Raw genomic sequence first — 72089 nt, 5'->3', positions numbered from 1 at the left:
GTGTTTGGAATACTTTGCATGCGAAATGTAACTTGCCTTGGGTTCAACGGCGTTGGCCAGGTACTCTTTCTTGGATGGAACAATTTCGTGGGAAGTCATTGTCTTCCATCGTTATTCGGTTGATGTTTGCAGCTTCGATTTATGTTATTTGACGTGAGCGCAATGCTAAGACCTATGGGGAGGCTCCTAAACATGAGTCTGCTGTTATTCGAAATATTATTTTCTCTATTTGTGCATGAGTGAATTCATGTAGGGGTTTGGTTCCATCTAATGAGAATAGGTGGCTCCAACGCTTTTGGGGTTTTTCTGCGAATATTTTTTATTGTCGTGATTAGGATATGAGCACTAATCTAGGTTTCTGTTATTGTTGTTAGGAAGGCATTTATTCCTAGCATTGTTTCCTGGGGTATGCCCCTGTGATTTGTACTTTATTTTTACACTTTGATATTTACCTTATCCAAAAAAAAACTACGTTTCTATGAAACACATTAAAATAAGTATGAAAACGATATTAATATTTAATTATTATTACATACATTTAACTGTCCCACAAGACATAAAACGGCCTAAAAATAGTAGGTGAAGTATCGTTACGAAGAACTTGTATCCGTGCAATATATATATATAGCCGATAAACATAGAAGTGAACTAGAATTTCAGCTAGGGGATTGGGTATACCTTAAACTGCACCATTTGCTCAACACTCCATGGCCAGGAGGGTTAATAGGAAATTGGCTGCGAAATACTATGGACCTTACCAAGTAATTCAAAAATTGGAAAAGTCGTAAATAAACTAAAACTATCTGCTGGAGCTTACATTCATCCTGTTTTTCATGTTTTACTACTGAAGAAGAAAATTGGCGAGAAGGAAATGCCTATCTTTGACATACCAGAACAATGGAAGAGTGATGTACCTCAATCTTCTGAACCTTGGGGACAAGGTTGGTCGAAGGGGAAGGGATGTTATGAAGGAGAAGAAGGGAATCAATGGAAGTGGCATTAGAAGGAAAAAAAAGGAGCAGACACAGGACATAGAGAGAGGAAGACGAGGGCTAATGGTCATATCCAATATTCAAATTCAGATATTTGAAATAACGTCGTTTCGATGGAAATTAAATGATGTCATTTTGTTTTAGAAATGACCGATGTCATTTCAGTTATAATCAAATTGTATGAGTTAAACGCCTTTTCTTCTCAGCATTCGCATTTTCTTCCTGGTTAGTCTGTTATAACTATTGTAATTAGGGAAACATGGGAGAATTTGTAATGTGAATTAGATTCTTCTTCCCCAAGTCTTTCTTCTATCTCTTCCCCTTTCTCTATCAATTCTCCTGTAGTCCTCTCATTATTGCACTTTATTTCAGTAAGCAATAAAATTCAATTTGTTATTTGAGTTTATTAATTCCAGGTTGTGTGAAATTGGTGTGGTGTTGAGGTTCAACCATTACAAATACATACTTCTTTAGCAGTAAATTTGGCTTCTCTTTCTGTTCAAGATTGAGCTACTCAGTATGCCCTTTGCCTTCTCAGTCTTCTCCTTACCAGGTATCATTCTTATCCCTATTATTAAGTTTCTATGTTCTGGATTCTGTGTGGGGCTTTCGTCATTTCTTGATTCAATTGAAATTATTGATTTAAACCAAAGAATCAGTTTTTCATGGTTAAAGAGTTCACAAGCTACCACACTAATTTAAGGGCTAATTTTTAGAGTTGGTGACTCAAATTGGAAAGGAAATCTTGAAGATGCGTGATGGATTTGGAGAATCAAATAGTATCCGGAAAATAAGGAAACAAACTCCTTGTCTCGTTTTTTTTTTCCTGTTCACGTTAAACATAGAATTCTTACCTTTTTAGGACTCTTTTAGCGCTAAACATAGAATTCTTACCTTTTTAGGACTCTTTTAGCGCTAGACTCTTGTGGTATAAATATGAGTCTCCTCTTTCAGTATTGTTGAAGCAAATTGTTGTAATTCTCTCATTTCATTGATGGAATAAAATAACATCGTTCCTCTGCCAGTTTATTTCTTTACTTTAATCTTGTTCATGGTATTTTTGCGATCTTGTATTATACTTCAAATTGGTGTCCATTAAATCTTGTTTCAAGGGTTGCACACTCTCTCAACTGCAAACCATATTCACACATTCTCATGGGTGACAACAAGACTTGAACATAAGTCTTGTGTCTTTTGTAATATAATGAAAAAATGAACCACTGGTTATCCCCGATGCAAATTCCTGATACAATAAATTTTTTCCCAATAGGCAGAGATGGTTATTCAAATTTTTTCTTCAACGAATGCACTCAAACATAGACCAAATTCATTTTTCAAATAATTTCACAACATTTACACGATTATTTTTATTTTTATGTGGCAACAAGACTTGAAAGTAACTTCCCACTCATTTTGGGAGTGATTGTATGTCTAATAAGTTGTGAAATGCTAAATGTAAAGTAGGAGGGTGGCTTTCTTCTGTAACCTGTATCTATTGGATTCTGTGTTTAAAATGTTTGATGGCAACAAGCAATCATGTACTTGATTGTAATTACTGCCTTAATTTCTACCCATTTTGCCTATAATATTAGAAATCAAGTTGGGATAGCTGAGATGTAGCTTTCTATTGAAAGAATGGTGGACTGGTTGTTCTTGCTGCAAGTTTTCGGCACTATGTTTTCAAGGACTCATACAAGCTCATTTTTTAAGACAATGAACAATCCTTTGGGCTTTTATTCAAGTGAGTTCCTTGATACATGAAATCTACTACCTTAGTGAGCTATATTAAAATCTCAATGGCAGTGTGAATGATTTTATTTGCATTATGAAAAAGCAGCGTGATGAGATGGGAAAGAGTTGCTCGTACAGAAACTATGACATTGTACAGACAAAAGTGTTATCAATACACCACAATATATTTATGCAAACTATGTCATTAAATAAAAGATGAAGATTTTCCTGTTGATGAAAATGCTTTCGTGCGTTCTTATTATTTTGTATTTATACTTGTGAGCCATATTAAGGTCGATAAGTTTATCCATCTCTAATATTCTCCATGACATCAACTTGGATCCTTTCTGCTTGGTTCTTTTTGGAGCACAAGCACTGGATGTTTATATCTAGACATGATAAACTACTCTGGACTTTATATTCTACTTATTTTCTTCTGCAATGACGTTGTTTGGACGGTTTCATTAACTTGTGCATTAGTTGAGCTTATACTGTGATACTTAATGGACGACAATATCTTCTGAAAATATGTTTTACTTTTTCTATTGATCATTTTTCCTCCATGTAATATATCCTATAGTGTTTTTGGATCTTCAGAACTTGAAAGTATTATAAAAAATTTTGAAGGATCACATTATTGTTGTCTATATTTATCTTTTGATACAATTGGTGCACTTGAAATGTAATTTGCTATTGAAAAAATCGAGTGCCTAAAATCACCTGATTGCAATAGTGATTAAAAGCTGATCCTGAATTCTATTACATTTATATGTTGAGATTGATTGTCATGTCTTTTATGGTCTATATAGAATAATTACAATTTTGCAAAGAGGGATTGGATGGAAGTACAACCAAATGAGCAGCCTCCATGGTCAAAATCGGTGAGAACTCCATATGCATATTTTGTGTTCATTGAACAAATTCTTTTCAATTGATTTCTACTTTTGGTCAAATCATGAGGCTGAACCCCCTCCCTTTGGAGTTAGTTGAAATCTTGCAAAGTTAATGTTAGTCTCTTACATTGAATATTGTTCAAAGATTAATAAAACGTGTGTGGAATAAAAAAGGGATCAAGGCCGGATATATTGACCTATGTGTCCGCATAGGCCATAAAGGCGTGTGGTCACATGGTCATTTGCAGGCCTTACCTTCGGACAAACTATGCTGTCGCATAGGTTTGTTTTATGCAACCGCATAGAACACTTTTGCTAGCTATTAGGACCGATTTTTGTTTGAATTTTGGTGGCTTTTTGGGGGATGTCTTGTATCTTTTTGTGAAGTTTTGACACAAATTCGTGGAGTATTGATCGATATCTATAAATAGGTGATCAATATTCAAAGCAAAAGTTTTTAGACTCATTGGAGAAAACTATATGTTCACAAAAGATCATTCCACAAAAAGATAAAAATATCCTTCTACATCATATTCAAAATTCCTGATTTTGTGTTCTTATGTTTTAGAGGATTTCATTAAGTGCTTATGTGTTATATCCTTTATAAGGCTTGATTAATCCTCTAAATCATTTGCCAAAATCCCTTTCAGCATCAAATTCAATTCGAGAGGAAAAATATTGTTTGAGGACAACGATTACGTGTTTAAGCCTTTCTTTTCCATCTCTTCATCTTGTTCTTTGTTTCTTCTCCACTCCCAGTGTGCAAACAATATTTCCAACACCTTATACATGGCTGAAAATTGGAAGCAAGCTTTCTTCTGACTCTTGGATCTATTCTGATGCATTCACTATTATTACCTTGAACTTGTGTAAGAATTTCAGATACTCTTGTAATGTTTCCAACAGAGTCATTGGTCAGGGGAAACTACAGCTTGGAAGATGTGTGGCCTTATATCATCGATTTTCAAACACGTCAATCTTGTTGTCATCGATCTTCAGTAGACTTTGTAAGTAGAATCAATATTATATAATGCATTTATTACATATGTTACCAGATTTCAGATGTTACCACATATGTATAAGTAAAGGAGGATAAGTGGTGTAATGGTGGAGAAATGAAGAATTGTTTTGTTTTTGGTTTTCTTTTCTTTTTTGTGAAGGAATTAGGCAGTGGAAGGGCTATTCACCTAGAAGTGGACGGTGACACCCTTCTAACTGTGGCGCATAGTAGCGGACTCAAGCCACCATGGTGTAGTAGCGTAACGCATTGCCGTTGCTGTAGCAATACTTCTTGTGTGATAAAGAGAGAGAATGAAGGGGTAGAGAGAGAAGGAATATGAGAGAGAGAGAGAGAGAGGGGAAAAGTAATTAGGGTTTGTAAGTAGAAATCGGGGTGGGATGGGATGGGGGTGTGTAGGTAAATTAATTTAATATTATAATATTATTTCTAATATAAAAAATTTGAATTATCTGATTTGTAAAATTAAAATCATACCACCTTATTTTTGAACAGTATAGTCTTTCCAATGTTCTTTAGAGTCTGTTTGAATTCCATTTTTGGTATAGAATACATTTTGGAATAATCAAATTGATAGAGAATGTGCAGTTAAAAATATAAAAAAAAATTTTGGGTTTGCCTAAAATATTATTTTATTGAAAAATATGATTGGAAAAAAAAAGAAAATATTTTTTGAAAATAATGGAAATCAAAATATGGCTTATTTTGATTTTGGTTTACCGTTGGGATGGGTTTTAATCTGGTTTGCACTTTTGGCTACATATTTCGTCGGGTTTGTGTACGTTGCACTAGGCTTTAGTTTGGGTTCGGGTTCATTGTTGGGCTGGATTAGGTTATTGTTTGGGTTTGGGGTCATATTGGCCTCGGCTTTAGTTTGTGTTAAGGTTCATTGTTGAGATATGTTACTGTTTGGGTTTAGTTGTTATTTGAGGTTTAGGCTTGGGCTTCAATTAGTGGGTGGGGTTCACTATTGGACTGAGCTTTGGTTTGGGTGGGTTTGGGTTCAGAATTATCTTGGAATTAATATAGTTTACTTCACTATAAGGATGGGCTTTGGATTGGGTTTGGATTCACTGTTGGACCCAAACCCAAACTAAAAGGATGGGCTTTAGATTTGGGTTACGGTTTGGGCATTGTTTTACTATTGGCGTGGGCTTTAGTTTTTTGTGAAGCTCATTGTTATGTTGGGAATTGTTTGGGCTTGGGCTAGCTTATAGTTTTTGGTTTGGCTCACTGTAGGATGGGCTTTACTTTTGATTTGGATTCATTAATGGACTGGATTATTGTTTCGGTTTGGGTTTATTTTGGATTTCAATTTCGGCTTGGACTAGTGGGTCGGGTTCAATACATGGTTATGACACACTTGTGTACGTGCTTGCACATGATATGCAAACATAGTACATTAGATCGACTAAGATTTTATTTTATTTTATTTTATTTTTAATGTTATCCATACCTCTTATTATATAAATTAAAGTGTAACTAGTTTTATCGCGAATAAAATTATTCACAATTTCCATAAATATAAACTTTGTGTATATTTTGTTAGTTCTATAACAACCAGAAATATAATCATTGTCTATTAAATAATAGAACAGTATAAATAAATTATTATTGGACAACTATATCAACTTTTTACATTTTAAACGTTCAGAACCTACTTTCTAACTACTCTATAAGTAGGTTAGGTCAACCAACAAAAATATCTTTTTATATGATTTTGGCTTAAATTTTCCTTTAAGCAAACATAAAGAATTTAAATTTCTTCTTTGGAGTTTTAACTTTTAAGTGATAAAAATAGTAATTGTTATAGTATATTGATATTAGCGGTCACGCATTACTAAAAGTAGTTGATAATTATATGATTGACTTTTAAGCATTTATCATTTATGTTCCACAATAGAAACACTAATTTGGTATAGTCCAATACAATTCTTTTTTTTCTTGAGTACAACGTGACTCATAGTTTTTGTACGTGTGCAGTAAGTTTCAATCATAAAATGAACCAAGTATCTTGAAGATAGGTGAAAGTATACACGTCAGTCTGATCCTGAATCGGTCCCCTAAAAGTATATCCAAAAAAGAAATCAAAGTTATCACCCAATTTTATACGTGCAATACATGTTATTTATAATATACCATTGCCGAGTTAGGTTTTAAGAAAAAAATAAAGTTAAATTAATAAAAGCACTTCCTCACGAGACTTAAAAATGGCTTGCATATAGTAAACAAAGGATGAGTTATTACCCAATCGTATATGTGCAATACATGTTATTTATAACATATCATTGCTAGGTTAGTTTTTAATTTGGTTCTACTCTCCTTTGGGATGGGCTTTAGTTTGTGTTTGGATTCACTGTTTGGTTGGATTATTGTTTAGATTTGACTGTATTTTCGTCTAGGTTATGTTGAGGTTCACTATTGGGATGGGCTTTAGTTTGGGTTCACTCTTGGACTGGGTTATTGTTTGGGTTTAGGTTTGCTATTGGCCTGGGCTTTAGTTTGCATTAGTGCTCATTGTTGAGTTGTGTCACTCTTTGGGTTTGGATTCACTGTCAAGTTCAGACTTGATTTCAGTTAGGCTTGCGTCTCTGAGTCATGATTCTTGTATGGATAATCTTGGTTTCTGGTTGATTACACCAATAATCATTTTAGTGGATGATCAATGTAATGATTAGCCCATTTTTGGGTGAACATCCGGACGTTAGAGCAAAAAATTCTTGGTGTTCTTTAATTTTTTTATCATTAAGTCGGTTTTGCTGGGACGAAGTTGTCATGAATTGTCTCTCTCATGATGATACGTAAAATTCTCCTTCACATCCTCTTCCACATTTCTAGTTGGCCTAAACCTGTTCATTTTCCCCTTAGATCACCTCCCCCACTTGCCAATTCCCTATGGTCCCTTTAAATTCTTATGTGTTACTTTAATATTGGTGACTTTTATAGCTGTCTAAAACTGCTTTTGCAGTTCACTGCCTGAAAGTGGAAGAATTGACGATTGATGATTAAGTTGAGAAAAAATAGAAGCCTTTTTTTCCCCTATTGATCTGTTTTTGGTGTTCTATAATCAACAAGAAAATGTATTTTTAGATTTGATCGAGGTTTGGGTTTTGGTAGATTCTTGAGCTCTTTTTGCTGAGATTTTGATAAAGAAAGTCAAGTTTTTGAAGTTCTGATATATGGAAATTTATGTTAGAATAATTTCAAAATATGGCTTTTCATTTGATTGCAAATTTTATGTTTTATAAAAGTGGTTAGATATATAGTTTCATAACGATACTATGGCTAAGAGCATTATGTCGAGTGATCACTTGGACCATTTTACACTTTAGTCAGATAAGGTCATATCCTATATAATGTTGTAATTTAAGCATGCGGGTCAGAAATATGTAAACCCTAATTAGGGTTTGAATCATTAATAGAACGACTCAATAATTTTATAAAAGGCTAGATACCCTCTCTTCTCCATTTATTTTTTTATTAGCTTACCCCCCATTGACGATTAATAATTTTTTGAGAAACAAGGAAAGAAAGATCTAGTTGCCGCTATTTACATTTAAGATGTTTTTTCGCAGGTATATCTCTTAAACTATTAATTTAGAATTGTGATTTTTATTTCTTAGCATGATTATTGTTAAATTCAACAATTGGTATCAGAGCCTACATGCTAAGATCAAAATCCCTTATTAAAAAAAAAAAAAAAAAAAAAAAAAAAAAAAAAAAAAAAAAAAAAAAAAAAAGAAAGAAAGAAAGAAACGAGAGAAAACCTGCACTTTATTTGGCCGACAACAATGTAGAATTGGTGCTATTGCCACAGAGACTTTTTATTGTATTTTGGCTTGCCATCGTTACAATCTTGATATTTAATTTAATTATTTGACTCAATTGTAAGACTGCATATGGTCTCACTTAAACTGGTTGCTTGGACATTTTATGCTGGACTGTATTTTTTAAACTTGTGTCAGGATTCATGTCAATAGGTTTGAAATGCTTGTTATGTAGGCCTTCAAAACACAACTTTTAAATTGACTTTTATTATTTGAAACAACTTCAACCTGCATGTATTTGTTGGTAATTTGCTTTTGCTTTTCGAGTAACATATGTCTTGCACAATGCCTTAAGAAGTGATTGATCACTTCTATCTGCGTTTCGAAGTGAATGGAGATAAATTATGCCAGCTAACTTTGCCACTTCTGACTTTTTGTTATATTACTATGTACACAGGAAAGTTGACATTTTAAGATACAAAATTATATGCATATATATGTAGATAGGATTGCTAGGGTAATCAATTAATGGATTGAAAATAACTTGATAATTAGATGGAGTTTTAATTTGAAAATAATTTTTATTCATTTAGTCCTTGGATCTTGCCTATGAGATATATTGTAATATATGTTAAAATTTTGTTACCAATTTTGTCTCACAATCACATTTGAATTTTGCCTTTCATCAGTTGATAATTACGATTCGTTGTATAATTATTATTTTTGTGAGTGAATTTTTTCATGGGTGTTAAGTCTATCCTTGTTTTTTTTTTTTCACAAAGAGAAATATTTTGAAATAAAAGTGAGTGATAGCTGCCAAAGTAACAAAATCATTGATATTTATTTGATTTTCTCTACAAAAAACGGCTAACATTGCATTTTTGAATTATTATATATAGTATCTTGCTCAAATGTATTATTAGATGCGATATTTTGGAAAATGGCATAAGATAGTTAACGAATTTACTTTGATCTATAAATCCCCTTCTGCCTAAAGGTGCTAGTATTTTGAAAATTAATGTAATTTTGTTAATTAGCTTTATAATGTGTTTTAAAAGTACCTTACAGTATATTATATTGTCAACACAAATGTGACTTTATAATGATGCACACAGGCTCTTACCATAATAAGATTCATATGGTTTTGACTTTAATTATGGACTGTCTGATTAATAGCCCATGTCAATTAGATGGATATATTATCATCCGTTGACTGCATGCATTATGTTTGAATTATATTAAATATGATATTTTAAGTTTCCATGGTTTTAAATGCCTCATTCCTCACAGATAAGAGCACTCTTGAATATATGGGTAAGTATGGAAAGCGAGAAAGGGCCAACAGACTTTGTCTAAAATTTATTAAGTGCTCCGTATTCGATTCCATTATGGGTGCTATTTCAGACAATAAAAATGCCAAAATTTTTATGGATGCTGAGATATTTGTTGAGCCTGATAAAGTTGAAACTGGAGATTTGATGGACAAACTGATGAATATGAGATATAATGGTATAAGTAGAGTTAGGGAGCACATTATGAAAATGATAAATATATCATCTAACCTAAAGGTTCTTGAGATTCCCTTTGCAGGGTCTTTCCTAGTCTATCATATTCTAAACAGCATTCCTAGCCGGTTTAATCAGCTTAAGATTGCTTATAATACTCAGCATCATAAATGAGATTTATTGCAGTATGTGTCTAAGAGGAGTATGGGATGTGGCATGAGACTGTTGAAACTGTGCAGTTAACTTTTTAGCCATCATAGAACAAATGATCTTCTCATAACCATAAGTCTAAGTTCCATAATGACTATAAGTCACACCTAATCAGCAGAATAAAAATTTTGGAGATCAAACTTTAGGTGATCTTAAAGGAACTATAAGAAAAATGATCAATCCAAGTTCTACAAAAAGAAGGGTTATTGGCAGAAAGATTATTTTGAGTTTAAAACTTGGTTAGAGAAGAAGAAAAATTCCCCAAGTATCTCATTATTTTGAGTTTTCCTTTCGTAGATATACCTTTGAATTCTTGGTGATTAGACTCGAGAGCTAGTATTTATATTGTGAATTCTTTGCAGGAGTTTGCATGTAAACGGAGGCCAAGTGAGAATAAAGTGAGCTTGTGCATTGGAAATGGAGCTAAAGTGAAAGTTGAGTTCATAGGAGTAATGAAATTGTTTTTGGAGTCTGGTTTCTCTTATATTTTAGATAATACAATTTTTGTATCGATAATGAGATAGAATTTAATTTTTATAACGAAAGTTGATACTTCTGATTTTTCTTTTGATTTTGGTAATGGAATGGTTGGTTTGTCTTATGATTCTCGTTTGATTGGAAATGGTCTTTTTTGTGATAGTTTATACAAATTGTCTTTCGCTCCTTTTGGTGAAGTCTTATGTGTTACCAATATGTCTTATGATTCTCGTTGATCTTGGGCATATGACGTCTAGTGGCTAGTATCATTAAATAATTTGCTTTATTGAATGGCACGTGATGGTAGAGCATTTGTCAGTGGGGGAAGTGGCGAGCATAAAGGAAGGATTCCAAATGATGGATAGGGGAAACAAGGGAAAGATTGACATTAATGAGTTGAGAACTGGATTGTGCAAACTTGGTCATCAGATCCCCGATGCATATCTTCAGGTTCTTTTGGAAGCAGTAAGTGCTTATCTAGTTTGAAAGCATACTGATTAGACTCAAACCTTGTTTGAGAGGCTTAAGTATTTCGGGGGATTGTCTTGTGTCAAAGACTATATTTAAATAACTAAGTTGTTCCCACTCCAACACCAAAAAGTTTTTAGATGAAGCAGTTCAATGTGGCATCAAAACTGGCAAAAGACCCCGTTCACGTCTCACCTCCATCCATTTATAGAATTTGAGCACTTGCCTTGGCCTTTGATTAAGAGTGAATCTGGCCTATACGTGAGGACACGTGTTGAAGATGATTTATAAATGTTTTATTCTCTCTAAAACAATTAAAGTTATTAGATGAGGTGGTTTAATACCTTCCTTCAAATTTTAGATGCACATTGTGACAATATTTCTTCCGATGACTGCCCAGCAAATTGTAAATGGAACTATTTCATTTTCATATCCTATTATTAAAATCTCTGTCGGTTTTCCTTTGTAGAGGGTGATGTAAACAAAGATGGACTTGACTGTGGAGAGTTCGTAGCAGTTTCTGTACAATCAGGGAAATGAACAATGAGGACGAAACCAAAGTGGATACATAGAGATTGAAGAGCCACCGAAGAAATTATTAATTGTAGCATCCATTATTGTCTAATATTGTATACCAGATATGATCTTAGAGTTTGCATCTCAATTCTCTCTATTTCCTTCCACCATTTTTCCCCAACTTAAGGGTGTGGTCATGCATAAAGCTATACCCTAATGGAAAGTTTAATTATATGCACTCTTCTGTACCAATAAATTTGTTTATTCTTTCTGCAGAATGGATGAATATGTTATGAGGAGTTCGCAGCAATGATGAACGCTTGTACTGATTGGAGAAAGTATTCTCGAGAAAGATATAATAGTCTCTGCTTGAGATTGATGAAGGATGGATCATTGCACCTGAAAATTTGAGGGTAGATAGTATAAAAGACTGTTAAGACGTTTCGCTTCTGGCTTTGAAATTACTTATATTTTTCATTGTTTCTTTATTTCTTTTTGTTGTTTTTTTCTGTTATTTTATCTGGTGAGGTCCTTCTGATCGGGGATTACTAGGTATAGGTTCCAGGTGTTCATGTCTTTGTAGATGGTAATTGTGCTGATTTCTTTGTTTGGAAGGTCGAAGGAAATGTAAACTTTTGTTGTTCAAATGTTAAAAATGGTCTGTTTGCCATTTTCCTTCCGTTTGAGCTTTGAGTAGGCCTACAGTTCTGGGCCATATATAAAGGCCATGTTTGATCCATATTATTTTAAAAATAAATACATTTTTAAACAGTAATTTGATATCATTTTAACCAAATATTTTTCAATAAAATAATATTACATGAAAATTCAAAGTTTTTCTTATTTTTTAATTGCACATCCCATCATTACACTATTCAAAATTGCATTTTTATAAAAATAATGTGGCTCAAACAAGGGCAAAATATAACGGCTAACGCTCTACTTGGAAAATTATACAAAAAAAAAAAGTTTTTTTTTTTTAATTATATTTTCTCAAATTCAAGCAGGCTACATGTATAGTTGGAGGGGTTATAGAACCCCTCCAGACAAAAAGACGCAACAGGGGGGTGGGATTTTTTTTTTAATTTTTAATTATTATTATTATTATTATTATTATTATTATTATTATTATTATTATTATTATTTTGCAATATATTTTATCCGCATGGAGCCCACTCTCATGTGAGACTTCTGTAATATTTTTGTGAGGTCCATTTCTATACAAATGGATTTTCTCAAATTAATATTAGTTAGGTTAATAATGTAAGTAACATTCAGTATCAGAATTTGATCATAATCAATGGTTATAATACCTAGTGGCAAATGAGTTAATTTAATTCAAAATAAGTAAATTTTGAGTATAGCATGCAAATGTCTGTGATCGTTGAAGAGGATTATTAGAGACAAAAGGAAAAAGTTAGCCTGAAAACTCCCATAAATTATAGAAAGATTACATTAGATTCCTCAATAATAAGGAAAAAGTTAAGGATTTTGCAAATTAATTGAGATTATTTGAGTTATATTTAATAAATAGATAAATATGCAATATAAATTAGCAACGTCGAAACGTTCCAAACAACTAGTAACATTGAAAATTCGGAAAAAATAAAAAATAAAAAATAAAAAGTAGGTAACATTACATAATTACCACTTAATTTATTATGTAGGAAATCGGAGTTGGGCTTCCAAACCTTTTAAGTAGCGTGGTTTTGAATCTCTAACATAATTAGTGAGTTTTTGGGTTAAGAGCCAGTTTAAATTTGTGAATTTGAAATACTTATACGATGGACACTAATTATTGATGTTGATTTTAAGTTGCATGGATATTGTGTGGTTTTAGATTTAACCGTCCATCTTTAATTCACGTGAAAATGTGAACAATTTTAACGTCCACATCAAATTTTTCACTACGAGCAAACTCAAATTTACAGACACAAAAGTTGAGGATCGATGTAGCACTTTTGAACCCCTAATTTTCCCTTTATTAAAGTTCGGGAAAGATTAATGAATAATTATGAGATTCTACATATTAAAGCCAATTGAAATATTAAAAAAAAAAACACACACACACACACAAAAACAAAATAATAAATAATCATTACATGATTAACATTCGTCTTTTGTATTATCATGCATAAAAATTAGTTGGTTGTTAGCAAAACCAAATGGGTCGATTTATTTGAGAAGTTTTTGTTAAAAATTGTGTTTTTTCTTTAAAAAAGAAAAAGAGTAAAGGGAAATTTACATGTGGGTGATATTATTCCACTCTTCAACTCAACTCGACATTGGGCGGTGAAAATCCCTTTCATAAATTGCAAAAAAATTGAACTTTATCTACAACAATGCTATCGAACTACTCGAATTTTAATTGAAAAGTTATGTCGTCTCTCAATTATTAGGAATCGATGGAGACATTTGAACATGATTGCACCCATAATTCCATGATTGCCACCCATAATTCCATGATTGCCATGATGTAGATCCAAAATTACCCCACTAAACATGTGGCACCAAAATTTAGCAAGATTCAAGGAGACGACGTGTGGGAATTTCTTGTTTGTATTATAATTTCTTCTCACGACCACAAGTATTAATTAATAATACACAAGGACAACTTTGTTTTTGCCTTGTCTGCTAATATTTTGGTTTTTAGTTGACTTGGGCTGCTTTTTTTTTTTTTTTTTTTTTTTTTTTTTTTTTTTTTTTTTTTTTTTTTTTTTTTTTTTTTTTTTTTTTTTATATAGATGAGTTTGGAGATTGTTTCAAACCAACGATCGAGCTGCGTTGTCGAGGTGGAGGTTCGACAGATTACTCACAAAGAAGGGAGAATTGGGTATTTTGGAGATAATGAAGTGCGAGGAGCCTATAAAAGGTCTGTGATAGTCGTGCTCGACGGAATAAAATTATTCTTCAAGCAAATGTTTTCCCGATATTAGACAGGGTTTGGCAATAATAGAATGAAAATTTTATTTTATTTTATTTCGTCTAGAAGACAGCTTTTCATGGTCATGAAACATTTATAGGTATGGGTTTTATAGAAAAGAGACAAAAATGGGATATGGGTGAGTCACATTGTTCCATATTACGTGTATGTACGAACTTTAGAATGTTATGTCATCTATCAAATGATCGTGGATGAAAATATTTTGAGGGAGAAAAGGAGATTGCATTGGCCACTTGTCAAAAATACTCGAATTATTCCCACCCTTTGTTTATAAAAGGTAAGGAAAAAATTTATTCTATCGTTTTTCGTCCAAGTAATCACTTGGCTATAAAGTATACGAGGTTCCAGTAGTAGTAGTAGTAGTAGTAATAATAATAATAGAAAATTATGTTTCATTTTCAATAAATTGAAGATCAAATATGAATTTTTATTTTTTATTTTTAACTAATTCGTTTGATATGTCATCTATTAAATATTTTTATAATTATACTCATCATATTGATCACTAGTAGAGATGAATAGTATTATTCACATGAGAATATCCTGGTATTGGTAAGCATTAATATTTAAGAGCAAAATATGTTGATTTAATGAAAACACAAAATATAATATAATATTTATGGAAGTAAAAAATAATAATATTATTTAAAGAAATCCCAAAATAGTAGAACGAATAATTTGAGAAAACTATCTTTATCAAATCAATCATGTAAGATGAATTGGGTATAGATAGATTAATGCCCCTTGTAAACCGAACACTCCCTCACATGAGAGGAAGGGCCCATGCCCATTTAATGCACGAGCCCCGTCTCCATGTGAGTAGGTTGTACATTGAATTGTAAGGCTCAGTATACATATAGTAGGGCCAGTATATATAAGACCTCAATTATTGGAGAAAGTAAAATATCATCATTCCTTGGAAAGTTACACAAGTTACAAGGTACAACTCAAATACAAATTTGATATCTAAGATCAATATATCACAAATATGCATTGCAAATTATGAAGAAATAGTTATAAATTTCATTAAATAAAATAATTTTATAGACGCAAGGTTTTATAAGTCGACTATGAAATATATTAACAAAAAACACTACGCATCTTGATTCAATCACGAAGGCACGATCATGTTTTACTTGAATAAAAAATGAAAGAAAAAGAAATAACGACTTCTCTTTTTATTTGTATATGTAATTTAGATTGGTATTCTGACTATTAAATAATTATCAATTCTGATCCTTGCAATTAGATCATTCATATTTATGCAAAAAGAAACTCGGATTTCGGATATATTTCTATTTTTTACTGCAAAGCGAGTACTTTTCAAATTAATGTAGTTATATTAATCTAATTAAGACCCCAACCTTGAAACCTTATGCATAATTATGTAGGCAATAATTACTACTTTAAAAAGTGGTTCTTTGCATTCAATTGAAAATGATTCAAACCAGTCCTAGTCCTAACAACTTGCTGTGTAATAATTTAAGAGGACTGTATCCATCATATCCATACATGCATTGCTTTTTTGCGTATGCAATTTGGACCACATTGAAAGGGGTAAGTCATAACTGTTAAATAGAATCCATGGACCCTCTTTGACCCCATTTTTCAGAATAGATTCTATAAAAGGATTATTATTATTATTATTATTATTATTATTATTATTATTATTTGAGAATAGGAAAAAATTTTAATTTACGTGTAAATGGTTTTATATTGTAAGATTTGTAGTTAAAAATGAGTTTTAATAAACGAGGCTCAAAGAAGGATAACTTCTTTATATTATTGATTTTTTGTAATTCTGTTAAATTACCAAAATGAAGTCATACCAGTCCTTTTCCCCTTGCTATCCACACCACAGCAATTGATGAAGGGGGTGCAAAATGTGCAATCATTTTGCTCAAAATATATAGTTCATAGGAAGGTGTAATTCACTCTATATCGTCCAAAATTAGGCATGGCAATCTACCCCAAGCCAACCCCATTTGTATCTCACTTCAAGGACACCTTACGAAAGTGTCGTTACGCTATACCCAAATGGTGATCATTTGCTCACTATCGTTTCAAACATGCTGCATTATACACCAACTCAACTGAAGTTCTTCTAACATCAACTCCAACATGAGTCTCTATATTTGATATTAACTAATGCATGAAGATACTACTTTGTCCTGATGCTACAAGATAGAGGTCCAATTCATCCTATGCATATTGTACATTAACATTTCTAAAATACTAATTTATATTTTTAAGTGTTGGAAAATACGAATCGAGATAATATATATGATACAATATGAAGTATGTGATCGCAAACAAAAAATACGATAAAAGGCAAAGAATCAATTGACAGAAGAACAAAATATTTTATTTAATTGACTAATATGAAGAAAACAAATATAATAACTGTGCCTATACAATTATTTTATATTTCATTAACAATCGAGTTTGTAAAGAAGAACCAACTATGGGAGATATGTCAAAACTCTAACAATATTTTAAAGATGAAAATAGTAAAAAAAAAAAAATGTGGAATAAGGAAAACAATATTTTTTCAATAAGAATGCCAAGAATAAGAGAAATAATAATTTCAAACTTCGATACAATGAATGAAGCTTTAAAATTTCTGAACATGGAAAAATAAGTTTGATTGTAACAAAAAAATTCAAACTCTTCAACAAGAACTAAACTTTCTCCCGCCCAAAAAAAAAAAAAAAAATTACTCATGTTTCATGATATTCAATAAAGATACATAAACCCAACACACCAGGTTTCCCCAAAATTCACAAAGAATTAGAAATTATCAAATAGTATTGGAGCGTACTCTATAGTAGAATCAACTCTCAATACTTTCATAGAAAACCCCTAGCTAGTCTTAACACCTTCAAATACACTAAAAACATGTGCAATTGAATCATCATCCACATGCCTATATCTAATGGATCTACCCTTAGTAGTTTAATATGATAAAACCGCAGGTAATGTTCGCAAAGCAAAATTACCATATGCTCTAACTTGACTGAGTAGAATTTTTCAACATAGACCCTGAACCCAATGCCAAAGGTGAACTATATTTCTACTCTTACCGTCTCATAGAGAGCATGGGAGAGAACTTTAGTTACGATTTGTAGTTTTGTTGAAGCATGATTAACTATTTCAGTGTCCGAACAAAATAACAGGTTCAAAAATATTGGCTAGACATTACGAATTCATGACTAATGGAAGATTGGCAACCAATAAGAACAAAGTTAGATAAACAACCTTTCATATGGACAATGCTGAAGATGAAAATTGTGCACAGTTTTGGCCAATATCTCTAGCTTCCTTTATCGCGATTGAGTTTTGTTGAGAATTTATTTAATTATGCACAGCGAAAAATAAAATAAATTTTAACTCTGACCAAGAATTTACTTTGTATTTAGATAGAAATTATGATGGAAGCTCATATATTTGATGAATTCTACAAACTTCCTTGCTTATCTTGAATTGAAACAATTACGATTTGCAATTCACAACTATCAAATTGTCCAGCCTCCAATAAAAATCTGCACAGAGAACAAGATAGAGAACTAGGGTTTTTATTTTCTTATGTTAACAAGATATTAATTGTATTCTCTATCGATTTTTCAAATCCAGCAACCTATTAATATAAGTTCAAGTGGATTTAGTTCATCTTTCAACTTCATCTGGTCAAATATCTAATTAATTCAATTAATGAAATTTGGTTCATGAATGAATTAATTAATTCGGGCCTATTAACAAGCAATCCAATTAGTTAATTGTTTAATACTTGTCAAACAATTAATTGGTAAATCTCATTATTCTAGTTCTCCTTTTGTGTGTGACTCATTAGGTTCCCAATAACAATATCTAATGATGTGAATAATTATTTTGATCTAATCAAATCAATAAATTAAAATACCTCTTTTTAGTTTATGACAAATTCACATTTGTCGTCCCAAAATGATATCTAACAATGTGTCAGAACGATACATGTGACGAAAAATGTCACCTAGTATGACAAAATAAAACTTTTTCGTTTACCATGAAACAATAATCATTTCATCAATATGATTAAATCAATTACGAAATATGGATATGGATTAATCTGAATTATCGATCATATCTTTCATACCACTATTAAGTCAATGTATGTTAAAAACTCCTCTCGACCTATAATTACACATTTGCTAAAGATTTCGTTATTAAGTTCACTGGAAGAAATGTAGATCATAATCTCTTACTATTTACAAGTGAAATAATCTCTGGTGATGATTCACAACTTTCACATAATTCTTGACATACTTGAACGATGTCATATTAGCGACCCTTAATAAAGTAATATTTAATATCACCATTGCCCTCATATAAGGCATTATAATAACTTTAAGTTAAAATGACCGATTATATTATCTAACTTTAGAAATTAACCAGTGATACTCAAATAGTTATCGATGTGGAATATCCCAAGTGGATCTTCAATGTTTTGTTTTATAACAAAATATTCACGTGTTCTTTTAAGTGTAATTACACTTTAGAATGTGAGATTAGCTATTTACTTCAAAAGTAAGAAATGTCAAACGTGATGGTCTATCCCCACACCACGACGAGAAACATGTTGTAAAAAGTTGTGCCAGTCATTATCAATTTAGTCTGAGTAGCAATTTGCTCTTCAAATCGTTGAAATCGAATCGTCACTTGACTTTCAGTTGCCTAACTTTATAAATTTAAATTTTGATTCCTAACTTGGGATGATATCGAAAGATTTGAAATGATGTATGTTTTCATAGGATTCACGCTATGATTTACAGAAGAGATTTGAACAATTCCGTTGTTAAAGATTGATAAACAACGAGAGTAAAAATGTTGAGGACCAATTTGCTGCCCAAACAATAGATCGGAGGTCAGTTGTACAATTCTCCTAAAAAAAAAAATTGTGGTGTCATGAAAAGGCAATCAAAACTCAACCACACAGATATTTTATTTCAAACCCAAATGGCTGTACCATCGCTAAACGTTCCAACCGCCCTGGACCAGTACTTTTCCGTGTAATAATGATCCACTAAGACACATTTAAAATTTTTCCATTTACAAGAATCATCACATGATTACTGCCGTGCTTATTAAACTAATGACGGCATATTCCCGTCGACAATGCTATTCATAGTTACTCATTGCAATAATCGTTTTACGTGACATCACATATAGAAGTTTGTGATTTAATATATTAATTTGATAGTTTTTCTTATTTCGTATATCAAATTACTAATTATCACATGTATATCACGTAGAACGACTACGATAATTAGTAGCTACAAATATCATTATTCTTATTATTATCTTTTGCTCACATGCCAATAGTTTCTTCGAAAGTCGAGATGCTTTTAAGTTAATATGTTTTTCCTCATTCCAAGAAACAATTTAATATACAATTAAATTTAACTATATTTTAATAGATGAAATTTATAAGTTGAAAATCCCTTGGTGTGAATGTGGCACATCCAGTGCATGAAGACAATTTGAGTTAAAATTAATTGGATAAGAGCATTTTCAATAGATTATTTAAATAGTCAGCTCTTAAAAATTGCTTGTGCAGAGGAAGAGAGTTCTCACAAAAACCATAAACATAGAGGGACATGGGTTTGGTTGGAGCTCAACCCAACCTTCTAATTGACGTTTAATTCGAAAGAATAATGTTACTGTTACATAATAGAGTTATATAATGTTTTCCATATGGATAATGTATCAAAAATAGAGTGAATTTTTTTTTTCTATTGAATAAATTTTAGGCCCCGTTTGGTAGGGATTTTTTGCTCCAAAAAATTGATTTTTTGACCGTTATTTTACTATTCAAGCCGTAATTTTTGACTTCTTCTTTCACATGTAGACCCCACTTTTCTTCTAACGGTCAAAAAATCAATTCTTAAAATCCCTACTAAACGAGCCCTTAATCAAATTACATTCCACCACATCTTGTGTATGTAAATCATTATATAAACCATTATATACAGGTAGCACAACCGAATTCGAGAATCAATCCAACATTGGAGAATTGATACCACTAATCCAAATCGGTTTGGGTTGTTGATTTAAAGGGTTTTAAAATGTGAACCTAAATTGAAAAATTGACGGTTTCCTTGTAAAGTCGATCCAAATTGACTTGAAAAAGATTTTTTTTTTTTTTTTTTTTTTTTAATGTTAAATCAAGTTCGTAATGTGCAGCCCAACTGAAAAACGTGTAGAGAAGGCAATTTGAGATTTTCATTTGCTTTAATAAATATGAAAAGAAAGAAAAAATAAAAACGAAAAGAAAGAAAAAAAATGGAAATAGATGGAGAAGTTGGCCCCCACAACTATGAACGTTGGCTTAGCTTGCGAAGTGCTTAACATAACGTGCTGACAGTGTCTGACGTGGAATTTTTTATATATAATTGATGTCAATCCTTGAAGAGGCGATAAAAAACAAAAAAATAAGTAAATGAAAAGTTTGTCCTATTGCCACTGTTTGATAATCTAAATTAAATGAATAATACTATTTGCAATCATTTATGACGATAGTCGTCCTATGTGACATGCATGAGACGGTTATTGATTTAATATGTGTACCAAGAAAAAATTACCACATTAATACATCAAATGACAAATCGTCATATAACATGTCACGTAGGACGACTACTATAGTGAGTGACTATGGATAACATTACTCAAATTAATGAGATTCATAAATTTTGAAGTGTATATTTCATCAACTTTTATTTGTAAAATTTACAAAAATTTTAATTTTAATTTTTACCAAACATGAACTTAAATTGTTATTGAAATCCTTTTTAAATAATAGTGTTTTAAATGTAAGAATAGATTCATTAATCAAGAAAATGACCGATCTAAAATGAAGGTACACACACACACACACAAACACACAACCTATTCATGAGTGAATTTCAAACTTTTCCATCAAGATTATAGTAGCCAATCCAAGTGATAATTTCGAATCTCAACTCATGTTATACAATTTTATACTTATCTACAAAAGCTACGAATATATTTTAATTTATTTTAATAAATAATATTGATTAGTACGAATTAGAACATTCCTTTTAACACTATAATTAAGTTCAACAAAAAGAGGTTGATAATCACGTATACAATAATTAAATTTTTCTTAAAGAAAAATAAAAGTATTATTATTAACCTAAGTTGTCACTTTACAAAAATTAAAATTCACCTCAGTAAAATAAGAAGTCAAAATTGGAGAAGTCCCACTTTCTGAACGGAGTTCACAGGCTACTTTACCAACAAAATTTGTATCGACACTGACGTGGTAAAATATAAAAGTAAAGCCAAACGACTTGCAAGGAAGATCGAACTGATGATCGCCTACTCACATGGATGCGTGGATCTCGTGTTAATAAAATAATGTCCGACTACCCATGTGTGTGTATGCGGTCATCCCCAATGTCAAACCCTATGTTCGTGTAGCATGGTTGAAAATATAAATAGAGTGTTCTTCTTTTTTTATCCGTCTTCCAATGATATCGTACCATATGTTGTATGACGGATTTTTTTGTCAAAACATTCTATATTTGTTACTTTACACGGAAGGCCAACAATTTTAAATGAGCAAAATGATATGTCCCTGCACTAAATATCATACACTTGTATCATACGTGTCGAACTTTTTATTTGCTTTTTCTAGAAAAATCGTTCGACTTTTAAGCTCGAACGGAGTATAAAACCCAGCTGTTTCTCTTATTTGAATTCACCCATATAGAGCCTGTGTGTATCTCTCTCTCTCTCTTCTCTTACAGGAAGTTTGCATTCACGTGAATGCGCTTCTGCTGAGTTGATCTTTTTCATTCACCATTTCCTCTCTCTAGATTTATAGATACAGCTTCTATATAGACAGAGTTGACCTTTGTAGCTATTCCGACCCGGCTAGAGATATTAAGAAGGTAATTTTTTGCTGGATTTTCCCAAGGATTCGTTAGTTGAATAGTGAATTCTATAAATCTACTTGTCTTGCAAAATTTTGATGGAAGTTATATGCGTTTATGGAGCTTTGTATAGAAGTTTACGGGTGAAGGTTTTTCAAAAATTCTGGAGAACTCTTCCTAGGAATTTTAGTTGATTCTTTGAGGTATATTTACAGGTGTCTATCTTTATAAAGGCGATTCGATAATATAGGTATTTTTCACTTTTCCAAAGTTCCAAAATTTGGTGATATTTGTTTGAAAATGATAGTACGCCATGCTTTCGTTTTGCCTGCTTATCGGTATTCAGTTTCTGCTTTATCTTATCCGAAGATTTTGAACCTACGCCGAGCTTGTGTTTTTCCTGCAAATCGATCTTTAGTTCGGGCTTCGGTTTTTCAGAAGAATCTGGAACGGCGTGGAGGTGATTTAAAAGAATTTTCTTCGTAGTTTCATTTCTTTCTTAGGATTTTCCTTTCCCATAAAAATTTAGAGATTATGATCTTTAATATTCTTTTACAAGTTGGCTGTATAAGTTCCATTTAGTACCTTTGAATCAATATTTTGTCTTGCGCCAATTTTCTGGAAGAATGACTTTTAAGAAGTTATCTACGATGAAGAACTACATGACTTAAAATTAGGTTACGTTTATGAGTTGGACGCTAAGATTAATTTCAGACGAGTATACGGTCGGTTTTCTTCATATTTGCAGTTAGCTTCCATCAGTTAAAGTGTCCTTTCTACTTTTGACAGTTCAGACTTCTGACCTCTGAGGATATATGAATAGGATCTGCTTATTCTTTAAGTTCTCTGTTTCTTTGACAATAATTCCATCTGAGTTTTCTCTGCTCATGGAAGCTCACGACATTATTTAGATGATCATCCTACGGAAAGATTCATTTCCAAGAATTTTTGGAAAAACTTTGTTAACTTCTCAAACATAAAATAATTTTTCTAGTGCCAAAGTTTATCTCTTGAAGCCACATGACTTGTTTATCTTGAATGTGTCATTCTTCAGTTTCATATATTGATATCTGATGCTTGGTTTACATGGGAAGTTCAATTACTAATTTTTACGTTCGTGTCTGATCATTTCATGAATCTGGCTCGATAACTTTTTTCGGCTATTTTATTTCTGGCTGTAACCTTTTGATTCCTTGTTAATTACTTTAAACAGCCGTTCTCTATTGGTCTTATCTTTATTTTTCTTTTGCACACTACTGATATCACTACCAGTATCTAAATCAGTACAGATGCTACATTGAAGAATGATTAGTTGATTGTTTTTATTAAATATTCCATAAATCGAGTTTGTTTTCCTTTCTGATACTATACAGGAGTCCCTTTTTTAATAATGAAAACGTAGGATTTTATTCTCCAATTTTTTTTAATAATCTAACTCGATTGAATTGTGAAACTAAATTGCACTTTAATGAATTTCATACATCATTTGTGATCTGATCTAGAACATAGTTGGTAGTTGCCCCTAGATTTCTAAGTTATGCTTTTTATTTTACTATCTATGCAGTTAATTATCAGGCAGTAGCAGAGCGCGAAAAGATGACTGTTACACCGAATATCACTATCAGCGATGGGAACCTTGTGGTTCATGGGAAAACCATACTCACTGGAGTCCCTGACAATATTGTTCTGACCCATGAATCAGGGGTGGGGCTTGTTGCTGGTGCTTTCATGGGTGCTACAGCTTCACATAGCAAAAGCTTGCATGTCTTCCCAGTTGGTGTCTTGGAGTAAGCACTAAACTAGTCTCAAATATGTTGTACTTTCCTGAGATGGGAATGCTCCTAAACTTTCCATTATTTTCAATAATTTGCTGGAAGTAATTTGTTGATTAACTCAATCTAATCACGAGATCTGGTAAAAATCTGAAAAAGTGGGAAGAATGTGTTGTAGTTTTTTGATCTACTTCTATGACAGGGGTGTCCGCTTCATGTGTTTATTCCGTTTCAAGCTTTGGTGGATGACCCAGAGAATGGGAACATGTGGGAAGGACATCCCATTGGAGACTCAGTTCATACTCATCGAGAGCAAAGACACATCTCAAGGCGAGCATGAAGATGCCCCGACCATCTATACTGTGTTTCTGCCCCTCCTTGAAGGCCAGTTCCGTGCTGTTTTACAAGGAAATGAGAAGAATGAACTTGAGATATGCCTTGAGAGTGGTGAGTAAAACATGGCATTCAAAAGTATTTGCTGTGTGCTACTCATGGACATATTGATTTGACCATGTAGGCTGTATGCTTCCTGATTTCCAATTATATTAGGCCGTATGCTCCATTAGTCATGTACATCACGCAAAACCACAGGAGACCAATGTTCTAGTGTATTAAGGTGGACTTACTGCTCAGAAAAACACCTCCATGATGGAGAACTTGATTGTTCAAATCCTAAAATGTGTGAACTAATGGCGTTTATAAATTTGTGGGTGTGAAAATTAGAAAGAATCTGTTCAGCAGAATAGAAATGATCTTGTCTTCTTTGTGGCAAAATTTTGTTTCAGGAGATAATGCTGTTGAAACCAACCAGGGACTTTACCTTGTTTACACGCATGCTGGGACAAATCCTTTTGAAGTCATCAGCCAGGCTGTGAAGTAAGTCCTTGCTTTTCCTTGGGAATCACCATATCCTCAAACTCTTCCCTCCTATCTTGCAGATGCTCCAAACATGGCATCTTACAAAGGTTTAAAGTCTTAGAAATAGATGTCTTTTATCTTATTCAGTTATCGTTTCCCAAGTTCTCCATCTTATTTAGAACCTTTTGCAATGTTAATTCCTTATGGTACATTTTTACTAATACATAGCTATCTTTATTGTGTGCGACAGAGCTGTTGAGAAGCACATGCAAACTTTTCATCACCGAGAGAAGAAGAAGGTGAGTCTCTTCTTTTTGGTTATGTGTGGAATTGTTTGAATGGGTTGAAGCAAAGATGAGGAACCTTAAAAGTAACTTTTTTTTTTTTTTTTTGCATGTAGTTGCCCTCATTCCTTGATTGGTTTGGTTGGTGCACATGGGATGCTTTCTACACTGACGTTACTGCTGAGGGTGTTGAAGAAGGCCTTAAGAGGTCAAAACCTTGCAATTCTTAACTCCTCTCGAAACAAGAAGATGAGAAAGTGGTGGTGAATGGGGATCCAAGTTGCTAACCTTTATTCGTTCTTGCAGCTTGTCTCAGGGAGGTACACCTCCACGATTCCTTATCATAGATGATGGTTGGCAACAGATAGGTAGTGAGGTGAAGGAAGACCCCAATTGTGTTGTACAAGAAGGAGCTCAGTAAGCCACCTAGTTCTTTGTTTCTTTAATATATAAATGGAATAGAGCAGCAATTTAACTTCTTTTTTATCACTTAAGGTTGGAAAAAAGAAATTTTGGAACGAATCATGTGCTATTACAAAGTCAGTTTTTTTATAATTTAGTAAGCTGATTTCTATATATTTTGTAAGTTGTTAGGGAAAGCACTCTTATTTTTAATTGATTTCTGTTATTGTTGAACACAGTTCCTAATGGTTGAATTTAGCTTTCTGATAAATATCTTGCACGATTAGATTATAGTTAAGTTTTATATATTTCATTTAAACCTTTGATTCTCTAGTTATTAACTTATTTTTTATTATGTTCCTTTTTTAATTTGCAGGTTTGCAAACCGGCTAATGGGGATAAGAGAGAATAAAAAATTTCAAAAGAATGGAAAAAGTAAAGAACATGATCCTGGCCTCAAACATGTCGTGGAAGATGCGAAGCAGCAAAACCATGTCAAGTAAGTTTCCCACCTTGGTTGTTTATACTTGTTGAATTCACAAATCACATCCTTGCCCTGGGAACGAATTGTGTTGGAAATAAATATGACTTCACATGTTTTGATCTCCATTGGTCTTGTATAAATTATATTTGGACCAAAAGCTGAAAATTTATCGAAAGAATATTTGCCAATTTTTATCCTACTAGCTAGATTTCTATAGACTAACGTGTTATTTATTGATTTCTTCATTTGTTTTATTCCCTTTGCTCCAGATATGTGTATGTATGGCATGCACTAGCAGGTTACTGGGGTGGAGTGCAGCCTGCTGGTCCTGGTATGGAGCACTACGACACAGCTTTGGCTTATCCTGTGCAGTCTCCAGGTGTACTTGGTAATCAACCAGACATTGTTATGGACAGTCTTGCTGTTCATGGCTTGGGTCTGGTGCACCCAAAGAAAGTCTTCAATTTCTATAATGAGCTTCATGCGTATCTAGCTTCATGTGGAGTCGATGGAGTCAAAGTCGATGTACAGAACATCATCGAAACACTTGGTGCTGGCCACGGTGGTAGAGTTTCTCTAACTCGTAGCTACCATCAGGCCCTTGAAGCTTCCATTGCAAGGAATTTTCCGGAGAATGTATGCATTGCTTGCATGTGTCATAACACTGATGGAATATATAGTGCCAAGCAGACTGCAGTTGTTAGAGCTTCGGATGATTATTACCCTCGTGATCCTGCTTCTCATACCATCCACATTTCTTCCGTGGCTTACAACTCTATATTTTTGGGAGAATTTATGCAACCTGATTGGGACATGTTCCACGTGAGTATTACTAAATTCCTGTTCAGCTTTATCAAAATTTGTTCATGAAAATTTACTAGTATTAGTACATATTACAGAGTCTACACCCAACTGCTGAGTATCATGCTGCAGCACGAGCCATCGGAGGATGCGCAATTTATGTTAGGTATTATTATATTTCAGCCTAGTTTGTTCTTTGTAATACCTTCAGTCTATAACATAAACTTATGACTGCCACTCTTTCTGTTCTGTGCATTTAGTGACAAGCCAGGTAACCACAACTTCGAGCTTCTAAAAAAGTTGGTGCTTCCTGATGGATCAGTTCTTCGTGCACAATTGCCTGGTCGACCAACAATAGATTGTCTATTTGCTGATCCAGCAAGAGACGGAGCAAGGTCTGCAACTATATTTTAGCTCGTGTTCTCATCTTTCGAAGCGTCTAACTTGATATAAAAGTCATTTTCTAATGCTATATAATCCACAGTTTACTTAAAATCTGGAATACGAACAAATTTTCTGGAGTTGTGGGCGCCTTCAACTGCCAAGGTGCTGGTTGGTGCAAGGTAGCCAAGAAGACACGTATTCATGATGCCTCTCCCGGCACTCTAACTAGTTCTGTTCAAGCCTCTGATGTCAACACCATATCTCAAATTGCTGGACCCGATTGGAACGGAGATGCCATAGTCTACGCATACAGATCAGGGGAGATAGTTCGTTTACCAAACGGCGCATCTCTGCCTGTGACGCTTAAAGTTCTGGAGTATGAACTCTTCCACATATGTCCCATCAAGGTGAGTAAACTTCTGATTTAGCTCGTCTCTTTGCTTCTTAGTATTCATTTGATATAACCTAAAGAAATCCATTGCATCATTTACAGTATATTACACCAGACATTTCCTTTGCACCAATTGGGCTGCTTGACATGTTAAACTCCGGTGGTGCTATGGAGCAAATCGAGGTCCAGCTGGATTCTGAAAAGAAAGCTGAACACTTAGGTGGAGAGGTTGCCTCTGAGTTATCTGGTTCTTTTAGTAAAAATCGATCTCCAACAGCAACAATTGCTCTGAAGGTCAGAGGATGTGGACGTTTTGGAATATACTGCTCGCAGCATCCACTGAAATGTACAGTGGGCAATGCTGAGACCGAGTTTAACTATGAAGCTGCAACTGGTTTGACGACTTTGACTATCCCTGTTTCAGAAGAGGAAATGTACAAATGGCCAATTGAAGTTCAAGTCTAAGCAGTTACTAATGAAACTATCATCCTGAAATATCTCCAGAGTTAGGAGCATTCATGCATACAAGAGGCAGGAAGTTATCCGCTTAAACCCCACTCCAGTTGGGGTGGGAAAAGGATGGCTGGCGATTATGTTTGCTAAAAATAAGTCATGTATTAGACGTGCAACGTGTAGTAAATTTCAATATCCAGCATCTAATCATATAGTCCTTTACGAGACTTTAATATTTGATATAGTTAAGATCTTGTTTATATTAGTCGCGAGTACCAAAATGCCATGAACGATTAATGACTGTTTTAGCGAATGATTGCCTGTTAGCTTTGTGATTTATGAAGCACTAAAATTCACCAAAATCCCAGCAAGAGCAGGCTTCCTTTGCAAACTAATTATCTTCGTCACTTCATGACAATCTGCACAGATCCTAAGGTTCTTTACAATTCTAATCACTTTCGACTCTCTTCAACAGACTATAAGCAATGGCTACCATCTTGCTACTCATAAAGTGCATCCCTTTTTTCTTTTCCACTCCCATAACGCAAAATAACAGAAACTCGATGTTCGGTTCATGCTTAGAACCATAACGTCTTTATCTCAGAATTACTTTGACCTCCTTTGCTGTGGGGTGAGACCAATCTCCCATCACAAACTTGTGCAGAGAATTGTCGATTTCAATTGAGACGCAACTAGGTATCCTTAAATGGCTTACTTTCACCTAATCCGATCCTGATACATACAAACTCGAGAGTAGAATATGAACCATGCTATTCTGTTAAGGTCATTATCTGGCCAGAATCCTCGCATACAAAGGGGGTGGGTATTTTTTTTGGACATTAAAAAATGGGGTGGACCCCTTTTATGAGAGAGATTCTGGTCAAGTCTGTTCAAATGACTCTAGCAGAATAACATTTTTGATAAAAATATATTTAATCATTAAAGTTCAAATAGTGTTGCATCATTGGTCCTTAAAAGAATTTTTTTAAACTCATTTAATCCAGTTTGATATAACGACACTCTTCCAGTGAAGCACGACCTCGCTCCAGGTGCTTTTTTCCAAGTTTCAGTTTTGTAAAGAAAATTCAATCAACAAATAATCTAATTCTCTCTATATAAAAATATATAACTGAAATGAATGTAAAAATCTTATTCTCAAATTGCTTCACCGTATATTTCCTCAAACTAATAATCTTAGTTGCAGCAGCTTTTGTTCCCTGACTTGTTGGGACACATCTCGCGATTTACCTCCATCACAAAGCTCTAGGAGCGGAGCAGTGGGACCCTCAAGTTGGGGTTCAACCTTTTTTTTTTTTAATAATCTTAATTGCAATTTTCCCAAGTTCTCCAGTGATATCTTTTGGTTTAGATATAACACGAGTCTCGTGGCCTTGACAGTTTGTGCACGCCAATATTTAATGGATGTCACTCGAATTAAACATTATTTTCTCTAACCTTATGACTTTATTCAACTTTAGTAACTGAATATTAAAAAAAAAATTCTTAAAGCTAGAAATTGTGAGAACTTCAATGACCATTTAAAAAGTTAGGTCGTACTTTTGGGCTATATTTATTTAATTATTTATTATTGTTATTATTCTGATACCTATCATTTTAAGATTACCTTCTATGAATCACGAAAGAAGGAAAAAAAAAAAAAAAAAAAGAACAAATATGGTCTTATGTTGTAAGAATAAAAGAATTTTGTGAATTAAACTAGAGCAAAATAAAAGGCAATTGAAAAAAAAAAAAACGATTTATCATTTTTCCTCTTCTCATTCATAGAATTAGAAGACATATCCTTTTTCCCTGGCGAAATCATAGGATTTTACAACATATATAGATGTTTAAAGTCATCCATTATTTACAAATATTAAAGTGAAAAAATTTAATTTATGTTAGGAATGACAAATGTTGTGTTCCCATCCCATCTTACAACTTTATAGGGCGGGAATTTCTTGGTTAGTCATGGACCGGAAATGTGGTTCCTGTTAGGGTTTTTATTTTTCGTTTATCTTTTATTATTTAATTTTAAATTGTATTTAAAATATAAGTAAATGTGAGAAATATGGATGCTTTTATCATATAACAAATACTTTTATTCTATTGCAGTAGGGCTAAGTTTGGCTAATGTTTATAAGTTTTTCATTTAAAGGATACTACTTAAACTAATTTTCTTATCTGTTCTAAACCTTTAAGGCCTCACGTTATCGACATCTACCAATTATTACACCTACAAAACTTTTAGATTTCAGTAGTGAAAGTTGAACGAGCATTGCACGTTATTCTAAAATACTTTATAAGTAATGTAAAAATAATATTTGATACTAATTTGTTGGAGAATATTATGAGTCTTGGACACATTAAAGAAAATAAAAATCAAAATAGAAATTTAAGAGAAAAAAATCTTACTCTTAAAACTCAATTTCTATGATTCAAAATTTTTGTCATGATGAAATATTATAAATGAATAATTTTTTTTTTATATTACATTTGGTACATAAAAATTAAATTTTAATATATAAATTTAAATACTTATTAAAATTTCTAGATACATGAATATGAATAAATCCATCGATAATAACTCCAGATTCATATAATTCAAGATTCAACAAATTAAAATTCATTGAATCTAGATTAATTTGAATGTTAGTTTTATAGTATTTATTACATATCGAAAAACAAAAAGTAAGATATTTTTGAAATAATTGAATTGTAGGAGGTTAAAATTATCCAAAAAATGATTCTCCATTGATATAATACTTTAGTACATTATAGATTAGCATTTTCCTTTTATTACTTTCACATTCTTTTCATTGCAGTGGATATGTTTTCAATTACGACAATTGAGTGCTTCTTCACTATATATGTATATTTTAATTTTAGTTTTATTTTCAATCCACTTTGAGAAAATAAAAAAAAACATTAACATTTTCTCCATTAATTAAAGGTAAGAAACCATTGAAATTATATCCACAAAATATTGATAAGCTCTAGAAAAATTAAAATTATAAAAATACAAATATAATTTAAACTCTTAAATTTAAAAGGAAATCATCAAAATTAATTAATTTTAGAATAGAGAGAAAAAAAAAATGTATAGAAAACATGTTGACAAGAGAGAACAACATTTAGATTTTTCAATCGTCGTGCTCATTCTAGTTATCTTATTTTTTGAGGATTGATTTACTCTTGAGACCTAAAAGAAGAGGTGCCTAGAAACCTGTGTGGTGATCCTGTCCGGGGTTCACTTAAATTGTCGTGAGAACTCAGTTAAAATCGCTACTTCAGAAGACAACTTATGCATTAAGACTTGGTGCTATTGTTATTGGAACACGTGGATGCTTCCGATTCTTTGTATTAGTTTCTAGATGGCCCCCTTAGTCAAAAGTTCGGATTTAACCCCATTTGAGCCCTATTTTGTGGAAATAAAATTGAGCGAAATAGTATTTTTTTTTTGAAAAATAAGTGGTTGAAAAAGAAGGGAAAGTTTTCGATTTACGTGTAATATTATTTTATGTGATTAAAAATAGAAGAGTGAAAAATGAAATGTAATGGAATGAAAATTAATGTGGGCCAAACAGGGAAGGTTTTTGAGTGTGTTAATGAACAATAAACTCATCTATATGAGTTGTTCTAAAGTTGTAAATTTGAGGGAGCGTTTGTGGCTTATCATTCTTGGAGCGAGAACTCGCCATATAATATGTATTCTTTGTCTCACATTTGTGGTTATGCTAGTCAACTTACGCATAATCATTAAAGAATACTCAATAGGGATTAAGTATTTGAAGTGCTCATCGAACCATTGAGACTTGGAAAGAGATGATGTGACGGTTGATATTATTCACCTCTCTTTAAAAGAAGAGAGGATTAGAATTTAAAATTGAATATAAAGAAGTTCTACATGTTGAAAACTTGATGTAAAAGGTAAAAATTTTACAAGAAGGGAGAAATAACTACAACAATAGTATCTTTAGCAAAATAATAATTACAATAGAAGAAATGCACTTAAGAAAGTCTAAAGCTAAGGAACCTAATTGTAAATAGAGACAAAGATTATTAGCATTTTCTAAATTTATAATGGACAATTTTCATATTCAAAATCATGAGTTATTGAGTTGTAATTAAAGTCAAAATAGTTGTGGGTTGGTAGTATAATCCTCGAAGAAGTCAAAGATGGACCAAGGAGAAAAAATCAGCTCAAAATCACTCGACGGACACACTCGAGCGCTCAGAATAGGGACCTCACCTCGCGCTTGAGCGAAGAAGGCACCGCTTGCTTTACGTGAAGGTGGTGCTCGAGCGACAAGTCAATCCGGGTAATGACTTGATTCGATTTGAACATAGTTTTTCATTCCCACTTCATCCCAAACACTACTCACTATAAATACAAATCATACTTCATCCAAAGGTGTGGTTGAACATTATTTTCATTGTGAAGATAATTATTAGAAGATTAATTACACATTTCCAAAGATCTCTTTATTCAACCCCAAGATCGTTGATTCATATATTCATCCCAAATATATTTTTATTGGATGAACCTTAAATTTAGTCGAGAGAACATCCTACAATGATTATATATATCTTCCAATATTCTCTTACCTCAGCCGTTGATCAAAATAAAAAAAATCATTACATTCACCTATACGCCTTCAGAATTTTGAAGATGGGAGAAGAGGTGCTTGAAGTTCCAGCGCTCCAAAACAAGTTTGTTCTTAGTGATTTACACAAAGAGAAAAGTAGCTGAGAGTTGCTGAGAAGTACAGGTCGCACAACTAAATGAATTTTTTGATGATTTACAAGTTAGGTGATTATAGTCGGTTAAGATTTAACAGTGTCTAAACTAATTGAAAGTTAACTTTTCTAGTGAATTTTACTGGTAAATTTGCCCGGTGATTTTTGATCTTTGTGAAGGGTTTTTTAAGGATTTTCCCTTGCGATCATAATTAGTGTTATTCACTTTATTATATTTGATCTTTGCATTTATATGATTATTTAAACTTAGAGTTTAATTGGATTAATTATCTTAATCATCTAGAAATAGTAAAAGATACAACATAAGTTGCAAAACCAAAGGAAATGACATAGTTGTCCTAAAATTTTATTGTGACTGTAATTGTGCTAGAAAAGATTAGAAATGTGTCCCCTTAAACATATAACCTAACATCTATGAAGAGGTTATGTCAAGCAAACTATAACAACGGGCTTGCAGCAATGCAAGAGGAATGAGCTCTTTATTGAATAATCAAACTTGGATGTAGTGGAAAAACGAGTAGCTTACAAACTGAAAGCGGATTTATAAAATAAAAAAATTTGAAATAATATATGGAGATATTAGATATAAAGTTAGACTAGTAGTAAAATGAACTCACACAAAGAGAAGTCATAGATTATTCAAAGATATATTCGCTAGTTGAATCCACTTTGATGCTTAACCTAGAGCCTATATCCTTTGGTTTCCTCCCCATACCCTAATTAAACACATTTTAAGGATCTTAGTTCAAGTTTACCTTCATTTTGATGGGAGTAGGCAGTGCAATCAAAAACCTTAAGTCTGCTATAATCAGGTATAGTGTCTGACCACAATTTCTTAGGGACTTGAAAATCAATATTACTTGAAAGATTTCTATTTATAAGATAATAGAGTTTTTAAAGCTTCACCTAAAAAAAATTTGGGAACTCCAGAACTGTGTAACATACACCTGACATTTTCTAATAAGGTTCTATTAATTCTTTTATCAACACTATTCTGTTGAGGGGTGTATGTTATAGTTTTATGCCTTAAAATTCCATATTCCTTACAAAAAGAATCAAATTTCAGATTACAAAATTCAAGGTCATTGTCAGTCCTTAGTACTTTGATTTTTCTGTTGGTTTGATTTTCAATCATCAATTTTCATTGTCTAAAATTTTGAAAAGTATCAAATTTTTGTTTCAAAAGGAAAGTTCATATTTTTCTTGAAAAGTCATCTACTATGAGTAGGTAGAATTTGAATCCACTCAAGGTATTCATAGATGCTGGACCCTACAGGTCAACATGTAAATAATCCAAAATGATAATGGATTTGTGGGTTCCAGGTTTAAAAGGCAATTTGTTTTATAAGTAGGTAGAATTTGAATCCACTCAAGGTATTCATAGATGCGGGACCCTATAGGTCAACATGTAAATAATCCAAAATGATAATTGATTTGTGGGTTCTAGGCTTAAAAGGCAATGTGCTCTATTTTCCAATTACACAATCTTCACAAAAGCTCGACTTTTCAATATTGTCTTTTCTAAAGCATCCTAATTTTTTTTAAAATGGTTGTCCCCCTTCAGACATGTGGCTAAGTTTTCTATGCCAGATTAAAGACTTATTAGGGTATGAATTAACAGCTACAAAAATATGGCCTACTAAAGGTTCAGTTTGCAGGGTGTAGATTCCATTTACCTTAGGAGATGAAATAACTTCTTTATGATCAAGATTCAGTTTTATAAAGCTTTTATGAATTCTTATATCATAATCTTCATCTAATTCTCCTAAAAATTAGATTTCTTTTCAATTTAGGTATGTACCTAACTTTATCTAGTTTAAGTATGTAGCTGTTTTCTAACAGAGGACTCAATTTTGCTATTCCCTTTAATATGACAATTCATGTTATAGCCCATCTGAACTTGTCCTCCATTAAAATCAATAAGTTCATTGAACTAATCTTTGATGAGGCATATATGAGAAGTGCAACCAGAGTCTAGGACCTACTCTTTTGGGCCTCTATTAGTGGTATTAACAAGGATAGCCCCCTGAATATCTAGTTCATTTTTCAGGCAGTAGCTGCAGAATCATTAGAACTGTGTTTGTCTTTTGTATCAAAATTTTTCTTGAAACAGTTTTTTATTAGGTGTCCTATTTTTCACAATAATAGCACTTTTTGATCTGACTCTTGGATTTTACTTTGTTCTTGTTCTTATCTTTAAATTTGAAGATCTGAGATTTTCCTTTCTTGTGAGAGTTGAAGTTACGCGGATTACTCTTTCTGCTTTGGTTCTTTTTTCTCTTGTGTAGACCTTCACTAAATTTGGAATCTTTGGACTCAGTTTTTAGTGCAAGTGGATAGAGATTATTATGTCAACAGTAAGATCTTGTCCCTTATATTCAAAGGTATTTCTGATTTTTCTATATCTATCACTTTGTAAATTCAATAGGGCAACAACCTATTGATCCTCAGGGAGCTTCTCATCACAATTTTCTAGATCCTGAACTAATTTGATGTATTTATCAATATTTTCTTCTAGGTAGAGGAAGGATCAAACCTAAAATTATAGAACTGCCTTAAAAGGTAGAATTTGTTAGGTGTGGAATTAGTTAAATAAATTTCTAACTTAGTAGATAAGGCTTCAGCAAAGGTAGTTTCACCAACTTTCCTAATCAGACTATCAAAAAGGTGAAGGAAAATAGAACTCCAGGCAGTATCATCTAATTCTTGTCCCTCATAGACACTAGTCTCAACAGCCCAAGTTCCATCAAGGGCAGCATCACATTTCTGTTGCAGCAACAAAGTTCTCATCTTCTAGCCCCAAGACTAAAGTCTCTAATACCATTCCATATTTCAATCTCAAGTTTGTGTGTAATAGACATGATGATAAATGGCAATGACAAAATCACAGTTATTCTAATTAAGAAGTATGATTGTCAATTTTGAAAAGGTTTAAGGAGTGGTAACCTTTAATTCCACTACTCCCTCTAATTTCCAGATCCTTGAATGAGATATTGGACAAAGGAAAGTACTAGAGGATCCCTTACCTTAATAACCAGTTTTAGACTAGTTAACAAAAGTAAAGGATCGAGTTCAGAGAATACCACAATTGAACCAAGAATTTCAATATGAGTGCAAGGGATCAATGAGGTACAAAGATCCAGTAAGAACTCAGCAGAGTCGGACCGAATTTACACAACTCACTAAGAACTCAGTACAAGTCGAGAACCATCAAGAAATAGTAGTGAGTTAAATCATAAATCACCAAAACTCAGCACAAACAACAAATCATAAGGGATCAAAAGTGAGTCACAAGGTTTTTAAGAAGAAAATTGATTTAAAAACCAAGAACAGAAAGAATCGCAATAAATCTCATAGATCTACTCAAGCAATACTTGAATCTTTAAAAAATCCAACCAGAAAGTTGAATCGAAGAAAGATCAACGGTTAATCTTTTCAGAAAAATAATTTTCTCACATAGAGCTTTTATGAATCTTAAGATCTGTGATTTTTGGTAGTTTCGAAAGTTAGGGTTTTCAAAAAATCCAAACCCTTACCCAAATCTTTTATGAAAAAGATTCTTTGATACCATTTGTTGGTCCTCGATCACTTATTTGAAAATAATTTGAGCAAAAATATACCAAAAAGTATAAATCGAAAAAAGTAAAAAACCAAGAACATAAAGAATTTTTTTGCCACAAAGGGCCCAAATGTTCAGCCTTTAGGCCTACTCAATATGTTGAGCATCTACAAAGTAGATATAGCTCTAGTTTCACTAGAATCATCAAGAATCATTACAAATGTCCTCTCACCTCAACACACAGAACAAAAAACCACACCGGTAGCACCAAACAACCTCACACAATTATACACTAAGTATAACATCTAAAGAATCACTCAAATTACAGAGATTAAACCACAATCACAAAGAATGCACGGTATGGCATAAAGAAGAAAGAAAACCCTCGAACACACAATTAAATCCCCTATAGATTGAAAAGCCAAAAGACTTTTAAATAGATAAGTCAAAAGTCACAAATCAACAGTTGGGAGATAGCTCGATGTATGGCCAGATCACATACCCAAAAAAAGAAATAGGCATGTTTATAAGGCACACAATTTCATCTCACAAATGGGCCACAATCTAGAAGTAGCAATACAGGCCCAAATACTAAGGACCAAGTAATGAGGCAGCCTATAAACTTAATAGTTAAGTTTGGTTTAACCCCAATCCACTCTGGTACAATCTCAAGTGTAGCAAATGTGGAGATTGTGAGGATTGAGTTGCTTAAACTTGACCTATAATGGACTGTGTGAGACCAAAATCCAGTAATACCCAAGTGATACCGGGCTCAGTTTCCACTAAAGTCGACACCACCACTATGTAGACACACCCAAATCTCTCTTTTCTTCTTCCCACCTATGGTTGCTACTCATACCCACAAAGAGTCGGCCAAAATGAGATCAATATAGTCCAAGAGAAACCACACAGGTTGGTTGAGAGAAAGAGGCCTAGAGTTAGTCTAGAAGAACTCACAGAGAGAAATAAAGAAGACGATCATTTTAGAGGCGTGAAGGGAGCCAAGAGTTATAGCCCAAAGGTGTGACCATATATGGCAAGTTAGGGTAGGTTAACTTAGTGGTCCAAAAGAGGCTTAACATAAAATGTATTGGGCTCTAAATGAATATCGTAGCCATCCAAGTAAATGGGACAGGCCACGAGCAACACTATTAAAATAGGTTGCTTCTAATGGCTCATAGAAAATTGGATTGGGTTGTCTCGATGGTAGTGTCGACATAAGTTCAATCATATGGCCAATGCCGACTGATAATAAATAAAATCGAGGTTACATCATTGTTCGGGAGGTCGTTTGACAACAAATTGCCTAACAACTTCACTTTAGTGTCAAAGGACCTGCAAAATAAAATGTCTTCCATTAGTGACACCTCTAACAGAAAACCAATAAAATTGGAAATCATTTACTTGTATCAATGTTTAGAAGTTCCTTGCAACTTCTAAACTTTGCCAGTGGCAGTACCTTCGTTCCCACATCGAAAGGGTTGTAGTGGGTATGGACATTTTCAAGTCTTACTACCTCTTGAGATACTATATCTCTAATGAAGTGGACTCTAACATCAATGTGTTTAGTGTGCTCGTGAAAAACGGGGTTCTTGCACAAATGTATAGATGACTGACTATCAGAATATACTACCACATATTCATTCAAGACACATAATTCATGAAGTAAACCTCTAAGCCATAAGGCCACTTTAATTGCTTCAGTAGTAGGAATATACTCAGATTCAGTGGTAGATAGTGCAACAATATGTTGTAACTGTGATTTCCAACTAACACATGAATTTGATAGGGTAAACACATAAGAGGAACTTGATTTCCTACCATCCCTATCTCCCGCATAATCAGCATCTACAAAACCCTTCAATTTTGTACCTTTTTTATTAGCACTAAACTTTATACCTACGTCACCCGTACCTTTCAAATACCTTAATAACCACGTTAATGCTTTCTAATGTTCAGGGCCCGAATTAGCCATGTATCTACTGAGAGTACTAACAGCAAAATCTAAATCCGGTCTAGTGCAAACCATCAAATACATTATGGAACCAATCACATTAGAGTACGGTACTCTACTCATATATTCTACTTCACGCTCATTGCAAGGGGATTGTTCCTTTGATAAAACAAAATGATTAGCAAGAGGCAATGTGACAGGTTTGCAATCACTCATATTAAATTTCTTCAATACTTTGGATATGTATGGAGACTAATGCAAAAACAAAACGAAATTTGACCTATCTTTTTCTATTTCCATGCCTAGGATTCTCTTAGCCTTATCTAGAATTTTCATGTCAAATTCACCACTTAGTTTTGCTTTTATGTTATTTATCCACTTAGAGGATGATCCAATCAAGAGCATGTTGTCCACATAGAGCAACAAAAATAGATAATTATCACTAGTCTTATTGTGTTGAAAATACAAGCAGTGATTAAATTTATTTCTTTGGAACCCTATAGTGAGTACAAAGTAATCAAAACTCTTGTACCACTGTCTAGGAGATTGTTTTAACCCATACAAAGATCTTCTCAGAAAACACACATAATCAGGTTTTGACTTATCCTTAAAATCTTTTGGTTGATTCATGAAGATTTGTTCATCAAGCTCACCATGTAAAAAAGCAATTTTTACATCAAGTTGTTCAAGTTCCCAGTCAAAGTGTGCAACCAATGCGAGCATGACCCTAATAGTGGTGTACTTAACAACTTGTGAGAAAATCTCATTATAATCAACGCCCTCCTTTTGTGTGTAGCCTTTAGCTATTAACCTAGCTCTAAACCTTAGGGGTTCCGAGCTACTAGTACCTTCTTAACTTTAAAGACCCATTTGCAATCAACAATTGATTTGTTCTTAGGTGTAGGTACTAGCTCCCAGGTATGATTCTTTTCTAGAGAATTCATCTTTTCTTTCATTGCCTTAAGCCATTCATTAGATTGATCACTGCCTATTGCCTCTTCAAAGGTTTTTGGCTCTTTATCAGCTAGTTCTTCATAACTAGCCTGGGCGAAAGCTAATTCAGATTCAAAATCGAACCTTCTAGATTCTCTCATTTGTCTCATCTCTCTATCCCTAACTAAGTTGTAGTTAGCTAAGGGATTTTCTTCCTCATAGTGCTCTTCTATCACTACTTCGTTACTATTCTCCACCTCAGGTTCCTGAACTTGAATCTCCACCTCATTAGGAACAGTAGAGACAGGTGTACTAAGCTTTCCTAACTCCACCTTAAACGGGTCTCTCTCTCTTCACCTGATTCAGTTTCACTCTCAGGTTCAGTTTTCCCTTTAATACGCGACATCTCATTCTCGTTAAACGTGACATCCCTACTTATGATGATCTTAACCCCTTTTTGGCTTCTATCCCATAACCTATAACCCTTAACACCCTCGGGGTATCCTAGAAAGACACACTTCCTAGCTCTAGGTTTCATCTTACCCTTACTTTGATGAGAAAAAGCTGTACAGCGAAAAGTTCTAAGCATCAAGTAATCACTCAGTTTACCCGACTATCTCTCATACGGAGTGTCACCATTCAATGCAGTAGAAAGAGTCAGGTTAATCAAATAACAAGCAGTCATAGCAGCCTCACCCCAAAATGACTTGGGAACACCAGAACTTATCATCATGTAACGTACTTTATCAAGTATGGTCCTATTCATCATTTCTACTACCCCATTTTGCTGAGGAGTGTGAGGTACGGTCTTATGTCTAGTTATGCCGCTTTCTTTACACATACTATCAAATTCCTTATTGCAGAATTCTAGGCCGTTATTTGTCCTTAAAAATTTGATTTTCTTGCCAGTTTGATTTTCCACTTGTCTCTTATAATTGTTAAAACTATTAAAGGTCTCAGATTTATCTTTTAATAGAGAGACCCATACTTTTATAGTGTAATCATCGATAATAGATAGGAAATACCTATTCCCACCCGATGTGGGATTACTAGCAGGACCCCACAGATTAGAGTGTACATATTCAAGCATGACTTTAGCTCTATTAACACTTGTGGATAAAGAAGTTTTATGATACTTACCAAGCACACAATGATCACAAAATGACAAATCTAACACACAGTCATTACTAAAAGCACATTTTTCATTAAGTAGCTTAAATCCCTTGATGCCTACGTGAGCAAGTCTATTATGCCATGTATGTGTGTGATCAATCTTGGCAGAAGAGATAGAGAAGTTCAAACCTCTAATCACTTCCCCAGTAGATATATATATATATATATATATCATTTTTCTTAATTCCCTTAATGGAAACTAAAGCACCCTTGATCATTTTTAGCATACCATTTCCAATTTTACCATTAAAGTCATCCTTTTTATGTCTCCCTACTGAAATCAGAGTCTTAGATAATTTAGGAATATATCTAACATTCTTTAACGTGTACACAAAACTTGTGTCAAATTTTACGTTTATATCACCAATTCCAGCAATAGTATAGGCAAAGTTATCACACAACACAACATGCCCAACATTAGATTAGGCAATTTATAAAACCAATTTTTCTCAGATGTCACATGAAAAGATGTACTAGAGTCAAGTATCCACTCATGCATGCGGGAATTAGTAGTTATATTTAATTCGGCAGTATATGCAACGGGACTTGTAATGACATAAACCTCACCACCATTTATATCGGAAGTAGATGCTAACAAATTGACCTCATCTCTTTCCTTAACCTTTAGCTTACCCTTCTCTCCTTATGACAATCCTTTATAAAATACCCCGTGTTTCCACAACCATAGCATTTTCTTGCCTTAGTCCTAGATTTTGATCTAGACCTACCTTTGCTCTTCTTCTTCCATCCATTACCACTTGACTCGCCATTAGTTTGATATCCATCATGACTATTTTGCCTAAATTGAGTTCTACCCCACATCATATGTACCTCGCCTCACCACCGGAGGCGCTTCCACCTACTGGTTATGGGTCCGACCTTCGTTCGTCCAATGGAGGTCGGAATAAGCAATTGTAGGTTTAGCCCCCTTTTGAAAATCGCGAACCCGTCCCCGTTTGGTCGGAATAAGCAATTGTAGGTTCAGCCCCCTTTTGAAAATCTCGAACCCATCCCCGGTTATGGTCGATTTCTCATTGGAGAAGATGACTGGTGCTCTGATACCAAATGTGAGACCAAAATCCAGCAATACCCAAGTGATACTGGGCTCAGTTTCCACCAAAGTTGACACCACCACTCTGTAGACACACCCAAATCTCTCTTTTCTTCTTCTCACCTACGGTTGCTACTCATACCCACAAAGAGTTGGCCAAGATGAGATCAATATAGTCCAAGAGAAACCACACAGGCTAGTTGAGAGAAAGAGGTCAAGAGTTAGCCAAGAAGAACTCACAGAGAGAAATAAAGAAGACGATCATTTTGGAGGCGTGAAGGGAGCCAAGAGTTATAGCCCAAAGGTGTGACCATATATGGTAAGTTAGGGTAGGTTAACTTAGTGGTCCAAAAGAGGCTTAACACAAAATATATTGGGCTCCAAATGAATATCGTAGCCGTCCAAGTAAATGGGACGGGCCACGAGCAATACTATTAAAATAGGTTGCTTCTAATGGCCCGTAGAAAATTGGATTGGGTTGTCTCGATGGTAGTGTCGACATAAGTTCAATCATATGGCCAACGCCGATTGATAATAAATAAAATCGAGGTTACATCATTGCTCGAGAGGTCGTTTGACAACAAATTGCCTAACAGACTGAAACCAAAAAGCAGAAAATGGCGGCAAGATGATCCATATGGCTATCCAGCCCACTCAATTGCCATCCGAAATTAGTGTTCTAAAGGAGCAAGGCTCAAGCGAAAGGTTACGCTTTTTAAATTTTTTTCCTTTCATTAAAAACCTTTTATTTGGCTTTAGTTTCGAACTTTTAAATAACTTCATCTGTGCAAAAGTGAAAAATGAAAACACATTAGAAAATTTCATGCAAGACTTGTCGAGTTGCAAATTGAAATTATGAAAAATAGTTTAGTTTTTGCATTTCAAAAACTTGAAATTATACATTTCACTAAATGTAGGAATTATCAAATAAATATAGTATTTTATAATTTTAAATGTTTGGTATATACTATTTTAATTACTAAATAATTTTCAAAATGATTACAAATTTAAAATAATATTAAAAATAAGAAAATGCTTTTTTTACGCTTAGGCCTCATCTAAAATTACTTAGGTTTGTAAAGTTTGAAGTTTGTCATCCACGCTTAATCACGTTTTACGCTTTTTAGAACACGGGTTAAAATCGCTACTTGAAAATGTGACTAACATATTAAGAGTTTGTGTTTGTGACACATGGATGGTTTAGAGTCATTGGATTAGCTTCTGGATGGTTCAACCAGTTAAAAAGTTCGATTTCATCTCATTCTAGAGTATAGGAAAATCCTAGAATGCTTTCGGCTATGCGATGTCCTCTATTTGTTCTTCATTTATTTTCTTCAATATATTCTTAGTGAATATTTGTAAAAGAGGAAATTTTTTTGAGTGTGTTGATGAACAATAACCTCATCTTTATGAAATATTCTAAAAGTTGTATATTTATGGGCATGATTGTAGCTTTATCGTTCTCCGAGTGAGAACTTGTCCTACGTACAATATGTCCTCATGCCTCATTTTTGAAGTTGTGCTAGTGAATTTGGGTATAATCCTTAATGGATGCTCAACAATGAAATTAAGTATTTAAAGATGTCACCAAGCCTTCGGGACTTAGGACGAAAATCTTGTGCTCTTGTTTATTGTTAGGACCTTCCTCTTGCTGCTCACGCTGATTCCCGGGCTCAGTTAACCATTAAAAACCGAGTTCAACATCAAAACTGGAACGACCCATCCGCCGGCGCCTCTTCTTCCTATGGTTGCTTTCTTCTCTTGCTTAATTGATTCAATCCACACACTTAGGATGGATACCACTCAGGTAAGGTTCACAAAGACTCAAGCAATTTGGGTGGAGAAGAAATCACGAAGGAGATGAAGGCAGAAGAACTCGGCAGTTTCTCACGGCTTGGACACGGTTGGACGGGTTCAACTTATGGACGGTACCAACAAAGGCAAAGACACCAATATATATAGTAAGTCAAGTGGCCAACATAAGGTAAGTCGGGATATGGTAAGTAGGCTCGACTAGGGTTAACTTCCAATGGAAGAAATCAACAAGCCACAAAGAATATTAGCCGTCCAATAGGTAAGGCAACGTTCGGTCGGTTCATCCATTATTCGATGTTGAATTATCGTTCAGTCATTTATGTCGACTGACAAAATTGGTTCTCATCATCGCCCGGGGGTCGTTTGACAACATAATGTCTAACATTTATATTTTTTTGTTTCATCATTTATGTTGTGTTTGTAGTAAGCCTGTCGTGGCCCAACTGTTTTTATCATTGGAAGCATCTTTTTTTTTTTTTTAATCATCTCTCGTCACTTTTTCGAAAAGTTTGACGTGTAAAATGATCAAAAAGAAACCACAACGATCTTTTTATCCAATTTTGGACGGACTTTTCATATTCAGAATGTTGAACTAAAAACTAAATAACTAATTTAACTGTTAGATTATGCTTTGTCTTATATTAAACATGGTCCATGTGCTTCTATCCCATGTATAGACGCAATCGAAATAAGTCATTTACTTGACAAAGTTACCAAATGGCATGATAAGATGATTCCTTAATTAGTCATATGACAGCCACAGTACTAATTAATTTGAAAGAAATTAAACTTTATCGAAACCTCTCATTTCACGTGTGAATTTTGAGAATTAATTAGTAGTACATATAGGGATGGCAATGGACCGAGTCGGCCAACCAGCTAAACTCGAGCTCGAGGGCCGAGCTGAGCCAACGAGCCGCTTGCGAACTTGTGATTTTTTAAATTTTTTTTGGGGGTAAATTTCCACATTTTCTGACGAGCCCACGAAAACTTTGGCTCGTGGGATTGAGCCCCCTGCTTGACGAGCCCGAGCCACCCACAAGCCAAGCGGTCGAGCCGATGAGCCACTTGACTCGTTTGACATCCCTAAGTACATATGTGCGCTCTAGTTAAAAGATGGCTCCAAGTAACTCTTGACATACGTGATCACTAGGAAGCTAAGTTATACAAATCAAAATCAATTGCATGATGTGATATCATATATATAGTCTTTGCATTCAATGTAAGCCCATCCCTAATCTTTCCCCCAACATATTGCAACATTATTTTTCTATAATTGAATCAAATTAGTGAACTAACCAACATTCCTAACTGCAAAACGTAAGGAAGTAATTATCATATTACCAAGTGACAAGTGTCCCCTTTTAGGCGTCAAACATCACATGTAACGCTGTAAATGACTTCTCACACGTCCGCTATTTCATTACAATTTTGCAAGTTTTAGTAACCATGGTATGACGATATGGTAGAAACAAATTCATTAATTTAATTCTTTATGGTAGGCTCAAATAGCCACGGGATAACGATTTATCATTTTGCCTATGGCATCATGGTTGGTTACTTGGGGATATCAGGGTCGAAGTGTTGCTCGTGCTAATGCAAGAGTCAATACTTGCCAAAATTGTGCCAACTATTTCTAACATTTTTTGTAATTGGTAAAAACAAGAAAATCTATTATTTTATATAATATTAATAGGTTTATATAAATATCTATATGTACGATTATTTTTTAAAGTGCACAATGCAATCATATAAATTCATATACTACATGTACTAAAACTGCATTACAATACGAACAAATTGATAATAGGAAGAGATTTTCGACAGCGAAGCAGTTTTTATTGTTAAATTTTTTTTTCCAACAATAAGTATTATAATTTGGTAGTTAAAGGTATGTTATCAAATTGAAGTTTCAACTTGCATATGTATAGAAGGTGTCGTAATTCATTATGTACGTATGCAAGACTAATGTAGTTTACATGCAAGCATTGAGGCATGGAGCAAAAGTCAGCAACTGTTTTTAAACAGACCTTTCGTTTAAAATTAGTTAATCTTTCCCATCCCATTTCCATAATATAAGAGTCGTAGAGGACAGGTCCCACCCCAGCCCCACCCCTACTCTATAAATATGCAAAAAAAAAATAACTTTGTTCATCAAAATAAATCTTTACCTCCTATCAAACAATTGATCACTGCACAAACTTTTCTCTGCTAAATAAATATTTGTATCTTGCTATTTACATGCAAAAATGGCTCTTCAAAAGAATATTTTTTCCTTTATTATTTTCATTCTTTCTATAGTTTCGTGTTGTATTAGTCTTCGCGATGATTTACTTGATAATTATCTCCAAGAAGAATCTGGTTATGATTTTCAAGCTTACCGTTCGTATTTTAGCCCCGTTGAAGGCATCAAACTACATAATTCGGCCAAAATAGAGACCGAATATTCTGATTTCAAGAAGTCTCGAATACTTGCAGCGTCAGCTAAGACGATTAATGTACAGAGGTTTGGAGCTAAAGGCGATGGAAGAACTGATGATGGCAAGGTAATTATTCCTTATTTATTTCTATAACAAATTTTAATGATTTATCGAGTTACCCAATAACTAAAGAAAAAATGTTTTGGCAAATCCATTAATATAAAAAAGTCCTTGTGTGTGTGTGTAATCAGATTTAGTTACTAAGTTTTTGCGCTATTTTTATATATTGCGGCCGAAAAGTTTTCATCTTTCTGTTATTAAATTTGTTTCAGGCTTTTCAGAAAGCATGGGAGGAAGCTTGTTCATCCTACTCAGCTGTTAACTTTTTGGTGCCTCAGGGAAAAAATTATCTTCTCAAACCAATTAAATTCTCAGGTCCTTGTAAATCTCAAATAAAAATTCAGGTGAGAAAAAATATACATGGAAAAGGACATCTAAAATTAATTATTTAACAATAAGGAATATTTGAAGGAAAGTATTTATTATATATGCTATTAATTAGAAAATTAACTTGATACAGATTATTGGAACACTGGTAGCTTCTGATGATCGCTCTGACTACAGTAACGATGGAAGGCACTGGCTTCTTTTTGACAGTGTCCAAAATTTAATTGTTGAAGGTGGTGGCACCATCAATGGCAATGGAAATGTGTGGTGGAAAAATTCCTGCAAAATAAATAAAGCTAAGGTATGAATGATTTAATTAAATTAAAGTTTATTCCTGCAGCTAATCTTTCGTTTATCTTTAATTATTAGATCACTTGTCTCTCTATTCTAAAGAAATTTGTATTTTTTTTTTTGTATCATGCAGCCATGCAAGGATGCTCCAACGGTAGGTTCACTTCTTTCTTTTGATGAAGTTATTTTGTGATAGTGCATTCAATATATTTACTCTCTACACTTCTTAAGATGATAGCATTTTTATTTTAAATAAGTCTTGAAAATTGAAATTCATTGAAATTCTGGTAACATGTAAAAGAACAAAAAAAGAAAAAGAAAAAGAAAAAGAAAAAGAAAAAAATTGTTTCTAATTTCCTGTGGCTTTTCAAATATCCATTTTGGTGGAACTTAGCTCGCACGCATCCCTAATTCTTGAGATATTTTATGTTCTTGATGTGAGCCCACAAAATTTACTGCAGGCCTTAACCTTCTACAAGTGCAGAAACTTGGTAGTGAAGAACCTGAAGATCGAAGATTCTCCACAAATTCATCTGTCTTTTGAAAATTGCATGAATGTTGAAGCATCAAATCTTGTGGTGAATGCTCCAGAGAAAAGTCCCAATACTGATGGAATCCATGTTACTAGAACTGAAAACATTCAAATTTCCCATTGTAATATAGGAACAGGTAAATCATTATTTAATGAAAATCAAGTTACATTTTTATTACAGATACAGTTACAATTTTCTCATATTAATTTCGTTGGGTGAGGAAGCTACATATTTAATAAATTTAGAATTTTATTGATTGAACTTTGAAGGATTACAAGGGTAGCTACAACTAACTCTTTTTAATTTGTTTTCGTCACACCACTCGTGAGTTTTATGCACAATTTGCCTCTATTCATAGTGCACAATTCTTGAGATGCTAGCTAGGAAGATTACAAGTCAGTCAAGAAATAATTAAATTAACATTTAAACTTGATGTTCCCTCAAGACTCCTTTCAATGTGTGCACTGCAATTTACCAAGCCTTAATTTAAATGCTTTTATCTTCAATACTTTTAATATACTCTGAGATGCAAATGAATTAATCTGGACTTTCAACAAATTTGTCCAGGTGATGACTGCATTTCAATAGTAAGTGGATCGAAAAAAGTCCTTGCTACGGACATAATTTGTGGACCTGGCCACGGAATCAGGTTAAAAACATCAAAATTTTCAATACAGAAATGTTAAATTTCACTGCCTAATTGTTTTTAATTTTTTGATGTTTCTTGAATGGCTTGGATCAGTATCGGAAGCTTAGGATCTAGAAATTCAGAAGATTATGTCTCAGATGTCGTGTTGAATCGAGCAAAGCTTTCTGGAACAACAAATGGGGTCAGAATTAAAACCTGGCAGGTAAATTTTACTTGGTATCATAGACTCTAAATTCTCTTTTTCGTAGTAAGTTTTTGAAAAATTTCTAATTTTTCAATTCAAAATCAATTGTTTCTAACTCTATGTTAATTGATATGCACAGGGCGGATCTGGAAGTGCAAGTAACATCAAATTTCAAAATGTGGAGATGCATAATGTAAAGAACCCTATAATCATAGACCAAAGCTACTGCGATCAATCGAAACCATGTAAAGAACAGGTAAACTAGGAAACTTAATAAGACTAAATGGAGATAATGAATTAATGTCAATTTTTATGATACAAATATGTTTTATTTATTTATTTCAGAGTTCAGCTGTGCAAGTAAAAAATGTTGTGTATCAAAACATTAAGGGAACAAGTGCTTCGAATGTAGCAATTGATTTTGACTGCAGTAAGAAGTATCCGTGCCAAGGGATTGTGTTACACGATGTGAATTTGGTAGCGGAAGGAGGTGGATCAGCTAAAGCCAAATGCAACAATATCAATTTGAAGAATATCGGAACTGTTACGCCCCGGTGCTCTTAGACAAGTAATGTAACATAAATGCAGGACACATTAGGGTTTTGTAAATTATAGACATACAGTCAAATACATTGCATTTCTTCGTCCTCTATATATTAGATCGCATGGAATTCAAGAAGGTTCTTTCAGTCATGGCTACTCAAAAATTTCAATGAGGTATGACAAGAGTTAATTAAATTCCTTCTGGCCTCCTAGGAAAAGGGTGTTCTTGAAACATGCATTTTTAGAATTAAATTATGATTTAGGAACTTAATTAATATTTAGTTTTGGAGGCAATATTAGAAATACATAAATTTGCTTTATAAGTTACTAATCCTGATTTTCATTTTATATTTCTGCAATTTTCAGGTTTTATGGGTAGTCTGGACTGCAAACACGACTCTTTGTTTTTCATGGATTCTTTGTAGGGATAGCACTATTGATGTATATAGATCTGAAAAATAAAATTCATTCAATATCTGTTTGAAGAAAAATAAGGTCGATTGCCACCTAAAGGATAATATATATCCCTCCTTGTTAGAATTGTAATAATCTTCGCTTATGAATAAAATACACATGATCCTGATGTTTGTATGTTGGAGAATGTTTGCATTTTCTTCTCCACGAATTTGTTGATCTATTTTCCCTCAACCATTTAAATTCTTTTATCAAATTTTGGTTGGCACGAAGTACTTAATGCTTAAAGTTTGGCGATAAATTTGAAGTAAAACATGACCAAAGTAAAACAATGTTACAAATAGGGTGATTTAGATGTCCAACTTCAATGGATCGATTTTTCTAGTCAGCAAACAAAAATTTACGATTAATTTCTTTTTTTCACATGTTAAAATCTCAAAAGTTTTTGACATTTGATGGCAGTCGTCCTCAGCATGTTTTGCTTACTAATTTTTTCCAGTATTTCAATATTATTTTAATATTCATAGACAAAATTTGCAAACAAAAATGTAAGATTCTTTTGTTTGAGGACGAAAAATTTCTTATTTTTTATTGTTTCAATCGCCAAACATCAATTTGACTAATAACCCCTTATCAAAAGTCTAGCTTTTTTAAACAAGTGTTTTTGGGGTTTAATTGAGGCATGTAGTGAGTCTATATATATATATATATATATATATATATATATATATATATTGCAATCCCCCTTAAACGCTCATTCTTAAAAACTAGCCCTGAATTTAAGATTTTCACCAAATTTTTATCATGTAAGCCTTAAACAATTCCCACAAAATTTAGCACATATGGAATTCATATTCATCTTTATATCTCCCTACAAACACGCAACACCCCCAAACTATCTTAGATTTGATCTAAAGATTTATAATTTAGTGGTTATTTGGATTTAGTATCTAATATCCACTATTTTTTGTTGTTCAACCTATTCAAATTATTGAATCAAATCAATCATTCATGATGCAAAACATAAATTGTGTAAGCAAAAATATCATGTTTCGCATGAATAAACATAAATAACCCCAGCATGTTTTTCTATAATTTATAATCTTACACTTGGTTGCCACACAAAAACAATAATTAAACTGAAAATAAATTATTCTATTTTTAATTTAAAAATATTTTTTAAAATATTTTTGATTTTTTTTTCATGTGAACAAACAAACAAAATTGTAAGAACAGATAAAACTCGATTTTAAACCCAAATTTTTCACAGATATTGTCCTCAATACCTAAAAGTATAACAAACAATATATAAAATTATGGGAAAAGAAGGAAATTAAGTACTTCGTCGATATCAATCTGCAGGTGATGAATGGTTGGCATGAAAGTGCTAGATCACTTGCTTTATATTTTTCATTGTTCAATGTGTTCAAGTGTTATGTTTCTTTAAAATAAATAAAAATCAATCATAACATGGAAGCATTTATAATAAGCTCTACACATCCTAAAGGGAAAATGGGGATGAAGAACCTCGATATTACTAAAGGTAATAAAATTTACTAAACTACTAAACCAATTAAATTTACTAATTCTATATTCTAGAAAGCAAAAATAAATAAAATGGTAGAAAATTGGGCCGGTTCCCAATAAGCGCTTATTTATAGTCATTAGTTAGACTTTGGCAATCTGCATCATCGAATTTTGAAGAAAGCTTTTGATTCGTCACTCAATTTGCTTCTTTTGACTTTGCTCCACTTTTCTTGATTCTACAAATCTTAACATTGCCTTCTTCAATTTGATAAGACTTGCTTATTCCATTCTATTCGAAATCAATCACGTTGATTGTATCTCCTCCTCAAGTTTAATTACAGATTCATTTTGGACAATCGGTAAAGTTGAAAGAATGTGTGTTAATTTCATCTTCATTGATTGCAACTTATTCGCTTAGTTAGTTTGTAATTAATTTGTTTTCATCTTTATGCTTTTCTTCAATAATTGATATCTCATCGAGTAGAATAATGGTTCACAATTTAAAATCTATGGGTAATGACAAATTCTTTCCTTTCAACATTTTCAAGTAGATTAACCTCCCCACCTTTTAAATTCATCCCAATGTACAGCATTTCTACATGCATTTTGTTTTCATCCAAGTTGGCAAGTTTATTATAATATTTTGCAAGTATCTCCTAGTTTAATAGAGAATGACCAACTCCCACAAGTATATTTGCAGATACATACTTGTCCACAGGCATGTAGCCTTAATCAAATTTGTTAATTATTAGTTTTCGACATTTTAAATATTGTTTAAAGTGTAGAAGTTTGAACCTCCAAGAGTCCGTGCATGTACACAAGCAGTACCCAGTATAATGTGACCCATAACATAATTCATAATATATGTCTTCTACAAGCATATCGTCATCATCCATGCTGAGATTACTTATTGTAAAAAATTTTGCTCATTTGCTATCATCAAAATCTTGCATATACTATTGAATAGTACCCGAGAAAATATTAAACACAAGAGAGATCAAGATAAATAGCCAAAACTAATGTAATACATTAAGTTTTTTTAAAAAAAAAAAAAAGGTCAAACACAAAAGAAAAAGGGACAAAAGATAAAACAAAAGTGACAGGTGGTGGAAAACTTATACAAATCCAAAACCAATTTGTAAACACACACACACAAAAAGAAAACGGACCAGAGAGAGAGAAGAAGAGAGAAAAGATAAAGAAAAAAAAAAAGAAAAAAAAAAGGAAGGCTTGAATTCCTCAATTTTGAAAGGTAAATAAAAAGTTACTTATTGAAAGGTTGTGTTTGATTTTATAGTTGTTAGATTATTAGATTAAATTCAATCTTATTAAAGGGGTTAAGTATAATAAACTATGAAATTGAGTAAAGTGAAAGAAAAATTAATTTTAGTAATTGAAGAGACTTTAGAAATCGTCTAAACGTGAAAAAATTAAGTTTTGGTATTGCCTATTTAATTATTGAAATTATCTAAAATAGTTAATTGTTAATTTAAAAATTATATTATATTTCAAGCGACAATACGGACATGGATTTTGGCGTATATAGTTCTGTGATTGGAAAAATATAAATATTTTTAAAGTATTTATAAATTAAGTATATTATCAAGGTATGTGCAATTATGTGTTCGATTATATGATTATTATGGAAATCTCTTTTATTATGATACATATGGAATTTCAAAGATTACTTGTGGTACATTTATGACTTGGTATGTGAAATATATGTGATATTAAGATCGATTAGAAAAGTTCCCATGATTATATACTTTTTCTAGTTCACAGAGGGATCTTGGCCGTGTTCTATCATACACGGAGGGTCTTGACCTGATATTAGTCCTGATCATATTCATATAGTTCATAGAATGGGCCTTGATTGTGTTCTAGAATTGATTATGAGAAGTCCTTGAGATCAACTTTCGTTCACGGAGGTTGCCAAATGCCCATAGTGAAAGTTCTTAGCCCGAGGGCAGATTATATATTTCAGTCAGAGGGTACATTTTTAATGGATTTTTCAACACGTTTGATGTGATGAGATTATAACATGGTTGTCAGCTCATATTCATATCATGATTTTAAGATGATATTTTATGACCTTATGTGAACATTTTACTTTTTGGTTATAATTACATGATGGTAACTTGTGAATTACCAAATGATATGAATTTAATTTGCAATAAAAATGTATAAATGAAAAAGTATAATTATTTTTGAACTTCTCCACTGAGCTTTCAACTCATATATTTTTCCACATTTTTCCTTATCAGGCAACAGTTGAGAATCTGGGTATCTTTTGGAGTTGAGCCTTTATTTTAGAATCAGAGCCACACGACAAAGTTTGTTAGTATAACTCACTTCATAGAATATGTAGTCAGTGTTTTGGAACGCATGTTCATGTCTAGATGTGATTTTGCATCACTTATGAATAGTTATAGGGCTCACTATGTATTTTGTATTCCTTTGTACATTTTATTATATTTCTTGGTAAAAGTTGAGGTTTCGGCTTATCTTTATTGTGTTGTGTTATAATTTGAGATTTGTGTGAAATTGATCACAGGTTGGTTAGCCCTGTTTACAGGGGAGATAATGCCGAAATTTTGTTAGTAAAATGATATATAAAAAGTTATATATTGTACTTGTAGTAACTTTGATGGTGGGTCCAACTTTTAGTTGGTATCTATCAACGGCGCATGCTATGTCCGGATCCAGTAGTGTTACACAGGGCGGGATGTGTCAACTAATAGTACAAAAATAAATATAATTTTTTTTGAATACTAAATAAACTAATAAACTTAAATTAAATACTTTTATTCTCCCGCAACAACGCTAAAAATGTGTTCTAATAAAATCCCACAAGCATAGGAGATTGCTATTAAGTAATAAATTTGAGTGAGTTAAAGTACCACCCATAGAAGATAAATTTAATTCAAGTTTACTACTTATGCATGGAATTTGAATTATGTACCACAAAAATGTTTTGATATGATTTAAGTTAAATTAATCTAAGAAAGCTGCAAATGTTTGATTTATATCAAATTATGAATGATTGTATTGGATTTAGAGTCCGCTTATTGTTATATATTTCAATTCTTAATTTCTAATCTAGTTTTGTTTTATGCGTTTTTGACAATCAATAAAGCGAATGTATTTAACTTTCTTTTCTAAAACAACTTAAATCTATCATAATCACAACCCAAATCTATTCCTAATCCAAATTCAAATGACAAAATAAAAAGAAAAATGGAAAAATTTCATCCAAAATTTATAAATGCAAGAAAAAGATGTCACGGTCCAATTCTTATTTTTGATTATCCACTCCGAGCTTTGATTCTTCAAGTTATTGATCTTTCTTGATTCAATCCACATGCTAGATTTGTTCTATTCTCCAACCTATGATGAATTTGCCTCTTGTTCTTAAATGATTTTATGATATGGAAGTGATTTAAGAGGTGAGGGGAAGATGATTCAATGACTGCTCATGTCTTATATTATATAAGTTGAAATTAGGTTTAAAAAAAAATTCGTCTAAGTTTGGTTTCAAAAGAATTTCAATCAAATAAAGAAAGTTACTTTCGCGCTTGCATTGTTATGTCTCTCTGAACAACCGCCAGTATTTTAAGAATATCTTTATCATTCAATATCGAATGGAGGCGATTCAAAGTACTGGAAAGATAACTTAAAGGGATATAATCATTGTAGAATACTATTTTCCGATTCAAACGTTTACCATTCTAAAAATAGGTCTCATCTCTAACTAAAAATCTTGCACATGACTTGTACGGTTGTAATTTGATTTGTGAAAATCCTTTGATTATATTTCATTCCTTTTTAACTTCTAATTGCATTTAATTGGAAAGATAACTTAGAGGGATATAATTATTGTTGAATAGTATTTTTCCAATTCAAATGTTTACTATTCTAAAAATAGGTCTCATCTCTAACTAAAATTTTTGCACATGACTTGTATTGCTGTAATTTGATTTGTGAAAATCCTTTGATTATATTTCATTCCTTTTCAACTTCTAATTTCATTCAATTGACTCCTAGCAATCTTCAATTATCATTTTATGGTCCGAATAAACTATTGTATATTTGCAATTTGATACCAAACTTTATATTTCTTCCTTTTCACCCTTTTTGGCTTCTTTCTTTTAATTTTTTCCAATTTGCCTCGAGTTTTATCTAAGAAACAAAATTAACATCTAATTAAGTGACAAATCATCAAAATTAATTACAATTAATCATATTTAACAATTTACATAATGTATAAAATACACTTATCATCTTTTAGATGATCTCATCAACCCGTGTTAAAGATGTGGAATTATTTCAATATTCATAGAAAAAAATTTGATAAAAAATATCTCAAGTTCCATTGGTGCTTCTGTCTATAGAAATAATCTCTTGGTCAAACTCTATGTAATTTCACTAATCTTGACTATATAACAATATTAGTATATTACAAGAACATGGAAATATCTCCATATCCTTTAAAAACTTGAATGCCTATCAATTGCAAGTAGCAACATTGAAATTACTTCCCCGTAAATGACCATATCGATATAAAAAAATTTAACATACAAATACGTGCAAGAAAACTATTGATTTTTCATGCACTTGCTGGAACCCTTATAGTACCCAAAGAATTTATTTTCATCTTAGAAGAAAAATTATACAAAAAATAATGTAATACAAAACGAGAAATAATAAAAGTCCAGTATGAAATTAGTCCATTGTTGAGGGATATGAGGGAAAGGGAAGGGAAAAATGAGAAAATCCAAATCCATGATATCAAAAATTTAACCATAACCTATAAATATGTTTATCTATTGATCATGTATTTTATTTAACATACTTTGGCATTCCAAAATTGTTAAGTAGTCAACAATTCTTTACCTTCAAACTGTTGGGAATTTACTTATCATACGTAGCGAAAAATAAAACAGATTTCAATTCCCACAACGAATCTGTTTTGTGTTTAGATAGAAATTGTACATTTCTTTGATTCTACAAACTCCTTTGCTACTTTTTCGTTTCAATAATTTTGATTTGACATTCACAACTATCCAATTGTCCAGTTTCGAATGAAATTCTACACAGAGAACAAGATTGCAGAAACTATGATTTTCTCCTCTTGTGCTAGCAAGAATAAAAATTCTCTATAAAATTGTAATCCCTAGTTACTTATTTAAATAAACCCAAACGAGTTTAGTCTGATCCGATTCAATATTTAATTAACACATTTAGTTAACTTCGGTTCATGAATTAATTAATCCAATTAATTAATTTAATGATATAAATAAGCAACCCAATTAATTAATTTATCCAACGCTTAATAAATTAATTAATTGACAAATTACAATATTCTAGTTATCCTTTTATGTACGACCCATCAGGTTTCTAATCACGATACCTAACGACGTGAATTATTATTTTGATCTAATAAAAAATTGATAAATAAAAACATCATTTTAATTTATCACCAATTCATATTCGTCATCTCAGATTGACATCTAGCAATGTATCAGAGTAATACATGTGACGAAAAATGTCACGTGGTATGACAAAATGAATCTCGTTCGTTTACCGTAAAACTATAATTCCTTCGTCAACATGATTCGATCAATTACGAGATATGAAAGTGTGTTAATCCCGATTATCAATCATATTTTTCATTTCACTATTAAGTTAATATAAGTTGAAAACTCATTTTTGACTTCTGAGTACACCTTAATCAAGGATTTCATTATTGACTTAATTGAATAAAATGTAGATCATAATCTCTTACATCTAAGAGTGACGAATCCTCTATTAGTCATTCACAACCTTCGTATGATTCTTGACATACCTGAACGATATACTATTAGCGACCCTTGGTAGAGTAACATCCAATATCGCCGAAGTATGATTGTCCTCATATAAGGCACCATGATAACTTCAAGTCAAAAGACCAATCTCAGTATTGAACGTTAGAGATTAACCACTGATACTGAAATAGTTATCCATATAGAGTCTCTCAACTGGTCTCCAATGTTTTATTCTATAACAAAACATCAACGTATTCATTTAAGTGTCACTTGTGAGATCAGCTATTTATTTCACAAGTAAGAAATCCTACACATGGTGATCTATAATAATGTTATACGTATCTAATTATTACTTACGACCATGAATTATTTAAGGTCTAATAATACATAATTTGTATCTCACAATATATCACAACTCCTTGTGATTAACAAATTACTAAAATTTGAATATACAAACTCTACTATTTAATATTATTCATCAGAATATGGATTTAAATAAATAATAGATTTGTCCAAAATAAATGTATTAAATATATTAAAAGTGTTTACACGCTAAATTGATTGGACTTAGGGCATTCAATATGTCTCTTAAATACATATGGTTACTCAAGATTCAATATAAATGATGAAAAGAAACTGAATAATATATAAAATGCATCAATTGACTTAACATGGATTTTTATTAAATTAATTATACTCCAATTGTTTAACTCAAATTTATTAGCCTCTTACATAAATTTAATAAATTTATGGAATCCATACTTGACTCCCAGTGGGTTGAGATCTCATTTGTTAAATTAAAATCTTGAATGTACTCAACAAGTCTTAATAAAAATATATACTATTATCAGTTGTATCTCTATACAACTCCTAGATTATTAAGCTGACAACTTCTTATATTCACACATCTTATGTGTTAGTTTAACATACCTCTAAAATTTATCTCTTTAAGTGTATTAAACAAAATATAAACTTTAGTTAAGTCAGACCCATCATTCAAAAATATCTGACATTTTATAGTGTCAAACATATGCCTAATAGACTAGCCTTGAGTATACTCAACAAGTTGAGACGATTTAGAACTTTGATTTTTCATTATAATGATGGAAGGCGAATATAAAATATGACTTAATATTTTATTGAGGGGTTTTGCATTCAAAAGTTTCATCGTAATAATAATATACACACACATACATATATATAGGACGATTATGAATTTTTACTATTTAGTCTTCTTGAGCCATAACAAAGGCTATTTTGTCAATTTTTAGGGGGTTTTGCATTAGTTAGTATCAATGCAACATCTCCATAGTTTTTTCCTCTTCTTTTGTCTTCAATTAGTCCACTACAACATGTATCCTATATCAGTTGGCACGTAGGCCTAAATGAAATTGGATTCGTAGACCCATGATAATAAAGAGCTCATAGGCCCATAGCAATAATATTAATAACAGACTCTCAAGTCAAACAATTAAGAGCTCGCAGGTCCATAAAATAACAAGAATAAAATTAACAATTCAACATATCCACATGGTCGAGTTCATAATCATCCACTAATCATAATACATTCCTCATATTAATGCATGCCTATATAATATCTAGTATCATATGTAGACATGTTTCAAATTTTTAGCAATTAAGGTTGTCTAAACTATTTTAGACAAATGGATTGGAACAATTAAATAATCAGTTAATCATATTAATCAATTGATTTAATTAACATGCATATTTAATTAAAATCAAATTTTAATTATATACCAAATTAGAGTCCAACTCTAATTTCAAAAGTTAAGATGATTGAATTTAATCAAAATCAAATTTAATTAATTAGCAAAATTAGAGTCCAACTCTAATTTCAAAATTTAGGGGAATTTGTCTAATTAAAATCAAATTTTAATCAAATACCAAATTAGAGTCTAACTCTAATTTTGAGAAAAATTTGAGGGAAAAACAATGTAATTAAAATTAAATTCTAATTAAATGTCAAATTAGAATCAATTCTAATTTCAAGAACATATTGGGTGAATAACTAATTAAAATCAAATACTAAATTAGAGTCTAACTCTAATTTACATCAAACTAACATTTTAATTTAGGATGAAACTCCTAAATAAAATAAAATTCAATTTGGGGTGAAAATTTAATTTTTAAGTTAAAATCTAATTTTAACTATAATTTAAAAGCCGTCAATTTTAAATAAACTTTTTACTTGGGTCAAAATTAAAATATAGGCCAAACCCATTTAAAATATAATTTTAGAACCATTTGAAAATTCAAATTCAAAATCTCCTTTTGAAATTTATATTTTGACCCAATGTAAAAATTATGAATAAGGTCTCACAATTTCACAAACTGCAAACTGACCATTTTGAAATTATTGACAGAGCCCTCAAAATATCTAAAATTTCATAAAGGACCCTTATTTAATTATTGTAGATTGATCCCTCATTAGTAATTTGTAGGCAGGGCCCCACAATTACATTAATTGTAGCGAAAGCCCCCGCCTCCAAGCTCTCTTTCGATTTAACAGAAAACCCTAAATCCGCCTTTTTTTCTTCAATTTCTGGGGGTGATGATCGGCGCTGCCCCTTAATCTTTGCGGCGAGAAGTCGCTGAATTTCCTGCTGTTGCAATAGCAGCCGCATGCTGCTGCAATAACCAGTAGGAGTGTGCTTTTCTTGCAGTGGTGTGATAGCTGCCAGTGTTGGCAGGTGTCGTCGTCGGCAGCCTATGTCCAAATCCGTTTTCCCCTTTTTTTTGGGTCTTCAAAATTAGATTTTCGAAAATAAGAAAACCAATTTTTCTTCATTGCTAGATCCATGAAAAAATAATAACAATCAGCATTTGATTGTTCATTCATGCAAAACAATTTCTATTAAACAAAAAGTAGGCTCTGATACCACTGTTGAGAGTTTACTTATCATGTGTAGCAAAAAATAAAATAGATTTCAATTTCTACCAAATATCTGCTGTGTTTAAATAGAAATCGTGATAAAAATTGTTTATTTCTTTGACTTTGCAAACTCTTTTGCTATTCTTTCGTTTCAATAATCTTGATTTGCTACTCATAGCTATCTGATTGTCCAGTCTTCAATGGAATTCCACACAAAGAACTTGTAAGAACCAGGATTTTCTCCTCTTGTGCTAAAAAGAATATAAATTCTCTATAAAATTGTAAACTCTAGCTACTTATTTATATAAGTCCAAATGGGTTTGGCCTGATTCGGTCCAATATTTAATTAACTACGGTCCATGAATTAATTAATTCAGGCATGTAAATTCGATTAATTAATTTATCCAACGCTTGATAAATTAATTAATTGACAAATCACAATCTTCTAGTTCTTCTTTTATGTGCGACCCATCAGGTTTCCAATCACGATACTTAACGATGTGAATTATTATTTTGATATAATTAAAAATTGATAAATTAAAACACCCTTTTAATTTATCACTAATTCACATTCGTCGTCCTAGATTGACATCTAGAAATGTATCAGGACAATACATGTGACGAAAAATGTCATGTGGTATGACAAATCCAATCTCATTCATTTACTGTGAAACTATAATCCCTTCATCAATATTATCCGATCAATTAGGAGGTATGGAAGTGTATCAATCCAGATTATCGATCATATCTTTTATTCCACTATTAAGTCAATATAAATCGAAAATTCCTTTTCGACTTTTGAGTACGCCTTGGCCAAGAATTTTTTATCGACTTAATTGAATGAAATGCATATCATAATCTCTTACTATTTAAGAGTGACAAATCCTCTATTAGTCATTCACAGTTTTCATATGATTCTTGACATACCTGAATAATACAGTATTAACGGCTCTTGGCAGAGCAACATCCAACACCTTCAAAGTCTGACTGTCCTCATATAAAGCACTATGATGACCTCAAATTAAAGGATCAATCCCACTACCAAATGTTAGACATTAACCATCGACACTGAAATAGTTATCCATATAGAGTCTCTCGATGGGTCTCCAATATTTTGTTCTATAACAAAACATCCACGTGTTCATTTAAGTGTCATCATACTTTAATTTGTAAGACGAGCTACTTATTCACAAGTAAAAATGCTACACTTGGAGATCTATCTGTAATGACGATATCCGTATCTCGTTATTACTTACGACTATGGATTATTTAAAATCCAATCATACATATTTGTATGTCACAATCACAACTCCTTTTGATTAACAAATTAATGAAATTTGAATCTACGAACTCTATTATTTAATATTATTCATCAGAATATGGATTTAAATAAATAATAGATCTTGCCAAAAATAAATACATTAAACATATTAAACATTTTTACACCTTAAACCAATTGGACTTATGGCATAACACTCACACAAATAATTAATTCGACGACTAATTCTCTTTGAGACAACATACACAAACGCTACCGTTAGCATGAGATCCCCTCATCATTAAGATCTCTGATGCACAAATCTTTTCTACAAGAAACTCGTCTTTGCTTTTTGTATAAGAATTCCAAGTTGTACTATTGTTAAGCATGATTATCATTAATGGATGAAAGTAAAATGTCACCATCTGGGAAGTTACCAAATTGTGTGATTGAAGTTGCTTGACATTTTAATTTTGTGCGAATTTGTGGATGAAAGTAAAATGTCACCATCTGGGAAGTTACCAAATTGTGTGATTGAAGTTACTTGACATTTTAATTTTGTGCGCATTCCAATTTGGCTCCTTTAAAGTCTTGTCATATCCATAAATTCAAATACCAACACCTTTATCAAATTTAGGACGCACTAGAGCAAGAGATCCATGAGATTGAGTAAGCCTACATTTCAAGATTTCTGCAGCCTCTAGAAATTGAACAACTTGGAAAATCTTATTGTTAAGATTGAACTCAACAAAGTAACATAGTCATTAGACTCAATATCCTGTCATGAATCCAAAATAAAATCCTGCTACCACTGTTAACCCTCGAAATGAAGTTCACGAACCTAGCTAGCGATTGGCAAATTGTAAAGCACTACATGAGGAGAATGAAGAAATAGAAGGCTTGCCTAAATATTATGAACCACTTTCCACATTCATATGGGCTACATGCTGTCAATAAAGGGTATATGGGCAAATGAACAAAGCCTGATTCTTAACCGAATTAGTTACAAGATAGCCAGTAATGAGCAACAATCTGTCATGCTTACAAAATAACAAATTTTTTTCAAATATTTGAGGAAAACCTTTAAATACCCCATCATTTAAAGAATAAGGAAATCAATTTAAATATCTATATCTCAAATAGTTATCTCTCTTCTTACTCATGTAATCATGTTTGAGCATCAAAACTAGTAGTTTTGAAAGTGAAGGTCATAGCTAGATAAGATTTGTTGTTCTGATTTCTATCATCAGAAAATTGATGTTGTCCGTGGGAAATACTTGAACAAAATAGACCAAGAAATCTTGTTACATCTAAAAAAAGTCCAATTTTTTTTTTTTTTTTTTTTTTTTTTTTTTTTTTTTTTTTTTTTTTTAAAAATTTGAAATCACGAGTCAAACTGAAAAGAAATCGAAGGAGATGAAGGCATCAGAGGTGGAATTGGAAATGCAGTGATTGTTCAACAGATAGCAACATCAATCCTAGGATGCATACAAATGAAACGCCGACAGAAGCGCATGTTGGCATTCTCTCGCACAACGTCGGCGGCCAGCGAAAGAAAATGTCTAATACAAAATTATTTAAGTGATAGCTGAAAGTTTGAATATGTTTATAGTGGACATGCTTCTCTATAGGCAAAAACCTGTGACCGTATGCTGAAAAGGCTGCTCAAGTGGCGGTACCGGAATAGGCCTGCTAAGGAAATATTTTTGGAGGAGATCACCTGTCGAGATCGGAAGAACAGTCATTGTGATAGCTGATGGGTTGAAAGCCTTTTCAATACCTTATAAAAAACTCCTCAGGATGAGGATTATGATGATCTACCATGACATGACCCGTCCCGAATTACTCTAGTGGATCCGAAACATGGCGTGTATCGATGATAAATGCTGACTAAATGTCAAATTCATCACCAAGGCTCACTATGAGTTACTACAAGATATGCAATAAAATCAAATGTTTATAAAAACATAGTGCAATGGGCCCAAAACTTTACTTCGTGGTTTAATCAAATTGACTCATATCCTTCAACATGTTGTGTGGCTCTAACTTTAAAATCGCCGGCTCCTCAAGCTATCAAGGACCAATATTACCTGTAAGAATAATTTTAGAAAAATATGAGTTGGTAGCTTAGTGAATGGAAGACTTCAAAAATAATCATACTTTCTCCTTTAAACATTTTTATCAAATGTCAAGTTCATATAATTAAATACTTCACATGATAGCCTCATACAATTATAGACAAAAAGCTAGACATTCTCATAACTCTATAAATATCATCTCAAATTCACGATATAGAAATCTGCTGATATCTATACCATCATCTTATCACATCACATGTGATTCACCAAAAATGTACCCTTTGACTAAATTTATAATTCACCCATCGGGCCAAGAATTTTCGTCATGGGCCTTTGGCCTCCCCTCCGTGAACGAAAACGGGTCTCAAGTCCTCTAGTAATCAATTTTAGAACATGGTCAAGACCCCTCTGTGAACTATATGTATACAGTCAAGACCCTTCCGTGTAAGATAGAACACAGCCAAGGCCCCTCAGTGAACTAGAAGAAAAATATAATCAATGGTACTTTTCTGGTCGATCTTAAGATCACATAATTCACAATGTACCATGTATAATCTTTGAAAGTCCACATGTATAATAATAAAAGATATTTTCATAATAATCATATAATTCGAGCACATAATTGCACATACTTTAATAATATACTTAATTCATAAATATTATAAAAATATTTATATTTTTTCCACTCAAAGATCCATGGATAGAAATCTGACAACGAACCATTCCAAACTTTCATGTTTCTACTTGAAATAACGGTACAATTTTTCAAATTTAAATATGACAATTAAATTAATACAAATCAACCTCTTAACTTCTCAGTTTCTCTATTTATTTTTACATCCCAGTTTCCCCAACTTTTCTTCTCCTTGATTATTTACTAGTCAATCACTACACATAGTCAAATCAATTAATTGCTATACTTTCTTAAAATCATTACCTTGTATATACCCAACCCCTATACACAACTTATCCGTTACTTAAACTTCACTATTTATCATATAACCTCATTCAAACAATTAAAATCTGAAAATAAGGGGTTTTGACAAAAAACAGCACTAACAGAATACTGAATTGTAACACCAGATTCTGTTTATTAAAAATAGTCACTGAAACCATTGACAGAAATAGCACTATCCTGGACAGAATTTCAAAAGTAGCACCTACATGAATTTCTCACGAAATTTAATTATAAATATCAAAATCTAATCCTAATTCCTTTTAACACTCTAATATCTCATAAATCAAGCATTATGTATCATATAAACACAATAATTCAAAGATTGAAACTCTAATTTACAAACACATTTCACATTTCCTTCCTTTCAACACTAATATTATTGTTGTTTTTAATGCCTCAAACATATATCAACAATCATTAATTTTTGCTAAACCTTAAATTTGAGAAAAATTCCATAAACTCAAAAAGATAATTCAACTTACTTACACCTACCTCTCTAAATCAATGGAGAAATGGAGAATCCAAGCTTGAAGACCCACCTTTTTTTTTCCTTGGTTTTTTCTTGCTTCTGCCCGTCTCAACCCTTTGTCCCCTGGGTGTGTATCATTTGAAAGTGGGTAATGGGTTAATTACTTGCCACATGTACCCCATAACCCATGTTTGCATTTAAGTCCTCCAACCTTCATATAGAAAAGCTTTTAAATACTTAACTTCCAAAAGTAGAAAAATAATTCCCAACTTTAATTTTTATCCATCTTAAACCCTCAAAATATTTTCAATTTGTAAAATAAACCCCAATAAAATAATTCATTTCATTTTAGTCCCTATCTGATTTTGATTTTGACAATTCAACTTATGATTTTCACTTAAGAAAAATTGGGTCGTTACATACCTACAAGGTCAAATGAATTGGATGACGATGATGAACATTTTCCATTCTCTAGGAATATCAAATAGGAGCTGATCTCTAATAAATTCATCTATTCGATTATAGACAAATACAGCAGCAAAGGAGATCTTATGTACCGTTTGTGTGAATACAACATAAATGCGATTGGAGAAAGTAAGTCCTACATTTATATGCCAAAGTTTCTATCTTACTTTATATGGATCGAATAAGTGATTTCAATCTAGAGATGATCACAGTTAAAGCAAGCCTTCCTAGGGACATCTAGAGGAAGTTGGATTGGGTAAGTGACACACCCCGCCCCGTGTAACACCACTAGATCCGGACGTGGCATGCACCGATGATAAATACCAACTAAAAGTTGGACCTACCATCAAAGCTACTATAAATACAATATATCACTTTTTATACATTATTTTTCTAACAAAATTTGGCCATTATCTCCCCTGTAAATAAGACTAACCAACCTGTGATCAATTTCACACAAATCCCAAACTATAACATAGCACAATAAAGATAAGCCGAAATCTCCACTTTTACCAAGAAATACAATGAAATATACATATGGATACATAACACATAGTGAGTCCCATAACTATCTACAAGTGATGCAAAATCATATCTAGACATGAATATGCGTTCCAAAACATTGACTATATGCTCTATGAAGTGAGTCATACTAACAAACTCTGTCGCGTGGCTTTGACTCCAAAATTAAGGCTCAACTCCAAAAGATGCCCAGATTCTCAACTGCTGCCTGATAAAGAAAAACGTGAAAAAATATATGAGTTGATAGCTCAGTGAGTGGAGAAATTCAAAATAAATATACTTTTTCATTTATACATTTTTATTGAAAATCAAATTCTTACCATTTGATAATTTACAAGCTACCATCATGTAATTATAGCTAAAAAGTGAAATATTCACATAAGGTTATAAAAATATCATCTTAAAATCATGATATAACATCAGCAGATAACCATGCTATAATTTCATCACATCAAACGTGCTGAAAAATCCACAAAAAATGTACCATCTGACTGAAATATGTAATCCGCCTCTCGAGTTAAGAACTTTTGCCCCGGGCCTTTGGCCCCCTCTGTGAATGAAAGCCGATCTCAAAGATCTCTCATAATCAATTCTAGAACACGGTCAACGCCTCTCTGTGAACTATATGTACACGATCAAGACCAATGTCAGGTCAAGACTCTCCGTGTAGGATAGAACACAGCCAAGGCCCCTTTGTAAATTAGAAGAAGTATATAATCATGGGCATTTTTCTGGCCGATCTCAATATTGCATGTCTCACATACCAAACAAATCTCAATATCACATGTCTTACATAGCAAGTCACAAATATGCCATAAATACTCTTTGATCTTCCGCATGTATCATAATAAAAGAGATTTCCATAATAACTATATAATTCGAACACATAATTGCACATACTTTGAAATATACTTAATTTATAAATATTTTAAAAAATATTTATATTTTTCCACTCACAGAACTATGTACGCCAAAATCAATTCGATTGGTATGCTATCCCGATATCCGTATCGCCGCCTGAAATATAATATAATTTTTAAATCAACAATTAACTAATTTAAGTAATTTCAATAATTAAATAGGCGATACCCGAACGTAATTATTTCACGTTTAGGCGATTTCTAAAGTCTCTTTAATTACTAAAATTAATTTTTCTTTCATTTTACTCAATTTCATAGTTTATTACATTTAACCCCTTCAATAAAATTAAATTTAACCTAACAATCTAACAACTATAAAATCAAACATAACTTAACAATAAGCAACTTTTTACTTATCTTTCAAAATTAAGAAATTCAAGCATAATAGGATAAACCACTTAATTCCTAACACATTGGCGATTTTTTTTTTTTTTTTTGGTCTCTGGTCCATTCTTTTTTAGTGTGTGTGTAATGTGTGTGTTAAAGATAGGAATACATATACATATACATATATATACATATATACATATACATATATATGTATATACATATATATTTTTTTTGTTTTTTTTGTTTAATGTATTACAGTAAGCCCCGGCTAGGAGGCTTAATGACATGTGACGGGAGGAGGAAGTAGAGTCCCTTAAGATGAGAAGGCTCGGGAAGCCTTACAAACAGATTACTTATAGAGACTTCATTTTAGTGGGATGTCCGTAACAAAAATTCAGCATCCTGCCATCAGCTAGTAAGTTTGATACAAAACAAGATCTGGACTAAAGATACAATTGAGAACCAATCAAATGTGGAATAGGGACGAGTTCTAACGAAAAAGGCCTCGATGTATGTGCCTGGGCTATCGAAGCATCAGTATCCACGCCTTAACTATCATAGAAGTAAAGTGCATTTGATCTCTCCAACTCCCTCTTAAGTAGGAGACGAAGCACCTTCTTCTCCTGATTACTGTAAAATAAAATTTGGTAAAATTCATTGTAGTAGGGACCATGACACGGATGAATGCTATAAGGTACAAGGATGGTGAAGATGCAAGATCAGGATGGTGGATACATGAAGGATCTAACTATCGAAATCCTCGTACTCGAGCACCAAAGAGTGAGGTAGGTCAGGATATGCAGACTCCTCGAGAGCACCAATAGACAACCAACATTCCAGACCTCCGGTAAGAGAGATCTATACAATCATTGAAAGTCCCTATGTTAGCGGAGAAACAACAAACGTGCAAAAAAATTATGTTCAAGCTGCTAAGAAGGCTATATTGGAAAACTTCTTGATCCGATGTAACCCCAAACCTGTACCTCTTCCAATAATTTTCAATAACTATGATGAGCAGGGAGCCATATATCCCAACTATGATGCATTGATAGTATGGGCTATAATATCTCAATGATATTTGCCACATATTGGTTGACAATGATTGCTTTGTCAATATATTATTTGGAGGTACCTTCAACCAAATGTGGTTCGATCATCATTGGGTACAATTGGCTAAACCTATTTACGGCTTCACCAAATAAGATCTAATTCCAAGAGGATAGATTACACTAGATATTGAGATAGGTAACGGCCAACTGATTTTATGGATACATAGATTTCCTAATCATAGGTAGTAGGTCTATATAAAACGAGAGATTGCTGGAAGACCCACCTTAAAACAGTTAAAAGCTATGACCTCTATCCATCACCTATGCTTAAAATTCAAAACTCGAAAAGGAATGCCGTGGTCAAGAGAGATAAAGCAGTCGCGCATGAATGCTATTTCAGTGCTTTGAGAAAAGCAGCAAACATGCTTGAAAAACTTGTTTCAGGAAAGTAAGAATCTGATGCTGTGAAAGATAGGTTGAAAAACCTTTTCGCCAAAAAAGATAGTTCCACAAGTATTGGAAGAAGCATGAATGACAAAATTGTGAAACCAAAGTTGGTCCTAGAACATGTCGCAGTAACTTTGCAAATGAAAAGTTGAAAGACGAGCCTCTTTTTGCCTACTATGAAATTTAGACTACTGGCGAGGTAAATCATGCCAATGCAACCTTTAAGGGTGAGACACTTTTTGCTAAAAGAACGGTGCTTAAAGATGAGACATTTTCTAGTTAATAACCCAAATGTTCATTGAAGTTTGCAAAATATTTTTACGGGGTCACTAAACTTTAAAAATCATCCAAGTCATCACTAAACTTTGTAAAAAGTTTTACGGGGTTACTGAACTTCACAAAAAGTTTTCATAGGGTCACTGAACTTTAAAAATTATCACATTCATCACTAAGACCTCTGGGAAACTTTTAGCAAAGTTTAGTGATCCCGTGAAAATCTTTTGTATAGTTCAGTGATGAATGGAATTATTTTTAAAGTTTAGTGACCCCATGTAAATCTTTTCAAAATTCAGCGATGATTTGCGTGATTTTAAAGTTCAGTGATCGGTGAAAACTTTTTGTCAAGTTCAGTGAGCATTTGGAATATTAACCTGACATTTTTCACCAACGAAGTTACGATTGAACGCAAGGTTTATCCCTTCAGCGAAATAAAGAGAAGGCGAGAGTTATTTCGACAAGGAAAATTGAATTGAACTTAATATCCTCATAGTCAAAAATTGTAAAGGACGAGCCTATTACTGTAATTAGTTAAGAATTGTCATGACAAGAGATGCAGTATCTATATCGTAAAAGTACTTATGAATAAAAATCGCGATTTAGTTGTTTCAGCATTATGTTTTGTTTCGTGAAACAATATCATAAGGTATATATCTTACGAGTTACGTTACGAAATTATCTACAAGTATGCAAATTACGAATGTCGACCAGGACAAACAAACATGTAAGGCAATATCAATGCAATACCAAAGCAAGTGAATAACGTAACTCAAACTCATACCATAAAAGTGCAGTCGAAGTATTCAGAAAATAGAGATAAATATATATATATATTTTTTTTATTTGGAATAAAAAAAGTAACTAACTGGATAATACGTTGTTTCGGGGGGTTGAAAATAAGCATAGATCTGAAGATTAAACCAAAAAGAGGAAAAATAATAAGAGCACTAAACACATCTTCTAAATTGAATAAAAGGCTTAAAAGATCATCAATTGCTATGAGTGTCAGCACGTTCAGCTATATAGCAGCGACATTATTTAGAAGAATAATATGAGAATCCACAAGATGAAAAAGGTTCAACAAAAAGGAAGAAAAATATATGAAGCCCTAAAGGCTAACGGAGAAACTCAAGAATACTAGGTCTCACTGACGTCCTCTTCGCGAACCTCTAAGAAATTTATGTTCCATTCAGGATGAAATTTCCTAATAATATCGTGAACTATATTTTTCTCATTCCTGGATTTTTCAAAAAGTTTGACTTAATAAGCCTTTCTTTCAACTACTGCAGACTCCATAATAAAAAGTTTGGCCTCGATAGTTTCTAACTTTTGATGGACTGAAATCAGTTTATCTCACGCATGGGTATCATCTTTCATGGTAAGGAAGTAATCAATTTTAATCATTTGAAACTCCTTCATCTTGGTAATTTTGTAGCCTTTTCGTTCAGAATAGGGTATATTGTCCAATCAAATCTATATCAAATTTGAGGCTAAACTCCTAATATCGACAAAAAGAGTAGCTCAATCCTTAGAGTAGTCCTCAGTTTTTCGATGCATGCTTTTGTATTGTGATTTTTCATCATCATCTATACCCAATTCGCTAGAATGCGTTACATTTTGTTGAATATTTGTTCAAAATCAATGGAATGATAATGGACTTATTGTTGGGCTTAATTGTAAAATTGGTAGAATCAAAAGAAATTAAAAAATGAAAAATTTGATTTTTTGCCTACACATAGGCTTATTTTTGTGCGTACACGAGATGTGTTTTGACAAAATTAGAATTAAATTTTGCTTCTACTATGCGTACGCATATTGTTAAAAAATAGCCGCTGGCTAATTTTTCAATTTGAAACTTGGGAGCTATTTTGGATTAAAAATTGTCACTTTTCATCTTGTTTTGACACCATTTCGTGATACATTGATTGAGACCTATAAATAGGTGATGAATGATCAATACAAACATTATTAGAATCATTGAAAACATCTTGAAATCCATATATCATTCCATATTGAATTAAACTATTGATTTAAATTCATATTCAAATCCTTTACAAGGTTTGATATAATCCTACAAACCGTTTGTCAAAACCCTTAAGCATCTCATTCAATCCCGAGAGGGAGCAAAAATAGTTTGACGACAACGATCCCGTGTTCAAGCCTTAAATTCGTTCTTGACGTATTTCGTGATTTCTATTCATTTTGTTTCTATAATTTTGTTGTTGTTTCTTTTCCAATCCCTTATTTTCCAACAATCTCAAACTATATTTTGCGATTGAGAATGATACAACTATGACAACCATCAATCGCATGAGTCAAGATCTGGTTAGATTGGATCGTTTTGACGGGACTACCTTCACGCGGTGGCAAGACAAGTTGAAATTTCTCCTAATGGCGTTGAAAATTTTTTATGTTCTTGATCCAGATTTGGCGCCTTTGCCGAAACCAACGAATGGAGAATCCGAAGCAATCAAGACCGAGAGACAAAAACGCCAAGAAGATGAATTGATTTGCAGTGGCCACATTTGAATGCATTGTCGGATCGTTTGTATGATCTATACACCAATACAATTTCGACGAAAGAAATCTGGGAAGCATTGGAAAGTAAGTATAAGAGGGAAGAAGAAGGTACAAAGAAATTTTTTATTTCTAAGTATTTTGACTTTAAATTCTTAGAAAATATCCCTCTTCTTCCCCAAGTGTATGAGTTGCAAGTGATTGTCAACAAATTAAAGGCGGTGAAAATTGATATACTGGAGACCTTTCAAGTGAGGGATATAATTACCAAACTTCCCGGGACTTGGAAAGGATACCAAAAGAAGATCATGCATAGTTCCAAAGATTATTCTTTGGAACAATTGTAAAAGCATCTTCGAATCGAAGAGGAGTCGAGAATACGTGATAAAACTGAAAATTCTCATGAGTGCTCTTCTAAAGCAAATGTTGTGGAAAAAATAGAACCGCCGACAAAATCCAACAAAAAGAAGCCTTCTAGGAACTTTAACAAGTCCAAGAAGAAGACAAAAGGAGGTTGTTTTGTGTGTGGAAAATTTGGTGACTATGCCAAAGATTGTAGGCACCGAAAACAAAATAACTTCCAGGCCAAAGTGAATTCCATCCAAGATGACAAAATTGTGGCCACCATAAGTGAAGTAAATGCAATCAAAGGAAATGTTCCCGGGTGGTGGTATGATACTTGTGCTACGGTATATGTATCATATGATAAATCTTTGCTCAAAATTTATCAAGAAGTGGGTAGAGACCAAGAGATTCAAATGGGTAACGAGATACGATCTAAGGTGGTTGGAAAAGGAAGTGTAGACATTATCTTCACTTCCGGGAAAACCGTTACTCTAACTAATGTACTACATGTTCCGAATATGAATAGGAATCTAGTTAGTGGCAATTTCTTGAGAAAATCGGGCATCGAATGTGTTTATGAGTTCGGAAAACTTGTACTATCCCTTAATGGGAAATTTGTTGGAAAAAGGCTATTTGTGTCAAAGAATGGTCAAATTATGTACCGTTGACAATGAAATGAATAAAAGTAATTTTACTTATGTTGTGAATTTATTTTCATTATGGCATGTTAGATTAGGTCATGTGGGTAGAAATACAATGAAACGCATGAAAAAATATGACTTGATCTCATATGATGACAATGATGAACATAAATACAAAATATATGTAGAATCTAAAATGATTAAAAAATCATATCAAAGTGTTAAGAAAACCTCTAGTATTTTAGAATTAATTCATACTGATATATGTGAACTTAATGGTATGTTAACTAGATGTGGAAATAAATATTTCATAACTTTTATAGATGACTTTTCTAAATATACATATGTTTATTTAATAAAACATAAAAGTGAAGCCTTTGACATGTTTAAGACATACAAGAATGAGGTTGAAAATTATCTAGAAAAGAAAATTAAAATTTTAAGGAGTGATAGAGGCGGTGAATACTTTTCCAATGATTTTAATTTGTTTTGGGAACAATATGGAATTATTCATCAATGTTCTGCACCTAGGACACCCGAACAAAATGGCTTGACTGAAAGAAAAAATAGAACATTTGTAGAAAT

At 32.6% G+C, this 72089-nt stretch overlaps 2 protein-coding genes and 1 long non-coding RNA gene across 4 annotated transcripts; all 3 read left to right on the top strand.

Annotated features, from left to right (window-relative positions):
- The first annotated feature begins 2624 nt into the window (after positions 1-2624).
- LOC111404952 lies at positions 2625-4672 on the top strand. The gene is made up of 3 exons (XR_002704716.1): positions 2625-2733; positions 3533-3604; positions 4523-4672. It is a non-coding gene; the product is annotated as an uncharacterized LOC111404952 (long non-coding RNA).
- Positions 4673-22262: 17590 nt separating this feature from the next.
- LOC111403880 (probable galactinol--sucrose galactosyltransferase 2) lies at positions 22263-28589 on the top strand. Of its 2 annotated transcripts, none has more exons than XM_023032515.1 (13): positions 22263-22470; positions 24017-24239; positions 24427-24671; positions 25010-25100; positions 25333-25381; positions 25483-25574; positions 25673-25783; positions 26145-26267; positions 26522-27074; positions 27152-27219; positions 27314-27448; positions 27538-27844; positions 27931-28589. In XM_023032515.1, the coding sequence occupies exons 2-13, from the start codon at positions 24049-24051 to the stop codon at positions 28291-28293; spliced, it is 2328 nt and encodes a 775-aa protein (XP_022888283.1). In that variant the 5' UTR covers positions 22263-22470; positions 24017-24048; the 3' UTR covers positions 28294-28589. The 2 variants fall into 2 exon arrangements, with proteins under 2 accessions (XP_022888283.1, XP_022888282.1); XM_023032514.1 differs by lacking the exon at positions 22263-22470 and adding an exon at positions 22738-22912.
- Positions 28590-45700: 17111 nt separating this feature from the next.
- Positions 45701-49204, top strand: LOC111404951 (polygalacturonase). Its single transcript, XM_023033674.1, has 10 exons — positions 45701-46070; positions 46277-46408; positions 46525-46692; positions 46816-46836; positions 47144-47351; positions 47783-47864; positions 47958-48066; positions 48188-48304; positions 48394-48765; positions 48958-49204. Exons 1-9 carry the CDS (start codon positions 45774-45776, stop codon positions 48610-48612), a joined length of 1353 nt encoding a protein of 450 aa, XP_022889442.1. The 5' UTR covers positions 45701-45773; the 3' UTR covers positions 48613-48765; positions 48958-49204.
- Positions 49205-72089: the final 22885 nt, after the last annotated feature.

This window comes from Olea europaea, chromosome 11, assembly GCF_002742605.1.
Source record: "Olea europaea var. sylvestris chromosome 11, O_europaea_v1, whole genome shotgun sequence".
NCBI classification, from domain to species: Eukaryota; Viridiplantae; Streptophyta; class Magnoliopsida; order Lamiales; family Oleaceae; genus Olea; species Olea europaea.
Note: the sequence above shows the minus strand (reverse complement) of the source record. Positions and strands in the feature narration are given on the sequence as shown.

Excerpts from the sequence above, each read along its gene's own strand:
- LOC111403880 (XM_023032514.1), top strand. The coding sequence starts at position 22,753 with ATGATAGTACGCCATGCTTTCGTTTTGCCTGCTTATCGGTATTCAGTT. Across the intron at positions 24,672-25,009 it reads TGAGATATGCCTTGAGAGTG|GAGATAATGCTGTTGAAACC; the intron begins GTGAGTAAAACA and ends ATTTTGTTTCAG. Across the intron at positions 27,075-27,151 it reads CTGATTGGGACATGTTCCAC|AGTCTACACCCAACTGCTGA; the intron begins GTGAGTATTACT and ends TACATATTACAG.
- LOC111404951 (XM_023033674.1), top strand. The coding sequence starts at position 45,774 with ATGGCTCTTCAAAAGAATATTTTTTCCTTTATTATTTTCATTCTTTCT. Across the intron at positions 47,352-47,782 it reads CCATTGTAATATAGGAACAG|GTGATGACTGCATTTCAATA; the intron begins GTAAATCATTAT and ends AAATTTGTCCAG. Across the intron at positions 48,067-48,187 it reads TCAGAATTAAAACCTGGCAG|GGCGGATCTGGAAGTGCAAG; the intron begins GTAAATTTTACT and ends TGATATGCACAG.